The sequence below is a fragment of the Syngnathus leptorhynchus genome, chromosome 21 (genome assembly GCF_054491065.1).
Source record: "Syngnathus leptorhynchus isolate UIUO chromosome 21, UIUO_Slep, whole genome shotgun sequence".
NCBI classification, from domain to species: Eukaryota; Metazoa; Chordata; class Actinopteri; order Syngnathiformes; family Syngnathidae; genus Syngnathus; species Syngnathus leptorhynchus.
Window position 1 is genome coordinate 619,516 of NC_141215.1, and position 72,089 is coordinate 691,604.

General features: G+C 46.2%; 1 non-coding gene and 10 pseudogenes across 1 annotated transcript; 1 reads left to right on the forward strand and 10 right to left on the reverse strand.

Moving 5' to 3' along the window:
* Positions 1–18,274: 18,274 nt before the first annotated feature.
* Positions 18,275–18,447, forward strand: LOC147039962 (U2 spliceosomal RNA; annotated as a pseudogene).
* A 10,967-nt stretch (positions 18,448–29,414) lies between these two features.
* LOC147039963 (5S ribosomal RNA) lies at positions 29,415–29,533 on the reverse strand (annotated as a pseudogene).
* A 971-nt stretch (positions 29,534–30,504) lies between these two features.
* LOC147039964 (5S ribosomal RNA) lies at positions 30,505–30,613 on the reverse strand (annotated as a pseudogene).
* Positions 30,614–34,628: 4,015 nt separating this feature from the next.
* On the reverse strand, positions 34,629–34,747 carry LOC147039965 (5S ribosomal RNA; annotated as a pseudogene).
* A 2,994-nt stretch (positions 34,748–37,741) lies between these two features.
* Positions 37,742–37,860, reverse strand: LOC147039966 (5S ribosomal RNA; annotated as a pseudogene).
* A 1,674-nt stretch (positions 37,861–39,534) lies between these two features.
* LOC147039967 (5S ribosomal RNA) lies at positions 39,535–39,653 on the reverse strand (annotated as a pseudogene).
* A 649-nt stretch (positions 39,654–40,302) lies between these two features.
* On the reverse strand, positions 40,303–40,421 carry LOC147039968 (5S ribosomal RNA). Its single transcript, XR_015063244.1, has one exon. It is a non-coding gene; the product is annotated as a 5S ribosomal RNA (ribosomal RNA).
* Positions 40,422–41,563: 1,142 nt separating this feature from the next.
* LOC147039969 (5S ribosomal RNA) lies at positions 41,564–41,680 on the reverse strand (annotated as a pseudogene).
* A 1,132-nt stretch (positions 41,681–42,812) lies between these two features.
* LOC147039970 (5S ribosomal RNA) lies at positions 42,813–42,921 on the reverse strand (annotated as a pseudogene).
* Positions 42,922–47,839: 4,918 nt separating this feature from the next.
* On the reverse strand, positions 47,840–47,958 carry LOC147039971 (5S ribosomal RNA; annotated as a pseudogene).
* A 1,851-nt stretch (positions 47,959–49,809) lies between these two features.
* On the reverse strand, positions 49,810–49,926 carry LOC147039972 (5S ribosomal RNA; annotated as a pseudogene).
* Between the last annotated feature and the right edge of the window lie 22,163 nt (positions 49,927–72,089).

Genomic DNA, 72,089 nt, shown 5'->3' on the forward strand with positions numbered 1-72,089 from the left:
CTGTTCATTAGTGAGAAAATTTGCTCACAAAGGTAGGTAGTCCCAGACACGGACAACATTTTTGCAGCCAGTGCTGTCAACACACAGCTGAGAATCCTTTTTCTTATTCAGTTTGTGGCCACAAATTCTCAGAGAAGGGAACATTAAAAACACACACAAGAACCCACACTGATGAGAAAAACCTTTTTCCTGCTCAGTTTGTGGTCAAAGATTATCAGAGAATGGATAGTTCAAAACACATATAAGAACACACACAGGTTAGAAACTTTTTTCCTGCTCAGTTTGTGGCCAAAAATTCTTTCAGAAGGGTGACTTAAAAACACACACAAGAACCCACATCGGTGAGACATCTTTTTCCTGATCACTTTGTGGCCAAAGATTCTCTCAGAAGATAAACTTAAAAATACATGCACGAACACACAAAAGTGAAAAATATTTTTCCTGCTCAGTTTGTGGCCAAAGCGTCTCTCGGAACAGTCACCTAAAAATAATCACAAGAATATACACACAGGTGAGAAAACCTTTTCCTGCCCAAAGATTCTCTCAGAAGCGTGACTTAAAAACACACACAAATACCCTGACCTTTTTCCTGATTAGTTTGTGGCCAAAGATTCTCTCAGATGGGACAGGTGAGTAACAGGTGAGTAACCGTTTTCCTGCTCAGTTTGTTGCCAAAGATTCTCTCAGAAGATACTTAAAAACACATGCAAGAACACACACAGGTGAAAAATATTCTTCCTACTCAGCTTGTGGCCAAAGATTCTCAGGGAAAGGAAGCTTATAAAGACACACAAGAACCCACACTGGTGAGAACCCTTTTTCCTGCTCTGTTTGTGGCCAAAGATTCTCTCAGAAGGTAAACTTAAAAACAAATGCAAGAACACACACAGCTGAGAACCCTTTTTCTTATTCAGTTTGTGGCCAAAAATTCTCAGAGAAGGGAACATTAAAAACACACACAAGAACCCACACTGATGAGAAAAACCTTTTTCCTGCTCAGTTTGTGGTCAAAGATTATCAGAGAATGGATAGTTCAAAACACATATAAGAACACACATAGGTTAGAAACCTTTTTCCTGTTTTGTTTGTGGCCAAATATTCTCTCAGAAGGTAAACTTAAAATCAAATGTAAGAACATACACAGGTGAAAAACCTTTCTCCTGCTCACTTTGTGGCCAAAGATTCTCTCTGAAGAGAAACTTCAAAATCCACTATTTGTCGGACCCCACGAGCGGTTTCCAAATATGCAAGGCCTGGAAGTGGCTTTTTTTTGTCTTTTTTTTTTGGTATGGCGCCGCTGTGAGTGACAGCCTCCCAGCAGTGTTCTCTCTTTTCCACTTTATTTCCTACTTTTCTCCTTTTTCTTTCTTCCTATTTGTCCATCGGCCGCACCTCGACGTGTGCAGATCGTTTTGGATATTTTTTTCCCCTGGCTGTGCACATCGGTCGCGACCGGCGTGACTTTCCGACGGCCATCCTGCTCATCAGGCCGGTGCTGACTGGGTCCCTCGCCTTGGCCTCGCAGCCGCGACCCCTGTGGGAGGTCCGCTCCCTTGTGCTCGTCGGAACCAACGACCTTAGCCGTGCCAGCCCCATGGTGACCATCTGCACGTGCCTCGACTGGGTGCCCAGGATGCTGCTCACGTTTGCCTGTTTTGTGATGTTTTACCGATTCACGACCACGGTCCATTGGGCGCCGTTGAACTTGACTGCCCTTACACCTGTTCATGGACCCCGTGGAGGCTATTTTGTGTGTTTTGGGGTGTTCTTTGGTATTGAGGGGGGCTGGTCAGCTGCTGTTACGTTCTTCCTTTGTCTTGTTGCTTTGTTTTGATTTTTAACTTTCACACTTACTGGCTTTCTTTGTGGCGCCGTTGTGTGGCAGTCTTTTAGGAGCCTATTGAGTTGCGCTCATGTCATCTGAGTGTCTTTTATATACCCGCTCTGTGGTATGAATACTGCTGGGGCCTGAATTTCCCCACCCCCGGGATCCATAAATTTTTAAAATATTTTTTCAATACATTTTCAACTCTCCAATACACATAGATACCAAATGGTCAGGTGACACTTTCCTGCCAGGATAAAACCTTCTGACCTGGAGATGGGGGGTGTTGTTACATCTGATGAAGTGCCATGTGTACTGAATGCCATTAAACAACCCAAGATCTTGCCAATAAAGAACCAAACGTTACCCCACAGCTTAGTTTTCCTGACCCAACAACAGACATCATCAACAACACGCAACAGCCGTTGGAATCGAACCCGCACTTCCCTAACTGTGAAGCGGACGTGCTAACCAGTGCACCACGGAGCTGTCATAGAATATAAATATTACTATATTGAGTCAAATACAAACCAAATTACAGATTCAACAATTTAAAAACAACCTTCGATAAGGATGGGATTTGAACCCATGCGTGCAGAGCAACATGGACCAGCAATCCATCGCCTTTATCTCTCGGTCACCTCGTCTTGCTTAACTGGTGTTGACACGTCACCTCATGTATGTTGTGTCAAGATACTTTGGCTGAAGATAAAATCCGACGAGGATGTGATATGAAATGATGAGTGGAGAGCACAATGGAGTAGCAACCCATTGCCTAAATATCTCAGCCACCACATCTCATGCATGGGTTGTATGGGCGATATGGTATGTACCGTGTAGTATAAGCCGCAAGGTAATATGATAAGATGCTTTAGATGTGAAACGAAGAAGAGGTAAGCCACAGAAGAAGCGACACTGTCAACAAAGAAAAACGTTTTTTCAGTGTTGTCTCAACCCAAATCTTTGGGATCATCGGATCTGCGCAGTTGGATAGTTCGTGTCCTGGCTGAAAAGCCTAAAGGTTTTCAACTTATTTTATGTTTCTGCATATAAGCCTTGATCGTATATTGATAAGTACTCTGCGTTGTGGCCACAGCGATTCCGGCTCGAATCTTTTTTGCAAAAGTGTTACACACTAGCTTAGGGGTACAACCTATTCTGTGTTATTGGCGCAATGGATAACGCGTCTGACGACAGATTCGAGGTTTGACTCCTGGCTAACTCACATGCCATTTTGTGGTCAACATTAGCAATGTGTACTTGAAACTTATGCGTTGAAGTGACTCACAGACACTGTCAACACAGAAGTATTTCCAATGTTGTCTCACCTCAAGTCTTTGGGATCACCGGATCTGCGCAGATGGATAGTTCCTTTAACATCAACATTCTTTCATGGTCTGACTGGGTGTCCTGGATGAAGATCCTAAACAAAAGACCCTAAACTTATTGTATGCTATTGCATATTGGTCATGATCGTATAGCGTTGTGGCCGCAGCATCACCGGAACGAATCTGGGCTTGCTGAATTTGTCCGTTGTTCACTGTTGCCAAACAGCCTTCTGTTGAACACAAGCTTCCAGACATTACGTCCACCTACATTTTAACGTCAATTTATTTCATAAAGTTCTTCCTAATTCATCTTTTTTTAGGCCTGGCTGTCACGAGGCAGCGGTAGACACACAATTATGACCCTGAAAGGATACGCGCAAACCGGCTATGATATTAATCAGAATTCGTTAATCACCGAAATGCAGTCCTCAGGTCCATGTCATATTCACTACCAATCAGAATGTTACAGAGTCAGCTAATTTACTATGGGGCTCGCGTATAGGGTGGGAGAGGTCCTGGGGTCAACTCCCGGACGAGCCCTATTTTTAAACACAGCTGTCTCCCGTTGTCTGCCTTTTTTGACAGGCCAATGTCACATGCGCATCATTTACAGGCTGCATTCGTGTGTCACATGATGCGAATTTGGAGAAACTACCAAATGGAATGTAAGAGTCAGCATGGTTTCAACAAAAGTGAGTGAAAAAAAACTGTTTTCACCCAATCTCAAATCAGGTACCACAACATAGTTGCAGCGCAAAATCGTTTTAATGTGTCAGGGAATTTGCAAAGGAACCATCAATGACCAGAAAATTTAGAAGAAGCTGTTTCCACCCAGTCTTGAGCTGGGGACCTGTAACGTGTCAGGGGAATGTGATAACCACTACACTATGGAAACATCTGCTTCAGTGGTGCTCCTTACTTGCTGGCCCAAAGGTGAGTGCTACTGGGCGCCAAGCGCACCCGAGCAATCACTATTTTAGATCTTTACGACTACTCCCTCATTCATTCACGTTCGGTGAAACCTCCCCAAATCCCCACCCAAACATGCAAAGCATACGATTCGACATGAAAGCAAATCAATTTGTATCATAAAATAACTTTTGAGTTGTGATCTGGCGCTCCCTGTGTGGAGTTTGCATGTTCTCCCCGTGCCTGCGTGGGTTTTCCCCGGGTTTTCCTCCCACATCACAAAAACATGCTTGGTCAGACAATTTAGTAATCCAAATTGCCCATAGGTGTGAGTGCAAGTGCGAATGATTGTTTGTCTCTGTGTGCCCTACAATTGGCTGGCAACCAGTTGCAACGTGTCCCCCGCTTACTCCCCGTTGACTGCTGGGATAGGCTCCAGCACGCCCGCGACCCCAGCGGTACAGATAATGGATGGAATGAATGGAATTGAATGGGTATCAGTTTAGATCCTGAAGAGGGAGCAACAACCATGTGTAGATACTCATTAGTTTATAAAAACATTTACTTCATCAGGGCAGCTCGTTGGCACACTGGGTATCACGTCCACCTCACAGTTAGGAAGTTGCGGGTTCACTTCCACCTCCGGCTCTCCCTGTGTTGAGTTTGCATGGACGAGGATTTTCTCCGGGCATTCCGGTTTCCTCCCACTTCTCAAAAACATGCTTGGTGAGCTGATTGAGCACTCCAAATTGCCCCTGGGTGCAAGTGCAAATGGTTTTCCATTTCTGTGTGCCCTGCGATCAGATGGAGATCAGTTCAGGGTGTCCCCTCATCTACTGCCTGATGACGGCTGTTCTGTTATCACCTGAATGTCCTGTTATTTACTGAATGTTTTGTGACTATGTGTCATGGAACTTAACTGAGCTCTGTATGCCGTGTCTGTACTCACTGCCTATGTGTAAGTGAAAGTCTCAAAGCTCTGTGTGCTGTGTCTGGGCTCTGATGGAGCAACTATGTTTGGATAAATTAACAAGAGTATTTACACATTTCTGTTGCTCCCTCTTCAGTCCCTCAAAAGGCAAGGACAAACTAACAAAGAACGTCATGAACACAGGGATAATGGATCATCTGATAGGCGGCAGGTCAATCTAAATCTCGTCTCTCAATAACTATAGTAATCAGTTATGCAAGGAACACAACAACATCCATACACCACATAAAAACAAACACAGATTACACATGTGCTTATGTCGGGGTTGGGGGAATAGTGGTGGCTATTGGTATGAGAGTATCAATGTCAGTGTAGGTGTCGTTAGAAGGTGTGGCGGAAATTTGTATCAATTGGATGGGAGTTCGTAATTTTAGCCATATCAGTGGAGAAATGATGGGGAGCAAGAGCACAAATACCTCACATTAAGAGAGTAAATGATGGGGGGGTGGTTGCAAAAGGTCAAAAACTTAAAGCAATTTCAGCAATAAACTGGTGTGAGGAGGACGTCTCGCCTCAATTCTGCTGTTCAACTTGAGTGTGTGAGTGAAAAACCTGCGGCAAAACGGCTAACACGGTCCCTTTGCCTTAGGCGACCAAAATGTTCTCAAAATCGTCAGTATGAGATAACAATTGCTCGTAGCAGTTCAGCCGTTGGGGGCTTGCCACGCCCACTGGTGTAAGCACAGTTCTTCCCCCCTTTGCAGCTCTGTTCCGTCCGGAGGGAACCTGAAAACATCTGCTCTGCAGTCTTTGTCTTCAGTGGCTCAGGGCAGACTACCTGGCCACCAGGGGTGAGAGGATTATTCTGCCTCTTTTTCAATCGGGAGTGGGGACGCTGCCAATGGCAGATCTGAATCACCGCAGGATTCTTTCACAGGGGCACACTGGGACAGATGATACCACGTGTCTCTTTTGACGGCCAGTTGTACAACATGTGAGGTGCGGTCCACCACTTTATAGGGTCCAGTCCATCCAAACCCCGTCCAATTACTCCTCAGGACTTTCAGCCAGACAGTTGGGGTGAGCCGGATCTCTGCTTCCGGGTCCGCAGCAGTTTGCTCAGCAAACCTGGAATCATAAAACTGGACAATTAGTCCGAGATGTGTGTGTGTGCATTTACCAGGATCTGGATCAGCAACTGGAAGGGTCGAAATTGGTCCAGGAAAACAGCAATCTTTCTGCAACTCAAAATGGGTGTGCCCAGTTCGGGCATTAACAGGCATATGCACACACATCAATGCGATAGGGAGTGCTTGAACCCAATTCAAATCAACAACATGCCAACTGGCAAAAAAAAACCACTTTCTGAGGATGCACCCTGTTAATTTGGACACAGCTAGTGAATCCTTTTTTGCAAGACCAGTTCTCTTGCTAGCAATGAGGCTTTAGCACATACCGCTCATCAAAAATTCAAACACACTACTATCAATCAGGGTTAGCAGATGTAGCTGTCTGTCGGAGCCTAGTGGGAATTTAACTCACACCCTCTGATTTACAATTCTAGTGCTCTTATTACTGAGCTACGCAGCCTTGCTTGGCAAACCTGTGTCAACCTTTTAGAAGATTAACCAGAAGAAACGCTTGAAAATGTAGTCTAAACAGGACTCTAAGCCAGTGATTTTCATCCGGCGTGGACACATTTGTGTGCCGTGAGAAATTATAAAATTTTCCTTAACATCCTCAAAGACAATAACTCATCGCACAAAGTCCCAATGATCATCATCACACACACATTTGGGTATGGTGAAATGTGTCCTCTGCATTTAACTCATCCCCATGTGATTTTGATCCATCCACTTGGGGAGAGGGGAGCAGTGAGCAGCAGCTGTGCCTCGCCCAGTAATCATTTGGTGATATAACCCCCAAATTCCAACCCTTAATGCTGAGTGTCAAGCAGGGAGGCAATGGGTGCTATTTTTATAGTCTTTTGTATGACCCGGCCGGGGTTTGAACCCAAAACCTTCCAGTCTTAGGGCGGACACTCTACTACTAGACCACTGAGCTGGTGTCTGCTGGCCACCAGTACCATGGACAAGATACATGGAATTACACCCTCAACTCATAAATTCAGCTTGTGCAGCAAATGTTTAGTATACAATCAGGCCTCTGTGAGAATTGAACTCACGACCCCTGGTTTACAAGACATGTGGTACTGCTGCTAATAATAAGCTGTAAAGTATTGAAGTACAATATTGCAAAGTGGAACTCAGGATGTCACCACGTTTACCTCCCATGCTACTATTCTGCGAGCAAGCAAGGCTAGATAGCTTGGCCAAGTTTGAGTACCTGTTAGTGTGCTCAAACCTCATAGCTGGTTGAACCCCTTGTCTTGTAAAGCAGTTAAAAGTCCTGATTTTGATTCTCCTATATGTACAAGTTTGAATGTGACAACAGCCAGGAACAGCCGTGCTTCACGAGCAAATGGACAAGGTGTGTCCTTTCATAAAAAAAAAAAAGAGGAGGCGGAGCCAGAACAAGGAGGGAAAAGACCCCTACGACATTAAAGAGAAGGAAGAAGAGGATATTTACAATATGCCCTCATCTGGTCTCTCTTTGAAGAGTATAGATGAGGCTCAACATGCAGTGAGCAAAGGGGCGGAGCCTCCAAATAGAGCACTTGTCAATAAATGACAACAGAAGATAATGGAGACCAGTCTCTCGTTGTGCAAAACTGATAGAGACATACCCCAAGGGACTTGCAGCTGTAATTGCAGCAAAAAGTGGCGCTACAAAGTATTAGCACAAGGGGGCCGAATAATATTGCATGCCCCACTTTAGAGTTTTTTATTTGTTAAAAAAGTTTAAATTATCCAATAAATTTCGTTCCACTTCACGATTGTGTCCCACTTGTTGATTCTTGACAAAAAAATTAAATTTTATCTCTATGTTTGATGCCTGAAATGTGGCGAAATGTTGAAGGGTTCAAGGGGGCCGAATACTATCGCAAGGCACTGTATTTGCAGGTTGGAAAGCTTGGGCTAATGATTTAAAGGCGTAGGTGTTGGTTGGCCCTTTGTTTACTTACGGTTCTTGTTTAATGTCCTCCATTCTTGATGGTGACACGTGACGTTGTAGTTGAGGGTTTGAGCAACTTGTATTGTTGTTCCACGTATGCACTGGGTTGACGAGAGGTTTCATGCGGTTCCCCGCTTTCACGTTGTACTTCTTCGTATGCTGTTACCTCAGCTAATGCTGCAGCTACTTTTTTTTTACTTTTAAAAATATGACGTCCTGTTCTTTTGCCCTGTGATCTGGCTGTCTGCTATTAGCACGCTTGCTCCATTTTGCTGCTCTTATTTGTCTATTTATTTATTTGGGTTATTTGCTTATTACTTATTCGTTGCTCGTCTGTTCGTTTTTACTCTTTGTGCTATTTGATTGTAAGTGTTGTGTACTGTGTCTAGTCACCGTGGGACGGTGGGAAACGTAATTTCGATCTCTTTGTGTGTCTTAACGTGAAGAAATTGACAATAAAGCTTTGACTTTTGATGAAGACAGGCATCCAATTCAGCCTTTTGTCTCATGAGGTTGGCTTTCTTCTCGGCCAAGGCAAGCTGGGCCTTGGCTGATTTGGAGTCGGCTCTTGTAGGTGAGTAGTTTGATGATGCTTGTGAGCGCCTGCTAAACGAAGGCAGCCGTTTGCGGCACGATGGCTGTCCTCCAGGATACAGTTGGTCCGTGGCTGCGTTGGCAACTGGTGGTTGCTCCGAGTCGATCTCCACCACAAAGTCTGCCTTATCTTCAATCCACTGTTCATAAACTTTTAGGTGGTTCTTTCCTGAGGGTAGACTCATGTTTGCTGAATGTAGCTCCGTGTGACTTGAGCCTGCTGATGATACTCGTCTTTTTACTGGACTGTCCTTACGGCACGTGACTGGGTGCTGCTAGACAGCCAGCGAACCAATACAGAAAAACTTCACTTTTTTTGGTTCTTTTATCACAAACAATTTTAATTTTAGGTTATATTACCTGACATGTTTCAGCATGTACTTCCGCCTTTATCAGAGTGCCGAAACATGTCAGGTAATATAACCTAAAATTAAAATAGTTTGTGATAAAAGAACCAAAAAAAAGTGATTGACAAGGGAAACAAAATGAACTTAGTACGAAGAAAAACTTCACGCTCAAGGCTTCCTTTTTGTTAGAGTGGTGCTCACTCTAACTTATTTGCAAGAACCACACGGGAGACAGTATGCCTTTGGAACACTTGAAAGTGGAGAGGTCGTTCGTCACTGTGCATACAGCAATGTTCGAACGAAGTCTGTCTTAGGCCTCTTGCAAGAGCATATTTGTTGAGAGAAGCAGGGTGGGGGTGAGAGTGGACAGGGTGGGGGTGAACCCCTGGCCTCTGGTCAAATCATAGCAGGGGGTGTTTTACGATGTTGTGTAAACAGAACAACTTTGATTGCTTCCTCTGCAGCTGGTCAATCAGTTCAAAGGATCTTAGCACTTTGTTCTCCTACTTTGTTAAGACAGGCAAAGTTTGGTTAATTATTACAGGTTACTTTCCAACATAATCATAGGATCAAACTAATCTACCAACCCTAACATATCCCTCCTATTTATCATATGATTACCGTAATTTTCAGACTATAAATTGCTCCGGAGTATAAGTCGCACCCGCCATAAAATGCACAATAAAGTGAAAAAAACAGATATAAGTCGCACCGGAGTATAAGTCACACTTTTGGGGCAAATGTATTTGTCAAAATCCAGCACCAAAAACAGACATGAACCAGCAACAACAGGCTAAACGATACGGTATGCTAACGTGACATATACGGAAACAAGGAGCTGAGAACGGGCCTGACGTAACAATCAGAGTTATTCAAGTAAGTATTACATAAATAACACGTTTATCAAACCATCTGTCACTCCAATTCATTAAATCTATCGATCGTCCTTTATATAAACAATGCCGCGTATGCGCCGCATATGCTGACGTCGGGCCCATTGTAAGTTGCATTTCTAATTATTCAACATACCCATATAATGATATATCAAGTATATTTCAAATAACTATCATATTACAACAATATTATCAAACCATCTGTGTCACTCCAAATCTTGAAATCCATTGATCAAATTCCTCGTCCTTTATGTCAACAACGCCGCGCGTGCGCCGCACAGATCTAGTATATAACTATATTGTAGCGTTAGCAAAGTACCAGGAAAGACGTGGGTTTATATAACAGCAATATTATCAAACCATCTGTGTCACTCCAAATCATTAAATCTATCGATCAAATCCCTCGTCCTTTATGTCAACAACGCCGCGCGTGCGCTCTAGAGATCTAGTATATAACTATATTGTAGCGTTAACAAAGTACCAGGAAAGAGGTGGGTTCATATAACAACAATATTATCATACCGTCTGTGTCACTCCTAATCATTAAATCCATCGATCAAATTCCTCGTCCTTTATGTCAACAACGCCACACGCGCGCGTTGCACAGATCTAGTATATAACTGTATTGTAGCGTTAACAAACTACCAGGAAAGACGTGGGTTTGTAAAACGGCAAGAGCCTTATGTATCCTTCCTGTCCTTACGTTACTTTTGTGTTTGTTTTTGGAAGAGATATTCACTAACAATGAGCAGAGATTCTTTGCATAGAGATGTTCTTTGTTTAGTTTAAAGGGACTTCATTCCTTTTAGTTAACTGTAGCTTTGATTCATAGATTGTTGTTGATCGAAACGTTTTTTCTTTGTTGAATGTTATATACGGGTTGAAGTAGTCACATATAAGTTATCCCATATTTACTCAATGTTTGTTGAAGGAACTGTATACCAATTACTTCACATTTAATATGTGTTGAAATGTTTAGGTAGGGCTAGTTACTCATTATTATGATGTGTTGTGTTAGTTTACCAAGAAGATAAACTTAGCAAAGGTTTAGTTGCATTGTTCCACAGGTAAGCGGCATTCAATGTGCTTCAAGTTATCTGATCACAATCGAGGAGGAGTCGGCCGCCCATGGAGAAGACAGCTTTTGAGTGAAGAAAACAGACTCTGCAATTCCAGTGCGGGGGCATGGGCCGACAATTGTGCTAAATCACACCACACTTCATTCCTTAGCTAATCAGCGTTGCTACAGCCACTATCTCCCCTCCCTTTAGTGTAACAACGCCTCTGTAACCAGGGCAACCAAAACATTAAAAAGAGGAGCACGTGGAGAATCAATGGAGATTGGATCTGAGTTTGCTTTCTGTATCGTTCTCCTCGCGAGTAAACTTATCCTGGTTGTCTTCTCCTCTTCGTTCCAGCATGTGATTTAATGTCTGATCATACTTAGACCTGACAGCTACCAATCAGAATGTAATGGGGTCAGCTGGTCTGTACTATGGGGCTCATTGGTGCAGGGGAATAAATCTCACTTAGGGTGCATGATTACCCGGGTTTAACTCCCGGTCGAGCTCTTCTTTGAAACACTGTTGTCTATCATTATGTGGAGCGTTTGACAGACCAACGTTACACGGAATGTAACATGGTCTGCAAGCATTCATTGTGGCTCGTTGGTCTAGGTCTATGATTCTCGCTTAGGATGTGAGAGGTCCTTGGGTTCAACTCTCAGACGAGCCCGGCTTTGAAACATTGCTGTTGATCAAATAGCCCCATTTAGTCTTAGGCACAAGCCCGAATCCGTGCACGGTGGATGACGGCAGTAATATTTGGGAAGTGAAATGAAGTTTATAGGATTAGCAGACAGTGTGCAGTCATTATTTCAACAAAAGTAGGCAGGTGCGTAAATTTGGCACCCCAAGAGAAAAATGACATCAATTTAGTGGATCCTCCTTTTGCAGAAATAACAGCCTCTAGACCAGGGGTGGGCAAACGTTTTGACTTGCGGGCCCAATTGGCTTCTAAATTTTGACCCGGGGGCCGAACAAGGAGCAGAGGGATTAATATTAATCGGAATTCATTAATCACTGAAATGCAGTCCTCAGGTCCATGTCATATTCGCTACCAATCAGAAAGTAATAAAGTCTGCTAATTTAACACGGTTCTCGTTGGTCTCGGGAAATGATCTGCTTAAGGTGCGAGAGGTACCGGGTTCAACTCCCGCAGGATTCCTACTTTGAAACACGGCTGTCCCCCATTCTCTGCCTTTTGTGACAGGCCAATGTCACATGCGCATCATTTACAGGTTGCATTCGTGTGTCACGTGATGCAAATTTGGACACAGCGAAGGACTGCCAAATGGAATGTAAGAGTCAGCATGGTTCTATCAAAGGGAGTGAAAGAAAGCAGTTTTCATCCATCCATCCATCTATCCATTTTCTGAACCGCTTTGTCCCCACGGGGGTCACGGGCGTGGTGGAGCCTATCCCAGCCATCATCGGGCAGCAGGCGGGGGACACCCTGAACCGGTTGCCAGCCAATCGCAGGGCAGACAGAGACGAACAACCATCTGCACTTGCACTCACACCTAGGGGCAATTTGGAGCGCTCAATAGGCCTACCAAGCATGTTTTTTTGTATGTGGGAGGAAACTACAGTGCCCGGAGAAAACCCACGCAGGAACGGGGAGAACAAGCAAACTCCACACAGGGAGGGTCAGAGGTGGAATCGAACTCCTCCTAACTGTGAGACGGACGTGCTAACCAGTGCGCACCGAGCTACCCAAACCTCTAACATTTAGGTCAAAATATGTTTGAGTCTACGAACACGATGTCTTTGTGTGCCTTGGCATGTTGAGAAATTGACAATAAAGCGGACTTTGACTTTGACCGAAGGATACGGGAAACAGCACGGCCGTCTCGGCCTCCGTAATGAAATGACTGTCACTGGTTGCAGAGCTGGATGACTGTAACCTTAGTGCTGGATATCCTTGAGACACGAGGCTGCTGCTGCTGCTGATCTGACATAAAAAAAAAGAACACTTACCTTTCCAGGTCATATTGTCCAGTTTTCCCAGCCACAGACAGTGCCAGGATATTGTCAGACCATTCCATTACAGTATTACCCACCAAAACAGCATCCAAAACAGACACCTGCCTAATACTGCCAACACCAAAACCCCTGCATAAAATCAAAATCAGCTTTATTTGCTAAGTTTGTGCATGCCAAACAAGGAATTTGACTCCGGTTGATCTCAGTCTCTGTACTACAATCAAGTGACTAACAACATTCAGGTGACTTAACCACATTGAAGTGGCAAGAACAGGATATTTATTGCCCAGTGATGTCTCTGAGACTATGAGTGGTGTGAGAAGGGTAGAAGAAGGAGAAGGGTATGTAGAGATGTTACTTGCACGTTTCCTGGTCCTGGACAGGTACAAGTCTTGGATAGATGAGAGGTTGGTCCTGATGATCTTTTCCGCAGTCTTGATTGTCCATTGCAGTCTGTGCTTGTCTCGTTTGGTGGCCAATCCAAACCAGATGCTCCGGCTAAAATCTCCGTCAAACTGCCCACGTCCGTGAAAACTGGACAGAAAGTGCCAGGAAAAAACTGTCCAATGTTCAATAGTTCTTCTCTGCTAAAATTGATCTGGGATGGGCTGCAGAAGACCCCAAAACACAAAAAAATAACACGAAGTAGGAGTGAGCGAGTCACAGAGGCGGCCATTTTATGATCTTATCATATCAACCAACGCAGCTATATAATAACTCTGCTACAAACACAGATTAACGCACATGGGTCAAAAACTGCTTAAATGCTATTTTGCACAAAGAAGTAAACTCCCCGTCGGGGAATCGACCCCCTGTCTTCCACGTGACAGGCAGAGATACCATCCACTATACTAACGAGGACTGTTTACTATTGAGGGGCCAGATGCTACTTGGCGGTTGTTGGGAATATCATTGGATTCCATGGGTTTAATGCAAGATGTTCGCTGTATGGCAGTTTGACCTTGTGTCCCGGGAATTTCCAACCGTTATAGAATGTTAAGCAAGAACATCTGGGTTTGCCCGTTCTTGGTACAGGATGTATATGTTTGGAGCCATAAATCGTTAAGCAAGAACATCGGGGTTTGCTCGTTCCTGGTACAGGACGTATATGTTTGGAGCCATGAGTCGTTAAGCAATAACATCTGGGTTTTCTGCATTTTTGTGCTCAACTGACTGCTGTGAACCAATGAGAAGCTATACATTTGAGTAACCCCCACCCATTGTATTTACTCAATAAAAAGTGGCCAGCCTGTAGAAGGGCACTTGCTGTTGTTTGATCACCGTCCTTTTGAAAAAAAGTTGTAGCCATTGAAGACAACTCTCTGCCTCTGTGAAATTCTTTGTGAATGTTGAAAACCCAACAGCGGGAGAAAGGAAAGGGGAGGGGGGGGAAGGAGAACACTCACAGAACACATCCGCTCATAACTATTATGTGGATTTTAACCGTCTGTAAGGGTTTCTAAAACAATTCTGAAATGGGGTAATCTGCTGGTCCGGTTCGTATATGCCTGCCTTCAAGTTTAGGGAGCACTACCATTAGGGGGAGCATTAGAGATTAGGGTTAAATATGAGGGGGTTACGGTTAGCAGGTTACGGGTTAATTATTAGGGTTTGGGTATTGTTACGGTTTTAGGCTTAGTGTTAGGGCTTGAAGTTAGGGAAGTGGGAGCCTTACAACCAGATTCAATTTATTCCATTCATCACTGACATTCAGTCTTCAGGTCCATGTCACATGGGCTACCAATCGGAATGTAACGGGGTCAGCTGGTCTCCGATGGGGCTCATTGGTGCAGGGGAATTATTCTTCCTTAGGGTGCATGATTACCTGGGTTTGCTGTTGATCAACTAGCCCCATTTAATCTGAGGCGCGTGTCACATGGGCTATCAATTGCAACGAAATCTTGTATTCTTTCACATATTCATTTAAATTGAAAATATATTTTATTTATGAGTTACATTCAATCAATAATGTGAACATGGATCATAACGTGAAAATCTAAGTGAACGTGTTGTGAAAGAGGATGCTTGTGCACTGGGATTTGTTTTTTTACAAATTTTATTTAAAACAATACGTTTTTCAAATGTTTTGAAATTGAGCGTGTTGCGCTTTTTGGACACAATTTCCCGCCTTTGAAAACACCCACTCACACGGCACAGATGAGGCTGGAGTGCAATGTCTTTTTATTGTCCCAGTATCTGACTTGGGGCTGCTCCAGAATTCTTGATATCTTCGAGGATGAACCGCAAAAGATCAGATATTGTTTTAGCAGATCCATCCCGTTGACAATGCGCTTCCTTTAACAGAGCTTTGGCACGCTTCCTTGACAGACTATACTGCTGCTCGTTCGGTCACGTGACTTGTTTAAAGCGATACGCGCACCGACACAGGGCTTCGCTCTATGTCATAGAGTCTATGAGCTCGACACATGCGCCGACGCATCGATGTTACAGGACCCATCACTACTCACCGTCATAGCCTGGCCTTTAACCGTGCAATATCTTCCCAGAAAATAACAAATGTCCTCTGCATTCACTGCCTCATTAAACATTCTGACAATAACTGTTTTCGCAGCATTGTCGGTCAGCTTTTCTACATTAAACAAAGAGAACAGGGATTTAACATTTTTATACCCATTCCAAAACTCACGGAGGTTTGCCGCAGAGCAAAAGCTCACATCAAAGCCTTTGCTAAAAGGCAACGTTATAATGCAGTTCAAATCATCTGCTTTAAATTTCAGGGTTTGTTGGATTAGCTTTCTGGAAAAGTTTAACCTTGACATTACCAGCGGCTCACCATTCATTTCCTTAAATGTAAAGCGTACACTGTGGTTCCTCCGCATGGCAGCATGGGGAGCTACCATAGCGGAAGCACCACTTAAAGAGATTTAGATCAAAGGAAAGAAACACACAAAGAATACCAAACAACTACAAAATAATGCAAAGTCAATTAAAGTAATTTACCATAGTAGATTCTGTAACAAAAGTATAAGGTTATTTGTAACAGAATGCTCTGTCACTATTTCCTCCACAAAGTGAGTCAAGTTCACTGCCATGGATGAGAACTTGCAAATCAGTCGAGGTGATTGCCTTCCGAGCTAGCTAAGAACAGATACTACAATTGATCTTAGCATAAGGACTGAAGCGATGGAATATATGAGTGACGGACTCGCTTACAGGCTTCCCTGTCTACCCATTCTCACCGACGGTTACAGTACGGAACAGAGTGCTGCTCTTCTGGGCACTAATAAATCGGCAAACCTTTCTGCCGACTTGTTCACGAGGCATATATGTGTCTCCTTTCAGCAGTCTCTATCCAAATACACAGTGTAGGTACCTATTAAAACAGTAGTCCCGATGAACATGAAAGGCAAAGATTGATAAATCGCAAAGAACTTTCCAGGGTCATCATATGTACTCAATGGCTGCACCGAAGAGAGTTGGGCCAGAAGTAAAGAGTGAAACCGATGCAGAAGTGGCAGTGGTGGGATTTGAACCCACACCTCAGGAGAGACTGAAGCCTATTTCCAGCACCTTAGACCGCTCAGCCACACTACCTACCACCTGTCATTTTGACATTGAATTTTGTTGACATTCTATTAAAACGTGAAGGCGGAAAAGCTGGTTTCTCCACCAGCATCCAGGTTAGTGCTGCCCGACTGAGCTTTTTTCATAATGTAATGAAGCCTGTACACAGCAGAGACCAAACAATATGAGTGACAATCAAAATCCAGTTGCAAGTTGGAACCGAATGCTTGTTTGCCGATTAGAGGACATCGTGAATTATTAGTGAGCAGCAGAGTGGCGCAGCGGGAGCGTGCTGGGCCCATAACCCAGAGGTCGATGGATCGAAACCATCCTCTGCTATTTGTAACTTGTGTCCTTTGGAAAGCTTTTGGCCTTCTTTCAAGTCGTTCTATTGAGAAGAAATGTCGCACCTGTATTTTCCACACGTTGGTTGTGCTGCATGGAAGTCGACCCATCCTCAATGCATACACTTTATGAGGCATATATGTTGTCCCTTCTTTCATCATTCTCAGCCCAAATACACAGTGTAGTTACATATCAAATGGGTACTCCAGGTTAGAATAAAAGGCAAAGATTAATATTTTGCAAAGACCTTTGAAGGGTCTTGATACTTTACAGGTGCACTGACAGGAGTTGGGCAAGGAGACCAGACCTGAATTGATGCAGAAGTGGCTGTGGTGGGATTTGAAACCCACACCTCATTAGAGACTGGAGCTTTGGATTCAGCACCTCAGACCGCTCGGCCACAATACCTGATTGCTGGGCTACTATATGGAATTTTCTTGACAATTATATTAAAACTTTGGAATCGGAGAATACAATGCTCGTTTCCCCACCAGCAACCAGGTTAGTGCTGTCCTACAGCGCCTTGTTTATAATGTAACAAAGAAGAAATAACTCGCAGAAGGCCTGGCGATCATCCACAAGAGCCAACTACCCGGAAAGCAAAAATTGTGGTGCTACAACTTCACATTGTACCAAAGGGCCATGTGGCCACTGAAGATGAGTAATATCAACAGCGAACGGCCTGGACAGACGAAGCAAACACCTACATTCAGAAATGGCTAGGTCTACCGAAAGGTTTCTCTGAAACAGGCTTGTTCGGGGCAACCTCGCTGCAACTGCCAATCCAGTCCATACCCTGGGCTATGAGCAGGAAACGGCTAGGTTCGTTCTTGAGCTAAGAGAATCCTTGGATCCTACTGTGAGAAATCCACGGGGGAGAGGGAGCAAAAACAAACTCCAGCCGAATCTGCTACTACAGGTTAATTAAAGGCCATATCATAGAAATACGTGACATATATATATATATATTAATTACTGTATATAATATATATATATATATATATCCCCAACCCTCCGGTTACTAGACGACCCACTCTACTGCTACATATATATATACTGTGTGTGTGTGTATATATATATATATATATATATATATATATATATATATATTATTTATTTATTTTTTTCGAACGTCCCGGTTCTCGAACAATTCCGTATTCGACCAAATTAAGCTCTCTGCGCACAAAGGTTTCGGAAATCGAATGATTCACTTCTTGAACAGCCTTCTGGAACGGATTGTGTTCGAAAACCGAGGCTCCGCTGTACGTAGAATTACAAAACATACACATCAAATACAAAAGTAAAAGTAAAACATACTTTGGCCTGCCAGTGAAAAACTGGGTACTTTACTTCGACTGTTTTAACTTAGTAGCTTCGCGATGACACATCCGAGGTCGGCCGTTAACTTGAATTGGTAGTCTCTTGATTGAAGTCGTTGCCTCAGACCCATTTTTGCTTATCGCTTCTCGGCCTTTTGGCTAAGATCAAGTGTAGTATCTGTTCTTATCAGTTTCATATCTGATACGTCCCCTCTCTGGAGACCACATATGAAATTGATTTTTGGAATAGGGAGGTGTAATAGGGGCTTGAGGCTTTCCCACCAAACGGTTTGCAAATAGGTTTATTTCTTGAGGGGGGCACATAAACCCTCCTGCTGGTCAAAAGGAGTCATTCATTCCATTAATGAGAATTACATTCACCTTTATATTTTGCTTCATGTAGCCTGATCAAAATGAATAAAATTACTCTCTGTATGTGCATTCACGTGTAACATTGAAGGAGGTGGAATATTGTGTTTCAATATGTAAATAAATACCATCATTGTCTTTTAAGACACTAAAAGTGTCACGTCTCGTCCCCAGCCCTTCCACTATGCGTCAGTTGTCTTGGTTTCTGTCCGTGTGCTCGCCCCTCCCCTCCTGTGTGCCCATGATTGGTTTGATTGTTCTCACCTGCCTCTTGTTACCTGTAGTGTATATAAATCCTGTCTGCTCCTCACTCCCCGTCGGCTCATTGTTGTCGTCTGTTGTCGTGTCGTCGTCGTCATGTCCTTTTGGTTCCTGACGTTTTCAAGCACCGTAATTTTCGGACTGTATGTCGCGGTTTTTTTCATAGTTTGGGTGGGGGGGTCGACTTATACTCAGGCGAGACTTATATGTTTTTTTTCAAAAAATGTACTTGATCATTAACACATTACTTACTAGTACAGTTGATCGCCTCACATATTATTTTTAATACACTGAAAAACGAATAAAGCAATTCACACTTTAAAGCACAATATTCAAGTTCATGAAACAAATAAACAAAAAAACAAAAAAAACTGAAAAAGAAATAGTTATTTTCAAACTAAACTGAACGAGGGTGATTTAAATTTCACCATTGGCCGTGACGCAACAACTGGGAGGGGAAAGCGCTGTTTTTTTGAGTTTTTAAAAACCACAGGTCTGGTGAAGATAATTTAGTGTGGTGATGTAAAAAAACAAAAAAACAAAAACAAAAAAAACAGTAGGGGCAGCAATGCAATTTAGGATGCAAGCTCTGCTTGTGATGGACAGCATGCGAGCACACATCACGCCAGACATGCAAATCACGAGTCCGACGGCGCGCGTACGCGGCATTGTTTACACGATCGATGATCGATGTATTTTATGATTTGGAGTGACAGATTGTTTGGTAATATTGTTGCTATATGATAGTTATTTAAAATATACTTTATATATCGTTATATGAGTCTGTGGAATAATTAGACATGCAAATCACGAGTCCGACGGCGCGCGTACGCGGCATTGTTTACACGATCAATGATCGATGGATTTTATGATTTGGAGTGACAGATGGTTTGGTAATATTGTTGCTATATGATAGTTATTTGAAATATACTTTGTATATCGTTATATGGGTCTGTGGAATAATTAGACATGCAAATCACGAGTCCGACGGCGCGCGTACGCGGCATTGTTTACACCATAGGTGTCAAACTCTGGCCCGCGGGCCATATTTGGCCCGCAGTGTAATTATATTTGAGGCAATTTCAAATTAACATTAGAGCTGGCCCGCCGGTATTATACGGCGGCAGCGCTGTAACACCGCATTCATCGCTTGTACTACAAATTCCATAATGGTCTGCTGTTGCTTTGGCGCCCATACGTCCGTTCATGACTCCGCCTCATGCCCATATAATTAGAATCCGTGTTCATTTTTTCCCAGAATGCACCTGAAATTTTCAAGATGGCGCTGCCTAGATTCGATACTATTGGCTTCCGAGCAGCCGTCCACAAACTAATGGGTGACGTCACGGATGTTACATCCATTTCTTATATACAGTCTATGTGCACACCCCGCATCCCCGTGCCTCTCCCCCACACTGCGACCTCAAACGACAGCTGTCACTGTGTTAGCCTACCAACAAATGGCGAAAAGAAAGGCAGAAAATAGAACTTTTCTGGACAGGTGGGAGACAGAATATCTGTTTATATGTATACAAGACAGACCTGTTTGTCTTGTTTGTGGAGTCAACGTGTCAGTAACTAAGGAGCACAATATTAGACGACACTATGAAACCAAACACCAGGACAAATATAAGGACCTGGACACGGCTTAAAGGAGCCAGAAAGTTAAGGAGCTGAAAAGAGGTTTGATTTCACAACAGAAAATGTTCACAAAAGCCACAACACAAAGTGAGGCTGCTGTATAGGCAAGTTATATCGTGGCACAAGAAATCGCCAAATCAGCCCGGCCCTTTAATGAGGGAGAGTTTGTAAAAAAGTGCATGATGAAGGTTTGTGACCAAGTGTGCCCCGAGAAAAACCAAGCCTTTGCAAACGTAAGCCTGAGCAGAAAAACAATAGCTGACCGCACATGCGAGCTTGCCACCAATCTGCATGTCCAGTTGATGGAGAAGGGAAAATATTTTGTTTCGTTTTCCCTTGTTGTGGATGAGAGCACTGACGCGTCTGATACTGCGCAGCTGACTGTCTTTGTCCGCCGCGTGGACACAAATCTGTATGTTACGGAGGAGCTTTTTGGATTTAAACCAATGCATGGCACAACCACAGGGAAAGAAATCTTTGAGGAGGTTTGAAAATGTGTAACTGAAATAAACCTTCCGTGGAATAAACTTGTGGGATTAACCACTGATGGTGCGCCAACCATGAGTGGTAAAAGGAATGGACTGGTGGGCAGGATCTGTGAAAAGATGCGCGAAGAGAACTGTGCAGGTGAATTATCTGTTTATCACTGCATCTTACATCAAGAATCCCTGTGTGGTAAAGCGCTGAAGATGGAGGATGTTATGTCCACAGTAACACAAAGATCTCAATCACCGCCAGTTTAAGTCTTTTCTGGAATTTTTTATGCACTTTTTCTTGCTACTCCAAGGCCTGAATGGTTTATTTATTCATAGTTGTTATGTTATTTTATTTTCAAATGTATTAGCCTGTGTAAGAAGCTAATTTTGACATTTACCTCAGAAGGCTGCAAACAGAAAGGAGGCATTCAATTTTTATTTAAATTTTATTTAATATGCCATTGATATGTTTTTTTATTATTATAGTTATCATTATTCTTATTATTATTACTATTATGACTATTATTGTTATTATTGGTATTATTAGTGTTATTATCAACTTGAAGAAGCTAATTTTGACATTTACCTCAGAAGGCTGCAAACAAAAAGGAGGCATTCAATTTTTATTTAAATTGTATTTATTATGCCATTGATATGTTTTGTTATTATCATTATTATTATTACTATTATTACTATTATTGTTAGTATTAGTATTATTAGTGTTATTATCAACTTGATTTTGCACGCCTGCACTTTTAAATTATATAAGCCTTGATTGTTCAATATTCATTGTAAAATCAAAACTTGTTTGATTCCATATTAAAAGGTTCATTTGTTCAACCTTGGCCCGCGGCTTTGTTCAATTTAAAATTCTGGCCCACTGTTAATTTGAGTTTGACACCCCTGGTCTAGGAGAATGATTCTTGCTTAGGGTGCGAGAGGTCCCGGGTTCCACTCCCGGACGAGCCCTACTTTGAAACACAGCTATCTCCCATTCTCTGGCATTTTTAACAGGCTGGTGTCACATGTGCTGTGTCATCATCATTCACAGGCTCCATTCGTGTGTCACGTGATGCAAATTTGGACACAGCGAAGGACTACCAAAGGGAATGCAAAAGTGAGTGAAAGATAGGGGTTTTCACCCAGTCTCAAATTAGGTACCACACCGTAGTTGCAATGCGAACTCATTTTAATGTGTCAGGCACTTTGCAAAGGAACCATCAATAACAATGAAGATTAGAAGCTGTCTCAAATTGGGGACGTTTTGTGTGTTAGGTGAACGTGATAACCACTACACCATGGAAACATCTGCTGCAGTGGTGCACCTTACCTGCTGGCCCAAACGTGAGTGCTATGGGCACCAAGCACACCCAAACCATCGCTATTTTAGATCTTTACGACTACTCCCACATTCATTCACGTTCGGTGAAACCTCCCCAAATCCCCACCCTAACACGCAAAGCATACGGTTTGACATGAAAGGCGGCTGTGGCTGGGTTGGCGGTTCCATCCCGGCTCTGTCACAGTCACATGTCGTTGTGTCCTTGGGCAAGACACTTCACACACCTTGCCTCCAGATCGCCATTGTAAATGAGAAACCGGTGCTTACGTATTATCGGGAGGACCTTTGATTTTTACTTTTTCTTTTTTTTCACATGGTTTGTTGGTTAGTATGAAGATCTTTGATTTACCGCGCACTGAGGAAGAGGCTGTTGTGTTCCCTTCAGGATCCTTACGTATTATTGGGAGGACCTTTGATTTTTACTTTTTCTCCGGGGCTATGGAGCTATGGCGCTCCGGGGCTATGGAGCTCCGGGGCTATGGAGCTATGGAGCTCCGGGGCTATGGAGCTCCGGGGCTATGGAGCTCCGGGGCTATGGAGCTATGGAACTATGGATCTAGATCTTCATACTAACCAACAAACCATGTGAAAAAAAAGAAAAAGTAAAAATCAAAGGTCCTCCCGATAATACGTAAGCACCGATTGGGACATAGAAACTTGTGTTAAGTGTTGATCGCAATTTGGAGTCAGATCAATAGCTAAAAATCCGTATCCTAACAATTTCTTGGTGACCCCGACGTGATGTCAAGAGAAGGGTAATTGGCAACTCGTGGTCTATATCCAGGACACCGGACATCGTCTGGGACGCTGTCTCTCGGTCGGCGAACCGTTTGGATTAAGTGCACAACGTTGAGCTGGTACAACGTCTCCTCAACCCTGAGCGCTCATCACTGATAAGGTAAGCAGAATACCTGTTACTATAAGTCGAAATTCTGCAAATTGAAAGAGGAAATTTAAGAGGAGACTGTTGTTCAGATCAAATAAAGTGTGCAAGAAGTTAAGAAACATACGGTGAATAAGTTTGGAACCTACGTGTGTGACGTGTACGGTAAAGTCAGGGACTTACGCGTATTACGGATAGGTCTGGGACCTAGCTTCGTCGTGGTGGACAAGGGTACGTTGACGAGCGTATTCAAATAGCCAGGTTTTTTGAGATCCTGGGAGAAGTGAGGCCTCCCAAACACATCCGGTGGTAACAGTTCCTCCTGTGAGAGATCAGACCTCTAAAATATCCAAAATGAATCAAATTGGGGGGAGTGTGTGTGTGTGTGTGTGTGTGTGTGTGTGTGTGTGTGTGTGTGTGTGTGTGTGTGTGTGTGTGTGTGTGTGTGTGTGTGTGAGATGAGAGGAGTGCGTGTGCTGAGAGGAATGAATGGAGTGAGATAGTGTGTGTGATAAGAGGTGTGTGTGCGCTGAGAGGAATGAATGGAGTGAGATTGAAAGAATGTATGCAATGTGGTAGCGCAAATTGTGAGTGGCATTGACAGAAAGAAAGTGGCAAAGGAGCGTGTGAGACACCGAAAAGTCTTCGCGAAATTGGAAGCTGACAAATTGTTTCAGGGTTTTTCAACAATTTGGGACATGGAACGTCTCTCACGGCAATTGCAGCAAAAAGAGGGTCAGGTGCTGAAAAGAAAGCTCTCCTTAGAAGACCAGCAGAAAGGGGCCGGCTGGCGTGAGCGCAAGGTGCTTGAGAAGCACAGAGAGAGAGGAAGAGCGACGCTCTTTGCACAATATGGCAACAGCTGCAACAGCTTTGTTTGCCACTCAGAAGAAACTGCCCGTAGAAAGTGTTGTTAATGTGAGAAAAGCAGAGGAGGCAAGGTGTGGCTGAACAAATTTTTGGCTCTGATGAGTGGGCAGACCTGCACACTTGGTGACATTTGCCAGATGTTGGCAGGAGCATGCTCCCTAGTGCAATTACAGGCGATTGAGGAAGCAGCAGGCACAGCGAGACTGGGGAGGGAGGTGCCCTTGCCACCAGTAGCAGCGCCCCTGTTTGAAAACATTAAAATGACTTTCCCACAACCTACCGATCTGGCCCCCACTATGTTTCCCTATGATGTGAAAATGTCACCTGCCCAACATTATGTAACATGTGTGGAGAGTTGGATTGAAACCACAGGTCGCCATCCGACTCTCACGCACGAGGCAGAGGTGCTCTTCCGGACGGCGCTGGTGGATGGACTTCCGCCAGATGTGAAGAAGCAGCTAATGTCAGACCCTGACATTCTGGTTTGTACCGAGGAACAATTTAAACGTCATCTTTTGCATCACTGCAGAATGTTTACTGAGTCACAAGCTAAAGTTGATAACGAGACAGACGCATTATCCAAACTGTTGTTTAAATTACAGTTGGCAAAAATGCATGGTGAAGCTAAACAGTCTAAATCACAGAAAAAGGAAATGCAAATGTCACAGGCTCCTCAGGTGGTGGGACGCGGAAGGGGCCAGTTCCGGGGCGGATACAGAGGCTGGGGAGGGAATGCACCTGCTTACCCGGGAGGGCAACATACAAACCCCATTCGCCCAACGCATGCTTCATCTGCGGCGAAACCGATCACTGGGCAAGAGAATGCCCGCAGTATCGACCGCACGGAGACGCCCGCCCAGCCGGAGGCCCGCCACATCAACCCGAGGCGCCGATGCAACAAGCAGCGCCCCTACCGTCTGGTGGACGGCCCTGGCAACAGCCACAAGCACACGGAGGTCAGTACTATCAACATGATGATCTCTGGTGTGGACAATTTGAATAGGGATGCCCGGGGAGCCAGAGAAGCAGTGGCCCGGCGGAGCCAATGCTTCATGTGACAGTGGAGGGAAAACCTGTGCAGATGCTGGTGGACACAGGAGCAACGTATTCATCAATAAACACTGCCCTTCCTGTATCCTTACTGTCAAAGAAAACAACAACTTTAGTCGGCTTCTCGGGAAAACCACGAAGTCTGCCTTTTACCAAACCACTTGAAACTGTGATCACCCGGACAGGGTGGAGACTGTGGCACAAATACATCCATTCCACAGACACTCCGATCAATTTGATGGGGAGGACTTGTTGTCAGCCGTTGAAGCCAGAATTCTGTGTGGGCCAGAGGGAGTGATTATTCAATTTCCAGATGGCGTCAGCATCCAGTGTTCACAACAAATACAACAACATGGTCAGTGGCTGATGGCGCCCCTACCGACAGAAGCAGAAACTGCAACCATCTACTGGGCCAGGCTGGAGCCAGAGACCCCTGCTGGTGGTGGTGTGTTCTCGACCTACCTACTGTGGAAACCTTGGATCTGCTCACTGGCGCCATACCACCCACCTGTTGATCCTTTGCATTGCACTCTATATTAAAGCCGAAAAAGTGATGATGTATATCGGGATTTGTTTGAAGAAATTGAAGGGCACATGTGGGATTTAACTTCATCACGTATTTTGATTGGTAAAGAGGGAGTTGCAGCGGCAACTGAACTGACACATGAACAAATGCAGTGGTTCAAAATGACAGAGAAAGGGGTGCCACACATTTCGCTGGCTATTGCCCCAGGACACGAGGCCAGACAATTAGGCTCAATGGTCAAGCAGTTGTTGCAACAGACCGATTGGCGGAAAACTCACATTCCTAATTTGTACTGGTCTGAGTTTCAGAATGCACACCAAATTAAACAACCCATGGCAGACACAGGATTGCTGGAGATGATGTTGGTGAACCGCGGTCCAGTAATCTGGACGGGGAACACCCCGACTCCTGTTTGCCTCTGTCGCTCTCACATGCCGATCTGTGTGCCGCCCAGGATGCCACGTCCCCGGAACAAAAATCAGTCTGGGTGGCAGCAAAGGCTGTCAAACAATCAGATGGCTTGTGGGTAGGACCCAAAGGCCAGCCCGCTCTTCCGGAAGGAAGGCTAATGGCGGAGGTCCTGTCACAGGCACACACAACTTCCCATGTGGGTCCCCATCCCATGATGATCCATCTTCGAAGTTGGTGGCATCCCAGACTCTCGGACATGGTCTGGAAATTCGTTGCGGATTGTGAGTCCTGCCAGACATTCAATGCACGTCCTACGTTGAAGCCTAAGCCCGGCCTGTTTCAGCCGACCCCGTGGTCGGGAGCAGAGGTGATCATTGATTTCACCGACATGTATACAAGAGTGAATGGAAAACGCTTTTTGCTTGTGTTGGTTGACGCTTACTCAGGCTGGCCTGAGGCATATCCGTGCTCGAAAGAAGATTCTGCTGCTGTGATCAAGGCTTTGATCACCCATTGCATCCCCACACATGGTTTTCCGGCCCTGATCCGCTCTGACAATGGTACACACTTTAACAACAAAGCCTTGGCCAAGGTGGAATCAATTTTGGGTTTGAAGCATCGATTTGGCTGTGTCTACCATCCTCAGAGCCAGGGCAAAGTTGAACAAATGAACCGGACGTTGAAGGAAAAACTGGCCAAAATTATTGCTCAAATGAAAATGAATTGGCTCCAAGCGATTCCGCTTGCCTTGTTGTCTGTGCGGCAATCTGTTAACAGGCACACTGGATTTGCACCGTTTGAATTGATGACAGGTCGTCTAATGCCGGGACCAGCAACGACGCTCGTCCCACCGGAGGATGTTACGGTACCAAATTTGTCTCATACAGCATACTGGTCCTATTTGTCTGCTTTGGTGTCCAGTGTTTCTGCACAGATTGGAGAGAAATCCGCTGCGGCGGAGGAAGGCGTGTCGGTGGAGAAACAGCTCACATGTACACGTGTACGTCCGAGTCATCTCCAGAAAGTGGACGGAGCCCAGGTGGAAGGGCCCCTTTTGTGTCTTGGCCAGGACGTCTCACGCGGCCCAGCTCGACTTCAAAGGACGCCGGTGGTATCACTACTCACACCTACGTCCGGCCCCAGAGCTTGTTCCATCAGGATGAAGGTATTCCTGTTTGGCCGTGTCCCGGACCCGGCCAAGGGGGGGGGCAGAAAGAGAAGGAGCAGCAATACGGAAAAGTAAAGGGGAGGGCTCGAAAGGTTTTTCGGATTTTTCAGAATTAATTTTAGTAGTGCTATTTTTATTAAGTTGTCTTTTTGTGTGGACATTGATGAGACCATCCAGCAGAAAACGTCCCAGATTCAAATTTCACCCACCTATAGACAATATTGATGCAGAGGAAAAGTAGTTTATGAAGCTGAGGTGAACACAACAGAAGAGCTCTCACGAGAGGAACAGGGAGGTTTGAGACAGAGATGTGACAGCGGAAATTGGCAAATGTAAGTCACGTTACAGGACAAATTGGAAAAGTACCAGAGAAGGGTGTGGAGGAAGCAAATTGAAAAGGTAAGGGAAGTATTGGATTTAGCACCACCAGACAGAGAAGGGACATGTATTCACCAAGGTAAAGAGGATGGACGGTTTGTAGTTGCTTCATGTCATGGACAAAAGAAGTTAACATATGGAAAAATGTGGTTGTTTATTTTATTTATGGTTTTTCAATGCTTAGGGAATGAGTTTGGTTTGTCCTCGGTTGAGAGGGCATTGGAGAGTCACGGCATACAATTATTCACTAAAAAAGAAAGCCCGTTTTTGACAACCATGTTGTTAGAGATGTTCCGACTCTAACTTATTGTGCAAGAACCACACGAGACAGTATGCCCTTTTGAACACTTGCACGTGGAGAACTTGTTCGTCATTGTAGATACAACAATGTCCGAACAAATTCTGCAAGTGGAGAATTTGTTCGTTGCTGTAGACACAGCAATGTCCGAACAAAGTCTGCCGTTGCATTCATGCAAGACAGTATTTATTGAGAGAAGAAGGGTGGGGGTGACAATTTACATGTGTGGTGGCCAAGGTGGGGGTGAAACACCTGGCCTCTGATCACATCATAGCGGGGATGTTTTACGATGTTGAGTAGACAGAACAACTTTGATTGCGTCTTCTACAATTGGTCAATCAGTGCAAAAGATCTTAGCACTTTGTTCTACTCCTTTGTTAAGACAGGACAAGCTTAGGTTAATTATTACTGATTACATTCCAACATAATATGATCAACCTAATCTATTCAACCCTAACATATGTGACTCAACAAAATATGACATGTTTAAAGTTAAAGGGAACCGGCATAAGTATTGGGACAATAGATTCCACATGGTGCAAATTCAATTTGTCACTGACTGTAACCTCTCCTCTCTCTCGTGCAGACATCTGGTTGTGGTGTGGTGATGACAAATTATATGATCGCTTGCCAAAGAATGCATCAGGTATCTGTGCCCTTGTGTCTTTGATAATTCCTGTGGTGGTTGTCCCCATTGAAATACAGAATCTCAATTGGGACCTGGAGTCCCCATTGGCGGAGCTCCTGAAGCGAGCCAAAAGAGACGTTTTGCCCCCGTGGTTGAGCGACGACGATCCAACATATATTGACGCTATAGGAGTGCCCCGAGGTGTACCAGATGAGTATAAACTCGTTAATCAAGTGGCCTCGGGATTCAAAAGTATCTTCCTATGGATCACCCCCAATAAAAATGTAGACCGTATTAATTACCTTCATTACAATGTCCAACGACTGGGTAATTATACAGCTGAATCGGAAGGACCGATAGCGCGCTGTTTTGCAAAACAGGCCCAGAGAGGGAGTTCCGGACGATAACACCTCAAGGTCGGTGAGGAACGAGAACAAAGAACAACACCACGTCCAGGTGGTCGGGCTTCGAGAGGAAAAAACCCAACTCCTGACCACAGTGATGACACCTCGACGGGGAGGAGATGACCATCGACCAATAATCACACAATATTTTGCATGCTTTAATATTCATATTGTGGTTCTTTAAAACTGGGCAACCCGGAAGAATGTGTCGTCTTTTGGTGGTCACAAAACCGCACGAGTTTTAGTGTGAGTGACCCGGGACCCAGGCCTGTATTAGTGTGCTTTGTTAGGAATCAACAATTGGTAAATTTGGCCTGATTGATCTACTGGTCTTCTCTTTGACAGAACGAACTCGCAAAATTGTTAGGTGCGCCAGTGTGTGGATTGGGACATAGAAACTTGTGTTAAGTGTTGATCGCAATTTGGAGTCAGATCAATAGCTAAAAATCCGTATCCTAACAAGTTTCAATGTCGGAGTTAAAACTAGGGCTGAAGTTTCCGAATGCCATACGTGATGGGTGTTGTAAAAAAATTGCTTGAATGATTGAATTGAAAAAAAATAAAATAAAATAAAAGCTTACAGCGCCTGGTATTCCCAGGCGGTCTCCCATTCAAGTACTAACCAGGCCCGACCCTGCTAAGTTTCCGAGATCAAATGAGATCGGACGTTCTCAGGGTAGTATGGCCGTAAGCCATCAGAATCTCCAGAGTTTTGCATTTTATAGACACAATCGTCCCTGAAAACCCGTGCCAAGCAACTTGATGGCTGTTGTAAAAGTTTCCTTTCACAATTGATGTGGGAAAAAAAAGGCTTTCAGCACCTGGTATTCCCTGAACATCTCCCATCCATGCTTTGCAGGCTGGCGCCCCCTTGGCTCCCCAGTGAGTTCCTAGCCCCCCCCCCCCCCCCCTAAACACTCCACCAGTAACATTTTTGTCTCACACTTAATATTAATGGGATGGATGTGCTTGGTGCAGGGACACAAGCTTCTCAACATCAGGCTGGAACTCACTAAGAAGAAGTCGTAGATCCCCGCGGTCAGTAATTTTCAGTCGGTTTCTTTGCTTGGAAAGAAGCAAGGCGACTGCACTGAAGCCCCGTTCTACTAAATATGATGTTGGGAAGGCAATAAAGTACATCTTGACCTTGTTCCACAGCACTTGATAGCAGTCAGAGATTTTTTTTTGGAACCAAAAATCTTGATATGACTTTTTGAACTTTGGCCTTAGCTCAATGTCATTTTGAATTGAAATCAGTTCTTCCTCTGCCACTCCAGTTTCTTCACCGACGACATTTAGGAATGGATTGATCACCCAGTCTGGTATTTCAAGCAATAAAATGTCCTCAAATCTACCACTCGAACTTCTGACTTCGACTTCAGACTGCCGCCCCCCTACCGCCCCCTTCTTCCTCACCGCCCCCCCAGATCTTCCCACCGGTACCGCCCACTTTGGGAACCACTGCTGTACATAGTCTCCCCTCTAGCGGTAAGAAACGTGAACTGCAACGCTATGGATGACACCACACAATTTACGTTTAAAACTCGGGTTATAGTTTCAATGTCGGAGTTAAAACTAGGGCTGAAGTTTCCCAATGCCATACGTGATGGGTGTTGTAAAAGATTGCTTGAACGATTGAATTGAAAAAAATACAATAAAATAAAAGCTTACAGCACCTGGTATTCCCAGGCGGTCTCCCATCCAAGTACAAACCTGGCCTGACCTTGCTAAGCTTCCGAGATCGCGTGTTCTCAGGGTAGTATGGCCGTAAGCCATCAGAGTTCCCAGAGTTTTGCATTTTATAGACACAATTGCCCCTGAAAACCCGTGCCAAGCAACTTGATGGCTGTTGTAAAAGTTTCCTTTCACAATTGACGTGGGAAAAAAAAAGGCTTTTAGCACCTGGTATTCCCTGAACGTCTCCTATCCATGTCACAACCAGATCCGAAAAAGGCTTTCTTCCAAGACTTTTGGTGTTTCACGGAAACATGGCTATCGTGAAACGTTATTGACAGCTTTTTGTGTGGTAGCACGAATTTGCCGTTGCGACCTGCATTTCGCTGTATCAAAGTAAATGTCATGAAAAGGATAAAAACACTACATGGAAGCGCAATATGTATGTAATGTTGGGTTATTTTACAAATAAAGACTGCTGCTTTGAGTTCACAGGGAGCCAGGCTCTTTATTTACTGTACATAGTCTCCCCTCTAGCGGTAAGAAACGTGAACTACAACGGTATGTATGACACTACACAATTTACGTTTCAAACTCGGGTTATAGTTTCAATGTCGGAGTTAAAACTAGGGCTGAAGTTTCCGAATGCCATACGTGATGGGTGTTGTAAAAAAATTGCTTGAACGATTGAATTGAAAATAAATAAATCTTCATCTTCTTCCGCTTATCCGGGGTCGGGTCGCGACAGCAGCTTTAGGAGGGACTCCTAGACCTCCCTCTCCCCAGCCACTTCCTCCAGCTCATCCCGGGGGATTCCAAGGCGTTCCCAGGCCAGCCGAGGGACGTAGTCTCTCCAGCGCGTCCTGGGTCGTCCCCGGGGTCTCCTACCGGTGGGACATGCCCAGAACACCTCCCCAGGGAGGCGTTCAGGAGGCATCCTAATGAGATGCCCGAGCCACCTCAACTGGCTCCTCTCAACGTGGAGGAGCAGCGGCTCTACTCCGAGTCTCTCCCGGATGACTGAGCTTCTCACCCTATCTCTAAGGGAGAGCCCGGACACCCTGCGGAGGAAACTCATTTCATCCGCTTGTATCCTGGATCTTGTTCTTTCGGTCACGACCCATAGCTCGTGACCATAGGTGAGGGTAGGAGCGTAGCTCGACCGGTAAATCGAGAGCTTTGCCATTTGGCTCAGCTCTCTCTTCACCACGACGGACCGGTACAGAGTCCGCATTACTGCCGACGCTGCACCGATCCGCCTGTCGATCTCGCGCTCCATCCTGCCCTCACTCGTGAACAAGACCCCAAGATACTTGAACTCCTCCACTTGGGGCAGGCTCTCATCCCCGATCCGGAGAGGGCATTCCACCCTTTTCCGACCGAGGACCATGGACTTGGATTTGGAGGTGCTGACCCTCACCCCGACCGACCATGGACTCGGATTTGGAGGTGCTGACCCTCATCCCGACCGCTTCACACTCGGCTGCGAACCGCTCCAGTGAGAGCTGGAGATCACGGACTGAAGAAGCCAACAGCACCACGTCATCTGCAAAAAGCAGTGACGCAATGCTGAGGTCCCCAAACCGGACGCCCTCAACGCCTCGGCTGCGCCTAGAAATTCTGTCCATAAAAATTATGAACAGAATCGGTGACAAAGCGCAGCCTTGGCGGAGTCCAACCCTCACTGGGAACGAATCCGACTTACTGTCGGAAATGTGGACCAAACTCTGGCATCGGTGATACAGGGACCGAACCGCCCTTATCAGTTGGCTCGGCACCCCGTACTCCCGAAGCACCCTCCAGAGAACCTCCCGAGGGACACGGTCGAACGCCTTCTCCAAGTCCACAAAACACATGTGGACTGGTTGGGCGAACTCCCATGCACCCTCGAGGATCCTGCCGAGGGTGTAGAGCTGGTCCACTGTTCCACGGCCAGGAGGAAAGCCACACTGCTCCTCCTGAATCCGAGATTCGACCTCCCGACGGATCCTCCTCTCCAGCACCCCTGAATAGACCTTACCAGGGAGGCTGAGGAGTGTGATTCCCCTGTAATTGGAACACACCCTCCGGTCCCCCTTCTTAAAGAGGGGAACCACCACCCCAGTCTGCCAATCCAGAGGCACCGTCCCCGATGTCCACGCAATGCTGTAGAGGCGTGTCAGCCATGACAGCCCCACAACATCCAGAGCCTTTAAGAACTCCGGGCGGATCTCATCCACCCCCGGGGCCTTGCCACCAAGGAGTTTTTTAACTACCTCAGTGACTTCGACCTCCGAGATTGGAGAGTCCGCCTCAGAGTCCTCAGGCCCTGCTTCCACAATGGAAGGCGTGTCGGTCGAATTGAGGAGGTCTTCGTCACCGACTCACGACATCCCGAGTCGAGGTCAGCAGCAGACCATCTCCACTGTAAACAGTGTTGACCGTGCACTGCTTCCCCCTCCTGAGACGCCGGATGGTGGACCAGAATTTCCTCGAAGCCGTCCGGAAGTCATTCTCCATGGTCTCGCCAAACTCCTCACACGCCCGAGTTTTTGCCTCAGCAACCGCCGAAGCCGCGTTCCGCTTGGCCATCCGGTACCTGTCAGCTGTCTCCAGAGTCCCGCAGGCCAAAAGGCCCTATAGGACTCCTTCTTCAGCTTGACGGCATCCCTTACCGCCGGTGTCCACCAGCGGGTTCGGGGATTGCCGCCACAACAGGCACCAACAACCTTAACGGCCACAGCTCCGGTCGGCTGCCTCAACAATGGAGGCGCGGAACAAGGTCCACTCGGACTCAATGTCCCCCGCCTCCCCGTGGGAAAAGCTCTGCCGGAGGTGGGAGTTGAAACTCTTCCTGACAGGGGATTCTGCCAGACGTTCCCAGCAGACCCTCACAGAGCGTTTGGGTCTGCCAGGTCGGACCGGCATCTTCCCCTGCCATCGGAGCCAACCCACCACCAGGTGGTGATCAGTTGACAGCTCCGCCCCTCTTTTCACCCGAGTGTCCAAAACATGCGGCCGCAAATCCGATGACACGACTACAAGGTTGATCAACGAACTGCGGCCTAGGGTGTCCTGGTGCCAAGTGCACACATGGACACCCTTATGCCTGAACATGGTGTTCATTATAGAAAGTCCGTGTCGAGCACAAAAGTCCAATAATAGAACACCGCTCTGGTTCAGATCGGGGGGGCCGTTCCTCCCAATCATGCCCTTCCAGGTCTCACTGTCATTGCCCACGTGAGCATTGAAGTCACCCAGTAGAACGATGGAGTCCCCAGAAGGAGCGCTCTCCAGCACTTCCTCCAGGGACTCTAAGAAGGGTGGGTACTTTGAGCTGCCGTTCGGTGCATAGACACAAACAACAGGACCCGTCCCCCCACCCGAAGGCGGAGGGAGGCTACCCTCTCGCTCACCGGGGTGAACCCCAATGTGCAGGCGCCCAGCCGGGGGGCAATAAGTATGCCGACAGCTGCTCGACGCATCTCACCGTGGGCAACTCCAGAGTGGAAGAGAGTCCAGCCCCTCTCGAGAGGGCTTGTACCAGAGCCCAAACTATGTGTGGAGGCAAGTCCGACTATGTCTAGTCGGAACCTTTCTGCCTCACACACCAGCTTGGGCTCCTTTCCAGCCAGAGAGGTGACATTCCATGTCCCTAGAGCCAGCCTCTGCAGCCGGGGATCGGACCGCCAAGGTCCCCGCCTTTGGCCGCCGCCCAGCTCACTATGCACCCGACCCCTTTGGCCCGTCCTATAGGTGGTGAGCCCATTGGAAGGGGAACCCATGTTTTCTTTTCGGGCTATGCCCGACCGGACCCCATGAGCGAAGGCCCGGCCACCAGGCGCTCGCCTTCGAGCCCCACCTCCAGGCCTGGCTCCAGAGAGGTGCCCCGGTGACCCGCGTCCGGGCGAGGGAAAACGACATCCATATATTTTTTTCATCATAAGGGGTCTTCTGAGCCGTGCTTTGTCTGGCCCCTCACCTAGGACCCTTCTGCCATGGTTACCCTACCAGGGGCATGAAGCCCCAGACAACATGGCTCCTAGGATCATAGGGGCACGCAAATCCCTCCACCACGATAAGGTGACGACTCAAGGAGGGTGAAAATAAGTAAATAAATAAATAAATAAATAAAAGCTTACAGCACCTGGTATTCCCAGGCGGACTTCCATCCAAGTACTAACCAGGCCCGGCCCTGCTAAGCTTCCGAGATCTGACGAGATCGGGCATTCTCAGGGTAGTATGGCCGTAAGCTGTCAGAATATCCAGAAATTTGCATTTTATAGACACAATCGCCCCTGAAAACTCGTGCCAAGCAACTTGATGGCTGTTGTAAAAGTTTCCTTTCACAATTGACGTGGAAAAAAAAGGCTTTCAGCACCTGGTATTCCCTGAACGTCTCCCATCCATGTCACAACCAGGTCCGAAAAAGGCTTTCTTCCATGACTTTTGGTGTTTCATGGAAACATGGCTATCATGAAAAGTTATTGACAGCTTTTTGTGTGGTAGCACGAATTTGCCGTTGCGACCTGCATTTTGCCGTATCAAAGTAAATGTCTTGAAAAAGGGAAAAACACTATATTGGAAGTGTTTTTCCCGTTTCAAGACATTTGACTGCTGCTTTAAGTTCACCGGAAGCCAGGCTGTTTATTTACTGTACATAGTCTACCCTCTAGCGGTAAGAAACGTGAACTGCAACGCTATGGATGACACCACACAATTTACGTTTCAAACTCGGGTTATAGTTTCAATGTCGGAGTTAAAACTAGGGCTGAAGTTTCCGAATGCCATACGTGATGGGTGTTGCAAAAGATTGCTTGAACGATTGAATTGAAAAAATAAATAAATAAATAAATAAATAAATAAATAAATATTAGCTTACAGCACCTGGTATTCCCAGGCGGTCTGTCATCCGAGTACTAACCAGGCCCGACCGTGCTAAATTTCCGAGATCAGGCGTTTTCAGGGTAGTATGGCCGTAATCCGACAAAGTTTCCAAAGTTTTGCATTTTATAGAAACAAATGCCCCTGAAAACCCGTGCCAAGAAACATAATCCACAAGGAAACATGAGACCTAAGAGAGGCTCACTTCCAAAACCGTCTTACCCATTCCAAATCATGCACATGGATTTTATCGAACTCACACAAAGTGGACCTCACAAATACTGCCTAGTGATGATTGATGCATTTTCCAAATGGGTTGAAATAGTTCCATCTAAACGAGCAAACGCTACTATCAAAAGCACTTCAGAAGGGCTATCACCTTTTGAAATCATCCATGAGAGACCATATAGACTACCTGTGTTCACTGCAGATTTGCAAAAAGCAGATGAAGAACAGTCCTTGGCAGATTACATGATCAGGACGCTCAAAATGGAAGATGTGTCAAATGCAAATTTACTGCCGCCTGATCTTCCTTCCCCACAGGTTGACAACCTCATCAAGCCACGAGACTGGGTCTACATCAAGGTCATCAAAAGAAAGAACTGGGCCAGCCCACGGTGGGAGGGACCATTCCAAGTCTTGCTGACCACCCCCACTGCAGTAAAGATTCCTGAACGGCCCAGCTGGATTCACCTCAGCCACTGCAAGTTGCAGAGAGTGCTGGACCCCTCATTCGGGGTGGTGGGGAAGTCCGACTTCAAAGGGGCTTCATTGGTTAGGGTGGGGCGTCTCAATGTTGGTGAAGAATCCAGCGATCCCCACTCCGCTAGGCGAGGAGATGTCCCGGTGTCTCTGCCATCCTAGTAGCAACGGAATTCCATATGCTAGGTGGATTCTACGCTGCGCTGTGGTTGGAGTGTGCTATGGTTTGTGGGCTCATCTGAATGGACCAATGGACAGTGTCATTCGTGGAAGAAGATGGTCACATGATGAGAATTTTGAGGACTGGTCATGGGACCCCAGAAACCCATACGAAACCAACGCTTGGTACCGGTATGTGATGTTCACTGTGAGAGCTCACACACAGGAGGGATGCTATGTGTGTGTTCCAAACTCCCCCCCTTCCTCCACGCAAGTTCACTTGGAGGCCAGAGCAAGGAATGTCACTGAAGCAAAATGTATGGCATCCATGGAAGGGATTGGATATCAACACCGTGCTGTCACAGTCAGTGATGCCGACCCTTTCCGCCCTGGACTTACAGACGGTACCTGTGATCAGCTTTTCTGGACAAATCTCAATGTGACTGTTAAAGGACGAACATTACCGCAAGTGGCCTACACAGAGAGACCAGCTGGAGTGAACTACACATGTTACATCCAAGGAAACGAGACCCACAAATGCATCAACGACGACTGCTCTCCAGGAGGAAACTGGATGGGAGCTTTGGACATCACCGATGAGTGTCAGGATAAGAGAGCCATTTCGAGTGGTGGGGGATATCCCACCGATATGGCTGCACCATCAAACAGAACCTACTTCATACAGAATGGCTGGCGGCTTTGTGGTCAAAAGGGTTGTTTGATGCTGCCCGCCAACTGGACAGGAGTGTGTGCACCAGTGTGGGTGACAGACCACACCTACAGGATACAACATCATCAGCTGACGAAAGCACGCAACTCTTCTGGACGTCGACGCAGGGCTGTTGTGACCTTTGACCCTCATGATCCTGTCTGGGGTCAGTGATGGACAAAACAGAGTGATTCAGGCTATTGAACAAATGGTCTTGCAAAACAGGATGGTTCTGGACTTGATGACTGCAACACGAGGGTTCCAGCAAGGAAGCAGATCCACCATCGACAGCGTCCCCGCCCCCAGTTCAAATAGAGGCAGAATAATCCTCTTCCCCCTTGGTGGCCAGGTAGTCTACCCTGGCCACTGAAGACTGAAGACGACAACCGCGCGGCAGACATTTCCAAGTTCTCCCCCGATGAAGCAGTGCTGCAAAGGGGGTGAGAATTGTGCTCACCCTCCAACAGTGGGCATGCCAAGCCCCCGACGGCTGAACAATCACGAGCAATTTTTGTCTTGACTGTTGTTATTGGTAACATTCTGGTCGCCTAAGGCAGAGGGACCGTGTGAGACTTTTCCTGCATTATGACATCTTGCCGCAGGATTGGGACATAGAAACTTGTGTTAAGTGTTGATCGCAATTTGGAGTCAGATCAATAGCTAAAAATCCGTATCCTAACAAGTTTCAATGTCGGAGTTAAAACTAGGGCTGAAGTTTCCGAATGCCATACGTGATGGGTGTTGTAAAAAAATTGCTTGAATGATTGAATTGAAAAAAAATAAAATAAAATAAAAGCTTACAGCGCCTGGTATTCCCAGGCGGTCTCCCATCCAAGTACTAACCAGGCCCGACCCTGCTAAGTTTCCGAGATCGAATGAGATCGGACGTTCTCAGGGTAGTATGGCCGTAAGCCATCAGAATCTCCAGAGTTTTGCATTTTATAGACACAATCGTCCCTGAAAACCCGTGCCAAGCAACTTGATGGCTGTTGTAAAAGTTTCCTTTCACAATTGATGTGGGAAAAAAAAGGCTTTCAGCACCTGGTATTCCCTGAACATCTCCCATCCATGTTTTGCAGGCTGGCGCCCCCTTGGCTCCCCAGTGAGTTCCTAGCCCCCCCCCTAAACACTCCACCAGTAACATTTTTGTCTCACACTTAATATTAATGGGATGGATGTGCTTGGTGCAGGGACACAAGCTTCTCAACATCAGGCTGGAACTCACTAAGAAGAAGTCGTAGATCCCCGCGGTCAGTAATTTTCAGTCGGTTTCTTTGCTTGGAAAGAAGCAAGGCGACTGCACTGAAGCCCCGTTCTACTAAATATGATGTTGGGAAGGCAATAAAGTACATCTTGACCTTGTTCCACAGCACTTGATAGCAGTCAGAGATTTTTTTTTGGAACCAAAAATCTTGATATGACTTTTTGAACTTTGGCCTTAGCTCAATGTCATTTTGAATTGAAATCAGTTCTTCCTCTGCCACTCCAGTTTCTTCACCGTCGACATTTAGGAATGGATTGATCACCCAGTCTGGTATTTCAAGCAATAAAATGTCCTCAAATCTACCACTCGAACTTCTGACTTCGACTTCAGACTGCCGCCCCCCTACCGCCCCCTTCTTCCTCACCGCCCCCCCAGATCTTTCCACCGGTACCGCCCACTTTGGGAACCACTTCTGTACAAAGTCTCGCCTCAAATTTTTGTCTTAACTGTTGTTATTGGTAACATTCTGGTCGCCTAAGGCAGAGGGACCGTGTGAGACTTTTCCTGCATTATGACATCTTGCCGCAGGTTTTTCACTCACACATTAAAATTGATCTACGTAGATTGCGTAAATGATGTTTAGCCGAGCATGTTTTACAGAACACTAATGATTTTGAAATGATGATCGAAAATGCTTTGCAAGTGATGGACACAATGATGTGCTGTTTCTGTGTTTAGATTTTGTTGTTGTTTTTCTTTCTTCATTATATTTTCTTACTTATGTTTTATTGATCGGGGTGGGCATAATCATATGATAAACAGGAGGGATATGTTAGGGTTTATAAACTATCTTGATCGTATAATTATGTTGAGATGTAGACTAGAATGATGAACTTTGTTTGAACCTTTTACCTTTCCTTGACTCTGAAAAGTTTAACCATTCAGTTGTTGAAACTTTCCAAATGGTGTGGAAACATCCTTGTTTACTTAGTCATCTAAAATGCTCCACTAGGTTTTATTTCCAAGACCTCGTAAAACAATAAACTGGGACCCTCTGCACTGGTTAACCATTTGCTGAGGTGACCACCAACTGGGACCCTCTGCACTGATTAACCATTTGCTGAGGTGACCACCAAACATGTCAAATGTCACCCCCACCCTACTTGTTCTCAATAAATATGCTCTTGTAAGAGACTAACGGCTGAGTCTGTTAGGACATTGCTGTACCTACAGTAACAGACAAGCTCTCCACCTGCAAGTGCTTAAAGGGCATACTGTCTCCCGTGTGGTTCTTGCAAAATAAGTTAGAGTCAGAACATCTCTAACAGGTGTTGTAAAAGATTGCTTGAACAATTGAAGTGAAAAAAAATAAAATAAAATAAAAGCTCACAGCACCTGGTATTCCCAGGCGGTCTCCCATGCAAGTACTAAGTAGGCCCGACCCTGCTAAGCTTCCGAGATTGGACGAGATTGGGCGTTCTCAGGGTAGTATGGCCGTAAGCCGTCAGAGTCTCCAGAGTTTTACATTTTATAGACACAATCGCCCCTGAAAACCCGTGCCAAGCAACGACGGTACTTGATGCCTGTTGTAAAAGTTTCCTTTCACAATTGACGTGGGAAAAAAAAGGCTTTCAGCACTGGTATTCCCTGAACGTCTCCCATCCATGTAACAACCAGGTCAGAAAAAGGCTTTCTTCCAAGACTTTTGGTGTTTCACGGAAACATGGCTATCATGAAACGTCATTGACAGCTTTTTGTGTGGTAGGACGGATCTGCCGTTGCGACCTGCATTTTGCCGTATCAAAGTAAATGTCTTGAAAAGGGGAAAAACACTACATTGGAAGTGTTTTTCCCCTTTTCAAGACATTTGACTGCTGCTTTGAGTTCACAGGGAGCCAGGCTCTTTATTCACTGTACATAGTCTCCCCTCTAGCAATAAGAAACGTGAACTGCAATGCTATGGATGACACTACACAATTTACGTTTCCAACTCGGGTTATAATTTCAATGTAGGAGTTAAAACTAGGGCTGAAGTTTCCGAATGCCATACGTGATGGGTGTTGTAAAAAAACTGCTTGAACGATTGAATTGAAAATAAATAAATAAATAAATACATAAATACATAAATGCATAAACGCATAAACAAATAAAAGCTTACAGCACCTGGTATTCCCAGGCGGTCTCCCATCCAAGTACCAAGCAGGCCTGACCCTGCTAAGCTTCCGAGATCGGACGAGATCGGGTATTCTCAGGGTAGTATAGCCGTAAGCCATAGGAATCCCCAGAGTTTTGCATTTTATAGACACAATCGCCCATGAAAACCGGTGCCAAGCAACTTGATGGCTGTTGTAAAAGTTTCCTTTCACAATTGATGTGGGAAAAAAAAGGCTTTCAGCACCTGGTATTCCCTGAACGTCTCCCATCCATGTCACAACCAGGTCCCAAAAAGGCTTTCTTCCAAGACTTTTGGTGTTTCACGGAAACATGGCTATCATGAAACGTTATTGACAGCTTTTTGTGTGGTAGCACGAATTTGCCGTTGCGACCTGCATTTTGCTGTATCAAAGTAAATGTCATGAAAAGGGTAAAAACACTACATGGAAGGGCAATGTGTATGTAATGTTGGGTTATTTTACAAATAAAGACTGCTGCTTTGAGTTCACAGGGAGCCAGGCTCTTTATTTACTGTACATAGTCTCGCCTCTAGTGGTAGTACATGCAAGTACTAACCGGGCCCGACCTTGCTAAGCTTCCGAAATCGGACGAGATCAGGCTTTCTCAGGGTAGTATGGCCGCAAGCCATCAGAGGCTCCTGAGTTTTACATTTTATAGACACAATCGGCCCTGAAAACCCGTGCCAAGCAACGATGGTACTTGATGCCTGTTGTAAAAGTTTCCTTTCACAATTGACGTGGGAAAAAAAAGGCTTTCAGCACTGGTATTCCCTGAACGTCTCCCATCCATGTAACAACCAGGTAAGAAAAAGGCTTTCTTCCAAGACTTTTGGTGTTTCACGGAAACATGGCTATCATGAAACGTTATTGACAGCTTTTTGTGTGGTAGCACGGATTTGCCGTTGCGACCTGCATTTTGCCGTATCAAAGTAAATGTCATGAAAAGGGTAAAAACACTACATGGAAGCGCAATGTGTATGTAATGTTGGGTTATTTTACAAATAAAGACTGCTGCTTTGAGTTCAAAGGGAGCCAGGCTCTTTATTTACTGTACATAGTCTCCCCTCTAGCGGTAAGAAACGTGAACTACAACGGTATGGATGACACCACACAATTTACATTTCAAACTCGGGTTACAGTTTCAATGTCGGAGTTAAAACTAGGGCTGAAGTTTCCGAATGCCATACGTGATGGGTGTTGTAAAAGATTGCTTGAACGATTGAATTGAAAAAAATAAAAGCTTACAGCACCTGGTATTCCCGGGCGGTCTTCCATCCAAGTACTAACCAGGCCCGACCTTGCTAAGCTTCCGAGATCGGACAATCGGGCGTTCTCAGGGTAGTATGGCCGTAAGCCGTCGAAGTCACCAAAGTTTTGCATTTTATATAAACAATCGCCCCTGAAAACCTGTGCCTAGCAACTTGATGGCTGTTGTAAAAGTTTTCTTTCACAATTGATGTGGGAAAAAAAAGGCTTTCAGCACCTGGTATTCCTTGAACATCTCCCATCCATGTTTTGCAGGCTGGCGCCCCCTTGGCTCCCCAGTGAGTTCCTAGCCCCCCGTCCCCCCACAGACACATATGGAAACAAACACCTCTTTCTTGATATTTGGTATGCTGCAATTTGAAAAGAGGTTAAACACTGATGTGTATTTCACAAATAAAACCCAATTTAGCAAACCAATTCATTTTTTAACTGTTTTAACTGTTTCAGCAACATAGAATGGTAAAGACCTAAACACTCCACCAGTAACATTTTTGTCTCACACTTAATATTAATGGGATGGATGTGCTTGGTGCAGGGACACAAGCTTCTCAACATCAGGCTGGAACTCACTAAGAAGAAGTCGTAGATCCCCGCGGTCAGTAATTTTCAGTCGGTTTCTTTGCTTGGAAAGAAGCAAGGCGACTGCACTGAAGCCCCGTTCTACTAAATATGATGTTGGGAAGGCAATAAAGTACATCTTGACCTTGTTCCACAGCACTTGATAGCAGTCAGAGATTTTTTTTTGGAACCAAAAATCTTGATATGACTTTTTGAACTTTGGCCTTAGCTCAATGTCATTTTGAATTGAAATCAGTTCTTCCTCTGCCACTCCAGTTTCTTCACCGACGACATTTAGGAATGGATTGATCACCCAGTCTGGTATTTCAAGCAATAAAATGTCCTCAAATCTACCACTCGAACTTCTGACTTCGACTTCAGACTGCCGCCCCCCTACCGCCCCCTTCTTCCTCACCGCCCCCCCAGATCTTCCCACCGGTACCGCCCACTTTGGGAACCACTGCTGTACATAGTCTCCCCTCTAGCGGTAAGAAACGTGAACTGCAACGCTATGGATGACACCACACAATTTACGTTTAAAACTCGGGTTATAGTTTCAATGTCGGAGTTAAAACTAGGGCTGAAGTTTCCCAATGCCATACGTGATGGGTGTTGTAAAAGATTGCTTGAACGATTGAATTGAAAAAAATACAATAAAATAAAAGCTTACAGCACCTGGTATTCCCAGGCGGTCTCCCATCCAAGTACAAACCTGGCCTGACCTTGCTAAGCTTCCGAGATCGCGTGTTCTCAGGGTAGTATGGCCGTAAGCCATCAGAGTTCCCAGAGTTTTGCATTTTATAGACACAATTGCCCCTGAAAACCCGTGCCAAGCAACTTGATGGCTGTTGTAAAAGTTTCCTTTCACAATTGACGTGGGAAAAAAAAAGGCTTTTAGCACCTGGTATTCCCTGAACGTCTCCTATCCATGTCACAACCAGATCCGAAAAAGGCTTTCTTCCAAGACTTTTGGTGTTTCACGGAAACATGGCTATCGTGAAACGTTATTGACAGCTTTTTGTGTGGTAGCACGAATTTGCCGTTGCGACCTGCATTTCGCTGTATCAAAGTAAATGTCATGAAAAGGATAAAAACACTACATGGAAGCGCAATATGTATGTAATGTTGGGTTATTTTACAAATAAAGACTGCTGCTTTGAGTTCACAGGGAGCCAGGCTCTTTATTTACTGTACATAGTCTCCCCTCTAGCGGTAAGAAACGTGAACTACAACGGTATGTATGACACTACACAATTTACGTTTCAAACTCGGGTTATAGTTTCAATGTCGGAGTTAAAACTAGGGCTGAAGTTTCCGAATGCCATACGTGATGGGTGTTGTAAAAAAATTGCTTGAACGATTGAATTGAAAATAAATAAACCTTCACCTTCATCTTCTTCCGCTTATCCGGGGTCGGGTCGCGGGGGCAGCAGCTTTAGGAGGGACTCCTAGACCTCCCTCTCCCCAGCCACTTCCTCCAGCTCATCCCGGGGGATTCCAAGGCGTTCCCAGGCCAGCCGAGGGACGTAGTCTCTCCAGCGCGTCCTGGGTCGTCCCCGGGGTCTCCTACCGGTGGGACATGCCCGGAACACCTCCCCAGGGAGGCGTTCAGGAGGCATCCTAATGAGATGCCCGAGCCACCTCAACTGGCTCCTCTCAACGTGGAGGAGCAGCGGCTCTACTCCGAGTCTCTCCCGGATGACTGAGCTTCTGTTGGAATAATCTCGGGGGAAGCCTTGGCCTGCCAGACCAGGAGGCCTTATCTTTATGAGTTTACGACTCTCCTTTAAACTAAATGCTTTCTATTTGGTTCAAGGAATGTCTTTTGATCCCCGTCAGCCTTATGTTCCTTCCTGTCCTTATGTTACTTTTGTGTTTGTTTTGTAAGAAGTCTTCAATGACAATGAGCAGAGCTTCTTTGCATAGGCGAAATGTTCTTTGTCAGTTTAAAGGGACTTTATTCCTTTTAGTTAACTGTAGCTTTGATTCATAGATTGTAGATGATCAAAATTGGTTATATACAGTTTGAAGAAGTCACATTAAAGTTATCACATATTTACTCAATGTTCGTTTAAGGAACTGTATATCAGTTACCTTACATTTACTTAATATGTGTTGAAAGGTTTAAGTAAGGTTAGATATTATTATTATTATTATTATGTGTTGTGTTAGTTTACTAAGAAGTTAAACTTAGCAAGGGTTTAGTTGCATTGTTTCACAGGTAAGCAAGATTCAAAGTGCTTCAAGTTATCTGATCACAGTCGAGGAGGAGTCGGCCACCTGTGGAGAGGACAACTGGTTGGGGGAAGAAAGCAGACTCTACAGTCCCAATGTGGGGGTCGAGAAGATCAATTCACACTACACTACAGTCCTTAGCTAATCAGCGTTGCTACAGCCACTATCTCCCCTCCCTTTAGTGTAGCAACGCCTCTGTAGCCAGGGCATCCAAGACATTAAAAGGAGGAGCACGTGGGGGAGGAACTCAGAACTGGTGGAGATTGTAACTGAGCTTCCTTTCTCTATCGTTCTCCTCGCGAGTAAACTCATCCTGGTTGTCTTCTCCTCTTTGTTCCAGCATGTGATTTAATGTCTGATCATGTTTAAACCTAACAGCTTCTCACCCTATCTCTAAGGGAGAGCCCGGACACCCTGCGGAGGAAACTCATTTCAGCCGCTTGTATCCTGGATCTTGTTCTTTCGGTCACGACCCATAGCTCGTGACCATAGGTGAGGGTAGGAGCGTAGCTCGACCGGTAAATCGAGAGCTTTGCCATTTGGCTCAGCTCTCTCTTCACCACGACGGACCGGTACAGAGTCCGCATTACTGCCGACGCTGCACCGATCCGCCTGTCGATCTCGCGCTCCATCCTGCCCTCACTCGTGAACAAGACCCCAAGATACTTGAACTCCTCCACTTGGGGCAGGCTCTCATCCCCGATCCGGAGAGGGCATTCCACCCTTTTCCGACCGAGGACCATGGACTTGGATTTGGAGGTGCTGACCCTCACCCCGACCGACCATGGACTCGGATTTGGAGGTGCTGACCCTCATCCCGACCGCTTCACACTCGGCTGCGAACCGCTCCAGTGAGAGCTGGAGATCACGGACTGAAGAAGCCAACAGCACCACGTCATCTGCAAAAAGCAGTGACGCAATGCTGAGGTCCCCAAACCGGACGCCCTCAACGCCTCGGCTGCGCCTAGAAATTCTGTCCATAAAAATTATGAACAGAATCGGTGACAAAGCGCAGCCTTGGCGGAGTCCAACCCTCACTGGGAACGAATCCGACTTACTGTCGGAAATGTGGACCAAACTCTGGCATCGGTGATACAGGGACCGAACCGCCCTTATCAGTTGGCTCGGCACCCCGTACTCCCGAAGCACCCTCCAGAGAACCTCCCGAGGGACACGGTCGAACGCCTTCTCCAAGTCCACAAAACACATGTGGACTGGTTGGGCGAACTCCCATGCACCCTCGAGGATCCTGCCGAGGGTGTAGAGCTGGTCCACTGTTCCACGGCCAGGAGGAAAGCCACACTGCTCCTCCTGAATCCGAGATTCGACCTCCCGACGGATCCTCCTCTCCAGCACCCCTGAATAGACCTTACCAGGGAGGCTGAGGAGTGTGATTCCCCTGTAATTGGAACACACCCTCCGGTCCCCCTTCTTAAAGAGGGGAACCACCACCCCAGTCTGCCAATCCAGAGGCACCGTCCCCGATGTCCACGCAATGCTGTAGAGGCGTGTCAGCCATGACAGCCCCACAACATCCAGAGCCTTTAAGAACTCCGGGCGGATCTCATCCACCCCCGGGGCCTTGCCACCAAGGAGTTTTTTAACTACCTCAGTGACTTCGACCTCCGAGATTGGAGAGTCCGCCTCAGAGTCCTCAGGCCCTGCTTCCACAATGGAAGGCGTGTCGGTCGAATTGAGGAGGTCTTCGTCACCGACTCACGACATCCCGAGTCGAGGTCAGCAGCACACCATCTCCACTGTAAACAGTGTTGACCGTGCACTGCTTCCCCCTCCTGAGACGCCGGATGGTGGACCAGAATTTCCTCGAAGCCGTCCGGAAGTCATTCTCCATGGTCTCGCCAAACTCCTCACACGCCCGAGTTTTTGCCTCAGCAACCGCCGAAGCCGCGTTCCGCTTGGCCATCCGGTACCTGTCAGCTGTCTCCAGAGTCCCGCAGGCCAAAAGGCCCTATAGGACTCCTTCTTCAGCTTGACGGCATCCCTTACCGCCGGTGTCCACCAGCGGGTTCGGGGATTGCCGCCACAACAGGCACCAACAACCTTAACGGCCACAGCTCCGGTCGGCTGCCTCAACAATGGAGGCGCGGAACAAGGTCCACTCGGACTCAATGTCCCCCGCCTCCCCGTGGGAAAAGCTCTGCCGGAGGTGGGAGTTGAAGCTCTTCCTGACAGGGGATTCTGCCAGACGTTCCCAGCAGACCCTCACAGAGCGTTTGGGTCTGCCAGGTCGGACCGGCATCTTCCCCCGCCATCGGAGCCAACCCACCACCAGGTGGTGATCAGTTGACAGCTCCGCCCCTCTCTTCACCCGAGTGTCCAAAACATGCGGCCGCAAATCCGATGACACGACTACAAGGTCGATCAACGAACTGCGGCCTAGGGTGTCCTGGTGCCAAGTGCACACATGGACACCCTTATGCCTGAACATGGTGTTCATTATAGAAAATCCGTGTCGAGCACAAAAGTCCAATAATAGAACACCGCTCTGGTTCAGATCGGGGGGGCCGTTCCTCCCAATCATGCCCTTCCAGGTCTCACTGTCATTGCCCACGTGAGCATTGAAGTCACCCAGTAGAACGATGGAGTCCCCAGAAGGAGCGCTCTCCAGCACTTCCTCCAGGGACTCTAAGAAGGGTGGGTACTTTGAGCTGCCGTTCGGTGCATAGACACAAACAACAGGACCCGTCCCCCCACCCGAAGGCGGAGGGAGGCTACCCTCTCGCTCACCGGGGTGAACCCCAATGTGCAGGCGCCCAGCCGGGGGGCAATAAGTATGCCGACAGCTGCTCGACGCATCTCACCGTGGGCAACTCCAGAGTGGAAGAGAGTCCAGCCCCTCTCGATAGGGCTTGTACCAGAGCCCAAACTATGTGTGGAGGCAAGTCCGACTATGTCTAGTCGGAACCTTTCTGCCTCACACACCAGCTTGGGCTCCTTTCCAGCCAGAGAGGTGACATTCCATGTCCCTAGAGCCAGCCTCTGCAGCCGGGGATCGGACCGCCAAGGTCCCCGCCTTTGGCCGCCGCCCAGCTCACTATGCACCCGACCCCTTTGGCCCGTCCTATAGGTGGGGAGCCCATTGGAAGGGGAACCCATGTTTTCTTTTCGGGCTATGCCCGACCGGACCCCATGAGCGAAGCCCCGGCCACCAGGCGCTCGCCTTCGAGCCCCACCTCCAGGCCTGGCTCCAGAGAGGTGCCCCGGTGACCCGCGTCCGGGCGAGGGAAAACGACATCCATATATTTTTTTCATCATAAGGGGTCTTCTGACCCGTGCTTTGTCTGGCCCCTCACCTAGGACCCTTCTGCCATGGTTACCCTACCAGGGGCATGAAGCCCCAGACAACATGGCTCCTAGGATCATAGGGGCACGCAAATCCCTCCACCACGATAAGGTGACGACTCAAGGAGGGTGAAAATAAATAAATAAATAAAAGCTTACAGCACCTGGTATTCCCAGGCGGACTCCCATCTAAGTACTAACCAGGCCCGACCCTGCTAAGGTTCCGAGATCTGACGAGATCGGGGATTCTCAGGGTAGTATGGCCGTAAGCTGTCAGAATATCCAGAGTTTTGCATTTTATAGACACAATCGCCCCTGAAAACTCGTGCCAAGCAACTTGATGGCTGTTGTAAAAGTTTCCTTTCACAATTGACGTGGAAAAAAAAGGCTTTCAGCACCTGGTATTCCCTGAACGTCTCCCATCCATGTCACAACCAGGTCCGAAAAAGGCTTTCTTCCATGACTTTTGGTGTTTCATGGAAACATGGCTATCATGAAAAGTTATTGACAGCTTTTTGTGTGGTAGCACGAATTTGCCGTTGCGACCTGCATTTTGCCGTATCAAAGTAAATGTCTTGAAAAAGGGAAAAACACTATATTGGAAGTGTTTTTCCCATTTCAAGACATTTGACTGCTGCTTTAAGTTCACCGGAAGCCAGGCTGTTTATTTACTGTACATAGTCTACCCTCTAGCGGTAAGAAACGTGAACTGCAACGCTATGGATGACACCACACAATTTACGTTTCAAACTCGGGTTATAGTTTCAATGTCGGAGTTAAAACTAGGGCTGAAGTTTCCGAATGCCATACGTGATGGGTGTTGCAAAAGATTGCTTGAACGATTGAATTGAAAAAATAAATACATAAATAAATAAATATTAGCTTACAGCACCTGGTATTCCCAGGCGGTCTGTCATCCGAGTACTAACCAGGCCCGACCGTGCTAAGTTTCCGAGATCAGGCGTTTTCAGGGTAGTATGGCCGTAATCCGACAAAGTTTCCAAAGTTTTGCATTTTATAGAAACAAATGCCCCTGAAAACCCGTGCCAAGCAACTTGATGGCTGTTGTAAATGTTTCCTTTCACAATTGACGTGGGAAAAAAAAGGCTTTCAGCACTGGTATTCCCTGAACATCTCCCATCCATGTAACAACCAGGTCCGAAAAAGGCTTTCTTCCAAGACTTTTGGTGTTTCACGTGAACATGGCTATCATGAAACGTTATTGACAGCTTTTTGTGTGATAGCACGAATTTGCCGTTGCGACCTGCGTTTTGCTGTATCAAAGTAAATGTCATGAAAAGGGTAAAAACACTACATGGAAGGGCAATGTGTATGTAATGTTGGGTTATTTTACAAATAAAGACTGCTGCTTTGAGTTCACAGGGAGCCAGGCTCTTTATTTACTGTACATAGTCTCGCCTCTAGTGGTAGTACATGCAAGTACTAACCGGGCCCGACCTTGCTAAGCTTCCGAAATCGGACGAGATCAGGCGTTCTCAGGGTAGTATGGCCGCAAGCCATCAGAGGCTCCAGAGTTTTACATTTTATAGACACAATCGGCCCTGAAAACCCGTGCCAAGCAACGATGGTACTTGATGCCTGTTGTAAAAGTTTCCTTTCACAATTGACGTGGGAAAAAAAAGGCTTTCAGCACTGGTATTCCCTGAACGTCTCCCATCCATGTAACAACCAGGTAAGAAAAAGGCTTTCTTCCAAGACTTTTGGTGTTTCACGGAAACATGGCTATCATGAAACGTTATTGACAGCTTTTTGTGTGGTAGCACGGATTTGCCGTTGCGACCTGCATTTTGCCGTATCAAAGTAAATGTCTTGAAAAGGGGAAAAACACTACATTGGAAGTGTTTTTCCCCTTTTCAAGACATTTGACTGCTGCTTTGAGTTCACAGGGAGCCAGGCTCTTTATTTACTGTACATAGTCTCCCCTCTAGTGGTACGAATCGTGAACTACAACGGTATGGATGACACCACACAATTTACATTTCAAACTCGGGTTACAGTTTCAATGTCGGAGTTAAAACTAGGGCTGAAGTTTCCGAATGCCATACGTGATGGGTGTTGTAAAAGATTGCTTGAACGATTGAATTGAAAAAAATAAAATAAAAGCTTACAGCACCTGGTATTCCCGGGCGGTCTTCCATCCAAGTACTAACCAGGCCCGACCTTGCTAAGCTTCCGAGATCGGACAATCGGGCGATCTCAGGGTAGTATGGCCGTAAGCCTTCGAAGTCACCAAAGTTTTGCATTTTATATAAACAATCGCCCCTGAAAACCTGTGCCTAGCAACTTGATGGCTGTTGTAAAAGTTTCCTTTCACAATTGATGTGGGAAAAAAAAGGCTTTCAGCACCTGGTATTCCCTGAACATCTCCCATCCATGTTTTGCAGGCTGGCGCCCCCTTGGCTCCCCAGTGAGTTCCTAGCCCCCCCCCCCCTAAACACTCCACCAGTAACATTTTTGTCTCACACTTATTATTAATGGGATGGATGTGCTTGGTGCAGGGACAAGCTTCTGAACATCAGGCTGGAACTCACTAAGAAGAAGTCGTAGATCCCCGCGGTCAGTAATTTTCAGTCGGTTTCTCTAGTCGCTACCTTCTAGCGGTAAGAAACGTGAACTGCAACGCTATGGATGACACCACACAATTTACGTTTCAAACTCGGGTTATAGTTTCAATGTCGGAGTTAAAACTAGGGCTGAAGTTTCCGAATGCCATACGTGATGGGTGTTGCAAAAGATTGCTTGAACGATTGAATTGAAAAAATAAATACATAAATAAATAAATATTAGCTTACAGCACCTGGTATTCCCAGGCGGTCTGTCATCCGAGTACTAACCAGGCCCGACCGTGCTAAGTTTCCGAGATCAGGCGTTTTCAGGGTAGTATGGCCGTAATCCGACAAAGTTTCCAAAGTTTTGCATTTTATAGACACAAATGCCCCTGAAAACCCGTGCCAAGCAACTTGATGGCTGTTGTAAAAGTTTCCTTTCACAATTGACGTGGGAAAAAAAAGGCTTTCAGCACTGGTATTCCCTGAACATCTCCCATCCATGTAACAACCAGGTCCGAAAAAGGCTTTCTTCCAAGACTTTTGGTGTTTCACGGGAACATGGCTATCATGAAACGTTATTGACAGCTTTTTGTGTGATAGCACGAATTTGCCGTTGCGACCTGCATTTTGCTGTATCAAAGTAAATGTCATGAAAAGGGTAAAAACACTACATGGAAGGGCAATGTGTATGTAATGTTGGGTTATTTTACAAATAAAGACTGCTGCTTTGAGTTCACAGGGAGCCAGGCTCTTTATTTACTGTACATAGTCTCGCCTCTAGTGGTAGTACATGCAAGTACTAACCGGGCCCGACCTTGCTAAGTTTCCGAAATCGGACGAGATCAGGCGTTCTCAGGGTAGTATGGCCGCAAGCCATCAGAGGCTCCAGAGTTTTACATTTTATAGACACAATCGGCCCTGAAAACCCGTGCCAAGCAACGATGGTACTTGATGCCTGTTGTAAAAGTTTACTTTCACAATTGACGTGGGAAAAAAAAGGCTTTCAGCACTGGTATTCCCTGAACGTCTCCCATCCATGTAACAACCAGGTAAGAAAAAGGCTTTCTTCCAAGACTTTTGGTGTTTCACGGAAACATGGGTATCATGAAACGTTATTGACAGCTTTTTGTGTGGTAGCACGGATTTGCCGTTGCGACCTGCATTTTGCCGTATCAAAGTAAATGTCTTGAAAAGGGGAAAAACACTACATTGGAAGTGTTTTTCCCCTTTTCAAGACATTTGACTGCTGCTTTGAGTTCACAGCAGTTTCAAGCAATAAAATGTCCTCAAATCTACCACTCGAACTTCTGACTTCGACTTCAGACTGCCGCCCCCCTACCGCCCCCTTCTTCCTCACCGCCCCCCCAGATCTTCCCACCGGTACCGCCCACTTTGGGAACCACTGCTGTACATAGTCTCCCCTCTAGCGGTAAGAAACGTGAACTGCAACGCTATGGATGACACCACACAATTTACGTTTCAAACTCGGGTTATAGTTTCAATGTCAGAGTTAAAACTAGGGCTGAAGTTTCCGAATGCCATACGTGATGGGTGTTGTAAAAGATTGCTTGAACGATTGAATTGAAAAAAATACAATAAAATAAAAGCTTACAGCACCTGGTATTCCCAGGCGGTCTCTCATCCAAGTACTAACCAGGCCTGACCTTGCTAAGCTTCCGAGATCGCGTGTTCTCAGGGTAGTATGGACGTAAGCCATCAGAGTCTCCAGAGTTTCGCATTTTATAGACACAATTGCCCCTGAAAACCCGTGCCAAGCAACTTGATGGCTGTTGTAAAAGTTTCCTTTCACAATTGACGTGGGGAAAAAAAAGGCTTTTAGCACCTGGTATTCCCTGAACGTCTCCTATCCATGTCACAACCAGATCCGAAAAAGGCTTTCTTCCAAGACTTTTGGTGTTTCACGGAAACATGGCTATCATGAAACGTTATTGACAGCTTTTTGTGTGGTAGCACGAATTTGCCGTTGCGACCTGCTTTTTGCTGTATCAAAGTAAAAGGCTCTTTATTTACTGTACCTAGTCTCCCCTCTAGCGGTAAGAAACGTGAACTACAACGGTATGGATGACACCACACAATTTACGTTTCAAACTCGGGTTATAGTTTCAATGTCGGAGTTAAAACTAGGGCTGAAGTTTCCGAATGCCATACGTGATGGGTGTTGTAAAAGATTGCTTGAACGATTGAAGTTAATGTGTCGTCTTTTGGTGGTCACAAAAACGCACGAGTTTTAGTGTGAGGGACCCTGGACCCAGGCCTGTATTAGTGTGCTTTGTTAGGAATAAACAATTGGTAAATTTGGTCTGATTGATCTACTGGTCTTCTCTTTGACAGAATGAACTCGCAAAATTGTTAGGTGCGCCAGTGTGTGGATTGGGACATCCAAACTTGTGTTAAGTGTTGATTGCAATTTGAAGTCAGATCAATAGCTAAAAATCCGTATCCTAACAATTTCTTGGTGACCCCGACATAATGTCAAGAGAAGGGTAATTGGCAACTCGTGGTCTGAATCCAGGACACCGGACAGCGTCTGGGACGCTGTCTCTCAGTCGGCGAACCGTTTGGGTTAAGTGCACAACGTTGAGCTGGTACAACGTCTCCTCAACCCTGAGCGCTCATCACTGATAAGGTTAGCAGAATACCTGTTACTATAAGTCTAAATTCTGCAAATTGAAAGAGGAAATTTAAGAGGAGACTGTTGTTCAGATCAAATAAAGTGTGCAAGAAGTTAAGATACATACGGTGAATAAGTTTGGAACTTATGTGTGTGACGTGTACGGTAAAGTCAGGGACTTATGCGTATTACGGATAGGTCCGGGACCTAGCTTCGTCGTGGTGGACAAGGGTACGTTGACGAGCGTATTCAAATAGCCAGGTTTTTTGAGATCCTGGGAGAAGTGAGGCCTCCCCAAAACATCCGGTGGTAGCAGTTCCTCCTGTGAGAGATTAGACCGCTAAAATATCCTAAATGAATAAAATTGGGGGGAATGTGTGTGTGTGTGTGTGTGTGTGTGTGTGTGTGTGTGTGTGTGTGTGTGTGTGTGTGTGTGTGTGAGATGAGAGGAGTGCGTAAATAGGGAGTTGCAGCGGCAACTGAACTGACATATGAACAAATGCAATGGTTCAAAATGACAGAGAAAGGGGTGCCACACATTTCGCCGGCTATTGCCCCAGGACACGAGGCCAGACAATTGGGCTCAATGGTCAAGCAGTTGTTGCAACAGACCGATTGGCGGAAAACTCACGTTCCTAATTTGTACTGGTTTGAGTCTCAGAATGCATTCCAAATTAAACAACCCATGGCAGACAGGATTGCTGGAGATGATGTTGGTGTCCCGCGGTCCAGTAATCTGGACGGGGAACACCTAGACTCCTGTTTTTTGGATTTTTCAGAATTAATTTTAGTAGTGCTATTTTTATGATTTTGTGTGGACATTGATGACAATTGATGGGACCATCCAGCAGAAAACGTCCCAGATTCAAATTTCACCCACCTATAGACAATATTGATGCAGAGTGTTAGGGTTTATAAACTATCTTGATCGTATGATTATGTTGGGATGTAGACTAGAATGATGAACTTTGTTTGAACCTTTTACCTTCCCGTGACTCTGAAAAGTTTAACCATTCAGTTGTTGAAGCTTTCCAGATGGTGTGGAGGCGTCCTTGTTTTGCTCCACTAGGATTTATGTCCACGGCCTCGTGGAGCGATAAACTGGGACCCTCCCAAGTGGTTAATCATTTGCTGAGGTGACCACCACACATGTCAAATGTCACCCCCACCTTGGCTGACTCTCACCCCCACCCTTCTTCTCTCAATAAATACTCTCTTGCATGACTTCAACGGCAGACTTTGTTCGGACATTGCTGTATCTACAGTAACGAACAAATTCTCCACTTGCAAGTGTTCAAAGGGCATATTGTCTCTCGCGTGGTTCTTGCAAAATAAGTTAGAGTCGGAACATCTCTAACATTTTGGTGCCGTGACCCGGATCCAACATACCCACTGCTGATCGACGGAGGACGACGTGCTGCATTGTCGACAAGCCAGCGTCCATTAGGAGGATCTGGTAAAGAAAAGACCTGGCAAGAAAATTCTTCGCTGGGCCAGCATCTTAGGTCTGCCTTCGTCGGACTACAGTGGATTGACGGGATCCGGCAGTGCAACGAACCAGGGGACAAGTAAGTTAAAGCCCTAAAATTGTGTGATTGTGCTGTTGTGAAACGCGTAAGAGTGGAAGGTGCACGGAATATAGCTTGGGTTTAAGTCCCAGTGGAAGGAACAGACTAAGGAAAACAGAGCTTCCTTTTCATTCATTGAAGAGGTGCGTAGATTCTTCTTTGTCTGTTCTTCCAAGCTGCAGGATCTGGCTTGGGTTTAAGTCCCAGTGGAAGGAACAGACTAAGGAAAACAGAGCTTCCTTTTCATTCATTGAAGAGGTGCGTAGATTCTTCTTTGTCTGTTCTTCCAAGCTGCAGGATCTGGCTTGGGTTGGAGTCCCAGTGGAAGGAACGTGCTAAGGAACACAGAGCTTCTTTTTTGTGATTCAAAGAAGGGTGTAGATTTTTCTTTGTACGTTTTTCCGAGCCATAGAACAGCTTGGGTTGGAGTCCCAGTGGAAGGAACAGGTTAAAAAAAAGACAGAGCTTCTTTTTCTTAATTGAAGAAGGGCGTAGATTCTTTTTTTGGTCTGTTTTTCCGAGCTGTTTGCATGAAAGTTGTGTGGTTGAGAGTGTGAATGGTAGGATAAATTGAAAAAAAAACAGTACTAGCAAAAACCAACGGTAATACACAGGCTAGTAATTTTGTTGAAGGGTAAATTTAATCCTGCATTGAGGATCCTCAAAAAAGAAAAACAAAAAATTGAAAAAAAAAAATTGGAAAAATCTAAAAATACCAAGTTAAGATGGGAAATAAAAACGGTAAATCTCTAGCTCTTGAAGGTGATGAGAAGTCCATTCCATTAACATTTAAAAAATAATTTAGGGTGCATAATGGCATCCCATTCAATGATGCAACACTAGTGAAGTCTAGTGTGGAGCTGGAGTTGGGGGCGGAACGGAACTCAGAGGCGGAGCTGGAGGCGGAGCTGAAGTCAGAGGCAGATCTGGTGTGAAGCTGGTATCAGAAGCAAAGATAATGTGGAGCAGGAGTTGGAGGAGAACTTGGAGTCAGATGCAAATCTGGTGTGGAACTGGAGTCGGAGGTGGTGCAGAAGTCAGACACTGGTGTGGAGGTAGAACCGTAGTCAGAGGCAGAACTAACCGCGGTGCTGTGGTCAAAGGTGGAGCAGGTGTGGAGCTGAAGTCAGAGGCAGAAATGGTATGAAGCTGGTACCGGCGCTGAAGTCAGAGGTGGAGCTGAAGTCAGAGGCAGAGCTGGTGTGACACTGGTATCGGAATTGAAGTCGGTAGCGAAATTGATGTGAACCTGAAGTCAAAGACGGAGCTGAAATTATAGTCAGATGCAAAGCTGGTGTGGAGCTGGAGTTTGAGGTGGAGCTGAAGTCAGGGGCAGTGCTGGTGAGCAGCTGGAGTCAGAGATGGAGCTGAAGTCAGTGGCAGAACTGGTGTGGAGCTGGAGTCGGTATCGGCGCTGAAGTCAGAGGCAGAGCTGGTGTGGAAGTGGAGTCAGAGGCTGTTCCATTAAACCATATAGTGTACATTCCTTCCCTGCAACACTAGTGAAATCTTCATGGTATAGTGGATAGTGCTCTGGACTCTCACCCCAGCGACCCGAGTTCAAATCCCGGTGGGACCAAAAAAAATATGTCATCATGGAACAGGCGTTGGCGGCGGAGCTGGTGTGGAGCTGGAGTCGGAGGCGGAACGGAAGTCAGAGGTGGCGCTGCAGCTGGAGGCGGAGCTGAAGTCAGAGGCGGAGCTGAAGTCAGAGGCAGATTTGGTATGGCGCCGGAATCGAAGGCGGAGCTGAAGTCAGAGGCAGATTTGGTATGGCGCCGGAATCGAAGGCGGAGCTGAAGTCAGTGACAGAGATGGTTTGGAGCTGGAGTTGGAGGAGCTGTAGTCAGAGGTGAAGTTGAAGTCAGATGCAGAACTGGTGTGGAGCTGGAGTCAGAGGCGGAACTGAAGTCAGGATCGGAGGTAGAGCCGAAGTCAGAAACTGGTGTGGAGCTGGAGGCGGAAGTGGGGCTGAAGTCAGAGGCAGAGATGGTGTAGAGCTGGAGTCAGATGTAGAACTGGGGTGGAGCTGAAGTCAGAGGCGGAGCTGAAGTTGGAGTCAGATGCAAAGCTGGTGTGGGGCTGGAGTTGGAGGCAGAGCTGGTGTGGAGCTGGAGTCAGAGGTGGATCTGTAGTCAGAGACTGGTGTGGAGCTGTAGGCGGAGCTGAAGGCAGGGGGCAGAGCAGGTGTGGAGCTGGAGGCAAAGTTGAAGGCGGAAGTGGGGCTGAAGTCAGAGGCAGAGCTGGAGGCGGAGCTGAAGTCAGAGGCTTCCTTCCTCCTTTGGCTGTGAGCTCCAGGGGAGAGGCTGGTTTTGCGTTATTTTAGGCCGGCTGGAGAACCGGCGCGGGTCGGACGCACAATCCCCGCAGAGCCGTGGGCACTTAGAAAATTTTTGCCAAGTTGGCTCTGAGCGCCTGGTACCTAATATGGAATTATAGAGGCCGACTTTCGGGCAAGATCACGCCGCGTTAGGCTTCCAGGACCCCGGCTAAGCAATTTTACCGGGCCGCCCGGTTCTTTTTTTGAACCAGCCCGGTTCTTTTTACACTTCCAGCTGGAGCTCAGCAGCGGGTTTTTGGACAAGATCACGCCGTGGTAGGCTTCCAGAGCCCCGGCTAAGCAATTTTACAGGGTCGCCCGGTTCTTTTTTTTAACCAGCCCGGTTTTTTTTACACTTCCAGCTGGAGCTCAGCAGCGGCTTTTTGCACAGTATCACGCCGGGTTAGGCTTCCAGAGCCCCGGCTAAGCAATTTTACCGGGCCGCCCGGTTCTTTTTTTTAACCAGCCCGGTTCTTTTTACACTTCCAGCTGGAGCTCAGCAGCGGCTTTTTGGACAAGATCACGCCGTGTTAGGCTTCCAGAGCCCCGGCTAAGCAATTTTACCGGGTCGCCCGGTTCTTTTTTTTAACCAGACCGGTTCTTTTTACACTTCCAGCTGGAGCTCAGCAGCGGCTTTTTGGACAAGATCACGCCGTGTTAGGCTTCCAGAGCCCCGGCTAAGCAATTTTACCGGGTCGCCCGGTTCTTTTTTTAACCAGCCCGGTTCTTTTTACACTTCCAGCTGGAGCTCAGCATCGTGTAAAACATAAACCAAACGATGAAATTGGTTATTTCTTCATGTATAATGATCAACTCGATACTTCCTAGCCCCCAACAGCCTTTTTTTTCATAACACTTTAACCAGAGTGACGGGAGAGCGGCATTTCAGAAAACGTGCTTATCTCGGCGAGAAAAAGCGATTTCGGCAATAAAATTTAAAACGCGTGTAAAACATAAATCAAACGATGAAATTGGTTATTTCTTCATGTATAATGATCAACTCGATACTCCCTAGCCCCCAACAGCCTTTTTTTTCATAACACTTTAACCAGAGTGACGGGAGAGCGGCATTTCAGAAAACGTGCTTATCTCGGCGAGAAAAAGCGATTTCGGCAATAAAATTTAAAACGCGTGTAAAACATAAACCAAACGATGAAATTGGTTATTTCTTCATGTATAATGATCAACTCGATACTCCCTAGCCCCCAACAGCCTTATTTTTCATAACACTTTAACCAGAGTGACGGGAGAGCGGCATTTCAGAAAACGTGCTTATCTCGGCGAGAAAAAGCGATTTCGGCAATAAAATTTAAAACGCGTGTAAAACATAAACCAAACGATGAAATTGGTTATTTCTTCATGTATAATGATCAACTCGATACTCCCTAGCCCCCAACAGCCTTTTTTTTCATAACATTTTAACCAGAGTGACGGGAGAGCGGCATTTCAGAAAACGTGCTTATCTCGGCGAGAAAAAGCGATTTCGGCAATAAAATTTAAAACGCGTGTAAAACATAAACCAAACGATGAAATTGGTTATTTCTTCATGTATAATGATCAACTCGATACTCCCTAGCCCCCAACAGCCTTTTTTTTCATAACACTTTAACCAGAGTGACGGGAGAGCGGCATTTCAGAAAACGTGCTTATCTCGGCGAGAAAAAGCGATTTCGGCAATAAAATTTAAAACGCGTGTAAAACATAAACCAAACGATGAAATTGGTTATTTCTTCATGTATAATGATCAACTCGATACTCCCTAGCCCCCAACAGCCTTTTTTTTCATAACACTTTAACCAGAGTGACGGGAGAGCGGCATTTCAGAAAACGTGCTTATCTCGGCGAGAAAAAGCGATTTCGGCAATAACATTTAAAACGCGTGTAAAACATAAACCAAACGATGAAATTGGTTATTTCTTCATGTATAATGATCAACTCGATACTCCCTAGCCCCCAACAGCCTTTTTTTTCATAACACTTTAACCAGAGTGACGGGAGAGCGGCATTTCAGAAAACGTGCTTATCTCGGCGAGAAAAAGCGATTTCGGCAATAAAATTTAAAACGCGTGTAAAACATAAACCAAACGATGAAATTGGTTATTTCTTCATGTATAATGATCAACTCGATACTCCCTAGCCCCCAACAGCCTTTTTTTTCATAACACTTTAACCAGAGTGACGGGAGAGCGGCATTTCAGAAAACGTGCTTATCTCGGCGAGAAAAAGCGATTTCGGCAATAAAATTTAAAACGCGTGTAAAACATAAACCAAACGATGAAATTGGTTATTTCTTCATGTATAATGATCAACTCGAGTCGAGCTCCAGGGAGAGAGGCTGATTTTTCGCTTTTTGAGGCCGACCGACGAACCGGCGCGGGGCGGACTCAAAAGCCCGCAGAGCCGTAGGCACTTAGAAAAGTTTCGCCTTTGGCTGTGAGCTCCAGGGGAGAGGCTGGTTTTGCGTTATTTTAGGCCGGCTGGAGAACCGGCGCGGGTCGGACGCACAATCCCCGCAGAGCCGTGGGCACTTAGAAAATTTTTGCCAAGTTGGCTCTGAGCGCCTGGTACCTAATATGGAATTATAGAGGCCGACTTTCGGGCAAGATCACGCCGCGTTAGGCTTCCAGGACCCCGGCTAAGCAATTTTACCGGGCCGCCCGGTTCTTTTTTTGAACCAGCCCGGTTCTTTTTACACTTCCAGCTGGAGCTCAGCAGCGGCTTTTTGCGCAAGATCACGCCGGGTTAGGCTTCCAGGACCTCGGCTAAGCAATTCTACCGGGCCGCCCGGTTCTTTTTTTGAACCAGCCCGGTTCTTTTTACACTTCCAGCTGGAGCTCACGAGCGGCTTTTTGGACAAGATCACGCCGTGTTAGGCTTCCAGAGCCCTGGCTAAGCAATTTTACCGGCCCGCCCGGTTCTTTTTTTTAACCAGCCCGGTTCTTTTTACACTTCCAGCTGGAGCTCAGCAGCGGGTTTTTGGACAAGATCACGCCGTGTTAGGCTTCCAGAGCCCCGGCTAAGCAATTTTACAGGGTCGCCCGGTTCTTTTTTTTAACCAGCCCGGTTTTTTTTACACTTCCAGCTGGAGCTCAGCAGCGGCTTTTTGCACAGTATCACGCCGGGTTAGGCTTCCAGAGCCCCGGCTAAGCAATTTTACCGGGCCGCCCGGTTCTTTTTTTTAACCAGCCCGGTTCTTTTTACACTTCCAGCTGGAGCTCAGCAGCGGCTTTTTGGACAAGATCACGCCGTGTTAGGCTTCCAGAGCCCCGGCTAAGCAATTTTACCGGGTCGCCCGGTTCTTTTTTTTAACCAGCCCGGTTATTTTTACACTTCCAGCTGGAGCTCAGCAGCGGCTTTTTGGACAAGATCACGCCGTGATAGGCTTCCAGAGCCCCGGCTAAGCAATTTTACCGGGTCGCCCGGTTCTTTTTTTAACCAGCCCGGTTCTTTTTACACTTCCAGCTGGAGCTCAGCATCGTGTAAAACATAAACCAAACGATGAAATTGGTTATTTCTTCATGTATAATGATCAACTCGATACTCCCTAGCCCCCAACAGCCTTTTTTTTCATAACACTTTAACCAGAGTGACGGGAGAGCGGCATTTCAGAAAACGTGCTTATCTCGGCGAGAAAAAGCGATTTCGGCAATAAAATTTAAAACGCGAGTAAAACATAAACCAAACGATGAAATTGGTTATTTCTTCATGTATAATGATCAACTCGATACTCCCTAGCCCCCAACAGCCTTTTTTTTCATAACACTTTAACCAGAGTGACGGGAGAGCGGCATTTCAGAAAACGTGCTTATCTCGGCGAGAAAAAGCGATTTCGGCAATAAAATTTAAAACGCGTGTAAAACATAAACCAAACGATGAAATTGGTTATTTTGTACATGTACTTTATACATGAAGAAATAACCAATGGTTATAACCCGTCCACCTTCCAATGGTTCTGCATACAAGTCCTCACGGACCTTTTGATCTTTCTGTACTTTCAGAGCACACTCATGTGCCCCTTCCAGGAGGTGATTCGCCATGTTCACACCATCATGCACATACGTAACGTTTGGTGCCGTCAATGTCCTCATCATCCGTGTTTGTCTTAAGGGTGTCAACGTAAATGCCGCCGATGCGACAAAAGCTGACACCGCATGGTCTGTTAACACCTGGACGGCATACCCCATGACCACATGTGCCGTTTTCTGTAGGACCTTTGCCAGGCCCGCGGCGTATCTAACGCAGTCTGCTTGTTTCTGTTCAATTCCGTCTAATGGCACACTACAATACAATAGAACTGCCCTGTTTGTCCCATGTCTTTGGTACAATGCCGCATTCACTGTCTTCTCATTAATGGCCACATCTAACTGAAACACCTTAGTGTAATCTGGGGTAGCCAAAGCTGCTGCTGATGCCAATTCCTGAATTAGTTGCACAAACAATGCATCATCCTCAGGGGTCCACTGCAATGTGGCCTTCAAATTTCGGACCCCTTGTTGTTTGACCAGGGCCCGCAAGCTTTGTGTTTTATCCACAAAACATGGGATGTAGGCTCGGCTGTAGCCACACAATCCCAAGAAAGACAGCATGTCTTGCACTGTCTCTGGACGTGGGTGTCGCAAGATGGAGCTGCGGTGATCCGGGGACATAGCCAAACCGGCTGGTGTGATGACACGCCCCAGAAAAACCACAGACTTACGACAACACTGTAACTTTTTCCTTGACACTTTGAAGCCTAGGTCAGCAAGCTTCAACAGCACTGCTCGTGTGGCTTCCACACACTGGTTGGATGTTTCGGCTGCAATGAGGAGATCGTCCACATACTGCAGGAGCACTGAGCCTTGGGGTAGTTCACATGATAATAACAAGTCCTTCAATACCTGATTAAAGATTCCCGGCGAATTCTTGAAGCCTTGTGGGAGTCGTTTGTACTGCAATTTCACCCCTTTGTAAGAAAATGCTAACACGTGTCGTATTGACTCAGCCAGTGGTAAACAGAAATATGCATTCGCCAAATCAATTACCGTATACCACTGTTTCTGAGGATCCAGGGAGGACAGGATGCGATGGGGGTCAGGGACCGGCAAAACTGGAGTTATAGTTATGTCATTCACCGGCCGCAAGTCATGGGCCATCCTCCATGTCACCCCATCAGCCTTCCGGACCGGCCTCAGAGGTGTGTTCCAAGAGGACGCCGACGTTTCCAACACCCCCGGATCCCACAATCCTGCCACTGTGTCCTCCATACCTTTGTCTGCTTCCTTCGGCCATTGATATTGAGGACGGCGGACCAGACTGGAGCAATCAACTTCCAATTGGATCGGCTGAACCGTATGACAAAAACCAACATCAAATGGACCCTGCGACCAAAAGGTCTGTGGCATTTGATCCAGCATCGCCTGTGCAGACTCATGGTCCGTCTGTTCCCGCCCATGATGGCGGTCCAGAAAGACCAATTCAAGGTCTGACTCATCTACCATTTTTGCCATTATCCTGTAACTTTTGGTTGCGGCCGAATGCCACACATCTGGATTCTCAGTCATCATCCAGTCATGTCGTTGTGTTAATCGTTTCACCATGGGCCCCAATTGGCGGGGCTCATGGCCTGGCGACACAGCCAGTGACACGTGCGGCAAACCTTCCTCACTCATTCGATACCATTGCTCTTGCTCCGGCGACAACTGTACATATGCTGCCACCCCCTCGGGGCCCACAAAGATGCATGGTGATTGTAATGTCCAATCATCTCCCTCAATTTCTTCAAACGCATCTCTATATATCTCATCTGATTCTCTATCATAATATAGAGTGCAATGCAATGGATCCACTGGGGGGTGGTACGGTGCCAATGCCTGGATCCACGGTTTCCACAAGAGGTACGTGGAGTAGACACCTCCCCCAAACGGAGTCTCAGGATTCAATCTCGCCCAGTAGATTCGTGCCGTTTCTGGTACTGTGGGGAGTGGTGCCATCAACCACTGACCCTGAGGTGTCACAGGCTGGGAGCATTCCAGAACCTGTCCGTCAGGAAATGTCACTGTAAGTCCCTTCTCGCCGCACAATATCTGGGCTCTCAATGCTGACAACATGTCTCTGCCCATCAAATTGATGGGTGTGTCCATTGCATGAACATATGAATGATATAGTTTCTGTCCGGTGTTTGTGATTTCCGTTTTCAATGGCCGACTAAAGGGCAGAGTCTGAGGACGTCCCGAGAAGCCGACCAACGTTGTAACTCGTTTCGACAACGCTGTAGTTGGCAGTGGCATGTTGATCGATGAATGTGTTGCTCCAGTGTCCACCAACATCTGGACCGGAGTGTCTGCCACTGTCAACCGAAGCATTGGCTCTGCCTGACCAGTGCTTCCCGAGCTTCCCAGGCCCCCCTATTCGTCCGGGCCGTACCACAGGTCGGCTTGGTAATACTGCCCTTGTGGATTCGGCTGTGGCCACGGGCGGGGCTGCTGTGGTCCCCTTTGGTGTGGTGGCCCTGCTTGCTGGTTCTGCTGCTCCGCCCCTTGCGGTGGTGGTGGGTTGCCATTACAATCTCGTGCCCAGTGATCAGGGGCCCCGCAGTTGAAGCAAGTCCCTGGAGCGAACCAATTCCGCCCTCGTCCCAGGGGGGCGCCACGACCACGCCCTCTGTATCCACCACGGAACCCTTGGCCTCGGCCCCGTCCAGCCCCCACTGGAGTCTGATACATCTGTTTTTGTTTAACCTTTTCTTGTTTTGCCTCACCATGCAACTTTGCCAACTGTAATTTAACCAAACTAGTCGCCAGAGCGTCAGTTTCCTTTTGATCTTTATTTGCTTTTTCCATGTAGATGCGGCAATGGTGTATCAAATGCCTCTTGAATCTCGGTTCCGGACAGACCAAAATGTCCGGATCAACTCTCATAATCGCTTGCACCTCATTTGGGAGGCCGTTCAGCATTGCCGTCCTGAACATCATCTCAGCTTCAGGGTAGCTGCCTGGGTGTTTACCTGTGGTCTCAATCCACAGCTCCAATGCCTGAGCATAATGTTGCTCCGGAGTCACATCTTTTCCATAATTAAAAATTGTTGGCATCACATCCACTGGGGAGGGAAAGGCCGCCCTCAGCTCCCGAAACAACGCCTCCGCGATCTCTGCCAGGGGCGTTTCTCTCCCCAGCTGGCGGGTGCCAGCTGCCCCCTCAATATTCTGTAATTGAATCAGGGAACATGATCCCAAAATGGCTTGTCTAAAATCCCCCAATGCTACTCCCTGTCCTGACATGGCAGCTAAAAATTTAGTAATCCAGGCTCGTGCCCCTTTATGCAGGGGGGGCAATTTTTCCACCAATGCAGCCACATCCCGAAGCACCAAAGGCTCATATTGACGGCCCGCTTGAGTCACCACTAGGGGTGCCATTGTTTGAGGCTGCTCCTGCTGTGCCATCATTTTCCCTTTACTACTTGCGGTGATCAGCGCCGCTGGGCGTTGCCTGCCCATGTCTCCGTGTGTCTGTCAGACAGATCGAATAGGTGTGCCTTCTCTCTGGAAAAAGGGTGTAAAAGTGATTTCACACTTTTTGGCTTGTTGGTGTCCACTTTTGGGTGCAATGGAGATGTGACTTTGTGAATGAACAGTCGGATCTTTTCCACAATATTACTTCCTTGTTTAACTTCAAAAACAATTGAACTCCTTGTCTTGCTGTCAAAGAAACTATCTCTGTCAGACAGATCGAATGAACTGATAAAGACGCCAGGGTATGAAATTTTGCTCTTTCTCCGTGAAACAATTCATCCTTCTTTAATTTCAGAAAGAACTTCTGACACCGTTCTTTTTCCTTCTTAATTTTCTTACTTTTTATTCCATTAATTTTGAAGGGACCCTTAATTTGAAGGGAACCCTTAATTTGAAGGGACCCGAGACCGTTATCCCACTTCCTCTTATCCGCCATCTTTAAATCCACTCGCGTGTCTCCCAACCACTTTTTACGCAGAACAATTTTAGTTTCCACACTCACACCGCTTCCACACTGATACGTAAATCCCAGATTTTAAACCGTATCGTAACCACGAATAGTTCCAAACTATTCTAGTAGGTAAATCCCAGATTTTATACCCTACTAAGTCCACACTATTGTACTGATACGTAAATCCCAGATTTTAAACCGTATAGTAACCGTGAATAGTTCCAAACTATTCTAGTAGGTAAATCCCAGATTTTATACCCTACTACACACTTTCACTGGTCCGCTCATCCTTCCTCTTATAATTTAGCGTTGTCAATGTGCAGAATTTGAAAAGTAATCTGCTTACCTTGTCTCACTGTGGGCCCAAGAGGAAAGACGGTCGGACGTGTGGCGTCTTTATCAGGTCGTCACCTGGTGTGGACGTGGGTCCCAGACCCCGAGTCCCAGACTCTTGTGGTTACCGAAGTCCCAGACTTCTTTAGAGTCCCAGACTCTTTTACCTCTCTTGCATCACGTCGGGGTCACCATAAATTGTTGGAATATATTTCTAATTTAACCTGAACTCGAGTTACTAATCTGACTCCAATTTGTGACCTTACCCAACTGCCACTCATCCAACAATATGCGCGCTCGTTCTGCAATAGAAAGGTATCAAGAAGCCGGCATTTTCACACACGAGTGGATTTATTCCTAACACACAAATCTAATACATCACCTGGGTCTCGGGTCCCTCTCAATACACCTCTGTACGCCTCTGTTGCCACCAGCAGACGTACTCTACATCCGAAAAAAAAAAAAAAAGATGTCATTTTTGGGGCTCTGCAATTACTGCAGAGCATGGATCCCACATTATGCAGAAAAGACGCAACCACTGCTGAATATTGTGCATGGAGTCCCCATGGCAATGACAGAAAAAATAATATGGACACCAGTAGCGGAAGATGCTTTTGTAGTACTGAAACAGGCTTTGATGGAAACTACAACCCTTATCTTACCAGACTACAATAACACGTTTGTGCAAACGGTAGACTGCAGGAATGGTTTTATGACCCCAGTGTTGCTGCAGAGTCATGGCAGTAAACTAAGACCAATTGCATTTTATTCAAAAAAAATTGGATCCAGTGGCTCAATCGTTACCAGACTGTGTCCAAGCAGTATGCGCAGCAGCGCTTGCAGTGACACTATCCGCAGATGTGGTCCTTTTCCACAAAATGGACTTGCTGGTTCCACATGCTGTAGATGTGTTGCTACTGCAAAGCAAAATGAACTTTTTGTCACCCGCCAGACACCTATCCTACACTGCTACACTTCTGTCACAACCGCATATTATGATAAAAAGGTGCACAGTCCTAAATCCAGCAACATTGATCCCGTTGCCAGAGGATGGAACCCCACATAATTGTTTAGATGCTACAGAACATCTACAGCTACCTAGACAAGATTTAAGTGACGCTCCACTTGATAAAGGGGAAAAGTGGTTTGTGGATGGATCATGTTCAAAGGATCTTAAAGGGAACAATCAAAGTGGTTATGCAATTGTGAAGTTGCCAAACCAGATTATTGAAGCAGAGAAGCTTCCATACAATCGGTCAGCGCAGGCTGCTGAGCTGATTGCACTGACAAGAGCTTGTCAATTAGCAAGAGATAAGGAAGTCACTGTATACATAGACAGTCAGTATGCGTTTTCTACTCTGTTCTATTTTGCAAAACAATGGGAGCGCAGGGGAATGACAACGTCAACCGGTAAGCCGGTTACCCATGCCTCCTTGTTGAAAGACTTGTTGCAGGCCATCCGTTTGCCTGCTAAACTTGCTGTGTGTAAATGTGCTGCTCACACCACAGGCACAGATGAAGTCTCAAATGGAAACAGATTTGCAGACAAAATCGCTAAGGAAGCAGCAGCAGGGAAACATGGCCATGAAATTTTTTTAATAGATTCAGAGGACACGCAACTCATAGATAAAACTATACTGACAGACATGCAGGGCAATGCTCCAATGGTGGAAAAACGAATGTGGACGACAAAAGGTGCAGTTGTGGATACAGATAATATCCACCGCATCAATGACAAACCTGTTTTACCAAAATCACTTTTTAAGGCAGCAGCAATTGCGACACATGGGCCTTGCCATGTGTCGACAGGAGGGATGAGGTCAATTCACTACCTTTGGTTTAGATTCTGACTTAAAAAATTTTTGGGTGAAGCATGTCCTGTTTGTGTGAAACATAATCCACAAGGGAACATGAGACCTAAGAGAGGCTCATTTCCAAAACCGTCTTACCCATTCCAAATCATGCACATAGATTTTATTGAACTCACACAAAGTGGACCTCACAAATACTGCCTAGTGATGATTGATGCATTTTCCAAATGGGTTGAAATTGTTCCATCTAAATGAGTAGATGCCTTAACAGTGGCACCCATCCAGTGCAGGCCTGGTTGAACGAGCAAACGCTACTATCAAAAGCAGGTTGAAAAAATGCATGGAATCAACAGGCAGAGAGAGCCTGGCCAGAGTGCCTAGACTTGGTGAAACTCTATATGAGAATCACCCCCAATTCAGAAGGGCTAACGCCTTTTGAAATTATCCATGAGAGACCATATAGACTACCCTTGTTCACTCCAGATTTGCAAAAAGCAGATGAAGAACAGACCTTGGCAGATTACATGTTCAGAACGCTCAAAATGAAAGATGTGTTAAATGCAAATTTACTGCCGCCTAGTCTTTCCCCACAGGTTGACAACCTCATTAAGCCAGGAGACTGGGTCTACATCAAGGTCATCAAAAGAAAGAACTGGGCCAGCCCGCGGTGGGAGGGACCATTCCAAGTCTTGCTGACTACCCCCACTGCAGTAAAGATTGCTGAACGGCCCAGCTGGATTCACCTCAGCCACTGCAAGTTGCAGAGAGTGCTGGACCCCTCATTCGGAGTGGTGGGGAAGTTCCGACTTCAAAGGGGTTTCATCGCTTAGGGTGGAACGTCTCAATGTTGGTGAAGAATTCAGCGATCCCCACTCCGCTAGGCGAGGAGATGTCCCGGTGTCTCTGCCATCCTCCTAGTAGCAACGGAATTCCATATGCCAGGTGGATTCTATGCTGCGCTGTGGTTGGAGTGTGCTATAATTTGTGGGCTCATCTGAATGGACCAATGGACAGTGTCATTCGTGGAAGAAGATGGTCACATGATGAGAATTTCGGGGACTGGTCATGGGACCGCAGAGGCCCATACGGGGCCTACGCTTGGTGCCGGTGTGTGGGGTTCACTGTGAGAGCTCACACACAGGAGGAATGCTATGTGTGTGTGTTCCAAACTCCCCCCCTTCCTCCACAAAGGTTTACCTGGAGGCCAGAACAATGACTGTCACTGAAGCAAATGCATGGCCTTTGTGGGAGGGGTTTGGATTTCAACACCATGCTGTCACAGTCAGTGATGCTACCCCTACCGCCCTGGACTCACAGAAAAGAACCTGTGATCGAACTCTTTTGGATCAATGTCAACGCAACTGTTAAAGGACGAACATTGCCGCAAGTGGCCTACACAGAGAGACCAGCTGGAGTGAACTACACGTTACATCCAAGGAAACGAGACCCAAAAATGCATTAACGACGACTGCTCTCCAGGAGGAAACTGGATGGGAGCTTTGGACATCACCGCTGAGTGTCAGGATAAGAGAGCCATTTCAAGTGGTGAGGGATCTCCCACCGATATGGCTGCGCCATCTAACGGGACCTACTTCATACAGAATGGCTGGTGGCTTTGTGGTCACAAGGTTTATCCGATGCTGCCCGCCAACTGGACAGGAGTGTGTGCTCCAGTGTCGGTGACAGACCACACTTACAGGATAAAACACCATCAGCTGACGACAGCACACAACTCTTCTGGACGTCGACGGCAACGCAGGGCTGTTGCAACCTTTGACCCTCATGACCCTGTCTGGGGTGCGAACGTGCCAGATGATCATAAAATATGGTCCGTCGGAGACAAAGTTGTTCATGCGCTTTTTCCTTGGATCGGAGTTGGAAAACAAGCACTCTACATCGAGACACTGAACTATCGTTTCCAATTGTTTGTGAATCTCTCGCTGCAGGTCAATGATGGTCAAAACAGAGAGATTGAGGCTATTAGGCTAATGGTCTTACAAAACAGGATGGTTCTGGACTTGATGACTGCAGCGCAAGGTGGTGTGTGCCACATTATTGGGACCTCCTGTTGCACATACATACCAGGAGAAAATGACACGCACATCAACGACGCCATGAATTCACTGAAGAACTTACAGCAGGCCATGTCAAAAGACAAAGTCCCACACCAATGGGATTTCTTTTCGTGGCTATTCTCTGGCAACTGGTGGCAACTGCTGTTGAAATGTGTGGCTCCTGTGCTTTTTGTGCTTGTGTTGATGTGCTTATTTACAACTTGTGTTATCCCGTGTTTGAAGTCTGCTGTATCAAGACTTTTGTCTTCTACCATAGCACAAGTGCAAATACAACATATCAGACATGTCAAATGTGATGACTATGACGGCTGAACAAACACGAGCAGTTTTTGTCTTGACTGTTGTTATTGATAACATTATGGTCGCCTAAGGCAGAGGGACCGTGTGAGACTTTTCCTGCATTATAACATCTTGCCGCAGGTTTTTCACTCACACACTAAAATTGATCTATGCGTAGATGATGTTTAGCCGAGCATGTTTTACAGAAACTTAATGATTTGACCATCGAAAATGCTTCGCAAGTGATGGGTACAATGATGTGCTGTTTCTGTGTGTTTATTTTATTGTTGTTTTTCTTCATTATATTTTCTTACTTATGTTTTATTGATCGGGGTGGGCATAATCATAGGATAAACAGGAGGGATATGTTAGGGTTTATAAACTATCTTGATCGTATGATTATGTTGGGATGTAGACTAGAATGATGAACTTTGTTTGAACCCTTTACCTTCCCGTGACTCTGAAAAGTTTAACCATTCAGTTGTTGAAGCTTTCCAGGTGGTGTGGAGGCGTCCTTGTTTTGCTCCACTAGGATTTATGTCCACGGCCTCGTGGAGCGATAAACTGGGACCCTCCCAAGTGGTTAATCATTTGCTGAGGTGACCACCACACATGTCAAATGTCACCCCCACCTTGGCTGACTCTCACCCCCACCCTTCTTCTCTCAATAAATACTCTCTTGCATGATTTCAACGGCAGACTTTGTTCGGACATTGCTGTATCTACAGTAACGAACAAATTCTCCACTTGCAAGTGTTCAAAGGGCATATTGTCTCTCGTGTGGTTCTTGCAAAATAAGTTAGAGTCGGAACATCTCTAACACAGAGGAAAAGTAGTTTATGAAGCTAAGGTGAACACAACAGAAGAGCTCTCACGAGAGGAACAGGGAGGTTTGAGACAGAGATGTGACAGCGGAAATTGGCAAACGTAAGTCACGTTGTTTAATACGACAGAGACAAACCAAACATTACAGGACAAATTGGAAAAGTACCAGAGAAGGGTGTGGAGGAAGCAAATTGAACAGGTAAGGGACGTATTGGATTTAGCACCACCAGACAGAGAAGAGACATGTATTCACCAAGGTAAAGAGGATAGACGGTTTGTAGTTGCTTCATGTCATGGACAAAAGAAGTTAACATATGGAAAAATGTGGTTGTTTATTTTATTTATGGTTTTTCAATGCTTAGGGAATGAGTTTGGTTTGTCCTCGTTTGAGAGGGCATTGGAGAGTCACAGCATACAATTATTCACGAAAAAAGAAAGCCCGTTTTTGACAACCATGTGACTCAACAAAATATGACATGTTTAAAGTTAAAGGGAACCGGCATAAGTATTGGGACAATAGACTCCACATGGTGCAAATTCACTGACAAATTTGTCACTGACTGTAACCTCTCCTTTCTCTCGTGCAGACATCTGGTTGTGGTGTGGTGATGACAAATTACATGATCGCTTGCCAAAGAATGCATCAGATCACTCGCTGTCCAGTTGATCGAGAAAACCGTTGGCCCGTTGCCACCGATAGGCCAATATACCCTGGTGACTCAACATGAGCCGCGGGGGGAAGGAAGGACCAATAGCGCGCTGGTAGCTGTTTGCTAGAGTAACGGGTGATGACCTCATAAATGAGGTCATGAGAGGGAATAAAGGGAAATGCCCTTTCAGCAGTTTGCAAACATATTTTTTAAGGTTGTGTGAAACATATAGTCATATCAATATAATATCTAGTATTGGAGTGCTTGTGTGGATTGGTGGGGGGTGAGGAATGTGCAGGCACACTGCATGAACTTGTTTTCTGCGAAGTGTTGTAAAACAGGCCCAGACAGGGAGTACGGGATGGTACGGGACGAGGGGAGTACCGGACGATAACACCTCAAAGTCGGTGAGGAACGAGAACAAAGAACAACACCGCGTCCAGGTGGTTGGGCTTCGAGAGGAAAAAAACAACCCCCTGACCAGAGTGATGACACCTCGACGGGGAGGAGATGGCCATCGACCTATCCGCCTCACAGTTAAGAGGGTGAGTGTGAGTGGGGATGGTTGTTTGTCTCAGTGTGACCTGCGATCGGCTGGCAACCGGGTCAGGGTGTCCCCCGCCAACTGCCCGATGACAGCTGGGATATGCTCCAGCATGCCTGCTAATCCCGTGGGGACAAGCGGTAGAGAAAATGGATGGATGGATGGATGGATGGATGGATGGATGGATGGATGGATGGATGGATGGATGGATGGATGGATATTTAAGTGCATTGTACATTTAAAAAAAAAAACTGATCACAGTGATTGTACAATGTTTTAAAACATTTAGTCATCAGTTTTGTGGAACCTAAAAACACTGCCCTGGACGTTAAACACATCTAAATTTAGAAATCAACGAATTTAAAATCAATTTTCCACATCTAGGAAGCAATTCAGAACACATAAATTGAGGCCACACACTTGAAATTTCAAGTGGCAGCTGTTTTAAACAGACATTTGATTCAGTACATATGGCCCCTTCTCTGTTAATGCATAACATGTAAAAAAAAAACACACATAGATAACATATGTGCCATGCATAAGACATAATATTTCACTTAACAATACTCTTCTCTTGTAAATCTGTTTCTAACTTTCACAGCAATTACCAGTGAAAATATTCACATTTGTTTATTTTAGAGTGCAACATTCAAAGCAGCATTCCATAAAATTCAGTCTTAGTACTTCTCCCTGAACCTTGGCATTTTATAGCCTGCACAACTGCATCAATATCAGGCATCATGTCCTGGGTAGTAGCCAATTTCAGAATCTCATTTAAGTGCTTATGTGTGAGCTTTGAGCGTAGCTTTGTTCATTTACTGTTCATTAGTGAGAAAATTTGCTCACAAAGGTAGGTA